General features: G+C 38.0%; 2 protein-coding genes, 2 long non-coding RNA genes, 1 other non-coding gene and 2 pseudogenes across 6 annotated transcripts in view; 3 read left to right on the plus strand and 4 right to left on the minus strand.

Moving 5' to 3' along the window:
• LOC115421684 (CCR4-NOT transcription complex subunit 1-like) overlaps positions 1-7,314 on the minus strand; it is a 969,367-nt pseudogene extending 962,053 nt beyond the window's left edge.
• Positions 7,315-7,610: 296 nt separating this feature from the next.
• Positions 7,611-7,807, minus strand: LOC115421708 (U2 spliceosomal RNA). Its single transcript, XR_003935725.1, has one exon. It is a non-coding gene; the product is annotated as a U2 spliceosomal RNA (small nuclear RNA).
• A 1,079-nt stretch (positions 7,808-8,886) lies between these two features.
• On the plus strand, positions 8,887-27,471 carry LOC115421490 (nuclear receptor coactivator 5). Of its 2 annotated transcripts, none has more exons than XM_030137395.1 (9): positions 8,887-9,100; positions 9,324-9,410; positions 12,176-12,249; positions 13,448-13,586; positions 14,159-14,196; positions 24,030-24,308; positions 25,675-25,842; positions 26,890-27,105; positions 27,269-27,471. In XM_030137395.1, exons 1-9 carry the CDS (start codon positions 9,039-9,041, stop codon positions 27,304-27,306), a joined length of 1,101 nt encoding a protein of 366 aa, XP_029993255.1. In that variant the 5' UTR covers positions 8,887-9,038; the 3' UTR covers positions 27,307-27,471. The 2 variants fall into 2 exon arrangements, with proteins under 2 accessions (XP_029993255.1, XP_029993254.1); XM_030137394.1 differs by lacking the exon at positions 14,159-14,196 and adding an exon at positions 20,846-21,045 and having other exon boundaries at positions 8,888-9,100.
• Positions 27,472-38,733: 11,262 nt separating this feature from the next.
• On the minus strand, positions 38,734-51,314 carry LOC115421221 (G/T mismatch-specific thymine DNA glycosylase-like; annotated as a pseudogene).
• LOC115421225 (uncharacterized) lies at positions 44,203-45,693 on the minus strand. The gene is made up of 2 exons (XR_003935649.1): positions 45,278-45,693; positions 44,203-44,993 (listed from the first exon to the last, which is right to left on the minus strand). It is a non-coding gene; the product is annotated as an uncharacterized LOC115421225 (long non-coding RNA).
• Positions 51,315-52,834: 1,520 nt separating the features above from the next.
• LOC115421219 (pleckstrin homology domain-containing family A member 7-like) overlaps positions 52,835-72,089 on the plus strand; it is a 154,296-nt gene continuing 135,041 nt past the window's right edge. Inside the window, 3 exon segments of the mRNA XM_030137002.1 lie at positions 52,835-53,143; positions 53,248-53,325; positions 53,506-53,563. Of these exon segments, the coding sequence (XP_029992862.1) occupies positions 53,518-53,563 (46 nt within the window). The 5' untranslated portion in view covers positions 52,835-53,143; positions 53,248-53,325; positions 53,506-53,517.
• On the plus strand, positions 61,925-62,744 carry LOC115421224 (uncharacterized). The gene is made up of 2 exons (XR_003935648.1): positions 61,925-61,994; positions 62,578-62,744. It is a non-coding gene; the product is annotated as an uncharacterized LOC115421224 (long non-coding RNA).

Here is a 72,089-nt window from a genome sequence, read left to right on the forward strand (position 1 = left end):
ATTAGGGAGTGTTGAATGAATGACAACTGAAAAAATACAACAGAATTTTAGATGCAACAAAAAGAAAGCATATAAGACACAAATTCAACTAAACACACTGCTGATTGCTACTTAGAATTTATTTCTAATCCTGCTATTTACTGCAGAAAATAAGCTATTGAAGCTAAAACCAAATTTGTGAAATCATACTGGTGATGATGCAAGTCCATTACCTGTCCCTCAGCATGTTTCCATGGCCGATAGATGAGATCGACAGGGAAGACCTCCAGGCCCAAACCCCTCTGAATGCCATAGACTACTATATGGAGGCCTTTACTGTCCCGGATTATAAAGCCTGGGTGGTCTAGTTCATAAGTCACCTCTTTGAAGTTTAGGTTGGGATTCTTAAGGAAAGGGGAAGAAAAAACAGAGAGGGAATCTCAGTAGCTTATTTTTCAGATGATGATGGTACACAGAAAACTGTACAAAACTGGAACCATGAAGTGCTACTACGTTGCCTTTTACCATGTTCACAATAAGATTCAGTGACATCTTTAATTTTTATGGATTTATGCAACATTTTCACATTGATCAGACTTGTGACAGTTGAATGATTATTTATAAATATTAAGCCATATTTGTTGGCTCAGATTTTACATGAACTATTTAAATGCTGTGGCATTTGAACAAATAAATCTGCTGCATTTTCTTTAAATCCGCTCAAAACATGTAATTTCTCTCTATATACACCACCACAGGACTGCACCTCAGAAAATCAAACATTCAGAATTACTTACCACTTCTTTGACAACGTCAATGAGAACCTCAACATTCCACGTGTGTGCCTGAGAACCATCGTTTTTATCTTTACCATCACTCCAGATACCGCTTCCTGGAGCAGAGATTGACTGCAAAAGAAAACAAAAAGAAAAAAATTACACTGTACTTATATGGAACTCAATATCTTTTGATACAAAAACACTTATATAACTTCAAGCATGAACACAGTCCAGCGTGTCAATTCAACAGCTAACTTTGTGAAAAGTCATTTCAATAAAGTTTTTTTTAACATTTTTCAACAGAAATAGGAGTTCTGATCTTTTCTGGTCATCTGCATTTATCACCAATTTGCAGAAAAATTTTATTTAAACAAAACGTTTATGTACAAAAGCTTTGTCCCACACCTTTTAACTTTACAAGTAACCTGCATGTACCATGACAAAGTTGCTTCTAGATCAAGTAAATCAAGCTACATGTATTAGCTGGCCTCAAACTTCACACAGCCCATCGCATAAAAATCAGCCACTAACCTGTAATGGGATTCCATCTGTCAAGCCAGAATGTGTACGAGCCATCATGCCCAGGACCCTGGCCACCTGGCTGGCTGTCACTTCTCTTACCCCATACTGGAGGATTATGTTTCTGCACTCATCCAGACTGAAAAGAATAAAGACAAAGACAAAACAGGAAGGGTTGACTATGATTAACCTCATGACTCCAATATTCACGTATTTAAAAATCATCCATAAATTCTATCAACAAAAGGTCAGATTTTCTACATCTATTGCAAAACAATCTGCAAAAAAAAGGACAAAAATTGACACACCATGTCAGTAAATCAGTTAACCATTTACCTGGCACAGAAGCCATAGCCAACTTCTTGCATGAATTCTGCAAGAGAACTTTCCATCATGGTCTTAGCTAACTCCCCCGAGTCTGGCAAGATCCTGTCCATGAGAATGTCCCGTTTTTCAGGGTATAGCAGTGGTGCGAGCACCACAGGGCAGCGCTCCTGGGGGAAATCTGAAATAAATACCACAAATAAACAACTATTCACAACACTGACTATTTAACAAAAGAGAAGACAATTTCAAGTTTGATAGCAAAAATGCATGTTCTATAAAAACACTATGCTTCTACATTTGCACAGACCAACTGAAATAATCCCACTCTTGATCCCCCATACCTCGGCAAAGTGTCTTGAGGAAGGCGTCAATCTGCTCTTGCCCTACGCCACTAGCTCCCTTCTGGCCAAACAGTAGATGGGAGAGCAGTAGGTGCAAGACCTCTATAGCAATGTCTTGGAAGCCACCTTCCTGGTTTCCTCCTAGGTCTGCGTCAACGTATGACCGCAGAAGATCTGGAAGTTTCTGCTTGATGAATTGTGCAGCTGACAAACAGTTTAAAGAAATAATGCTTAGAATGACTTTTTTATTGCTTCATAAAAACATTGGTTTACATTGTTTGCCATATTTACATGTATCAAGTTCAAATCACTTACCAAAACCCCGAAGATCTGCGTTGCTAGAGTTGAGCAAAGCGAGTCCAAATATCACCTGTAAAAATGAATTGACAATTGTATAAATTTCTAATATGTTGACTACATGTTGTGGATATTCATACATTTTGTCATCAATTATTCTTACCTCTTGGACTTTGCTGAGCTTAAGAACTTTACTCAGTTGAGTGAATAAATGGGCCGATGGCTTCAAACTCTGAAACACAATTTAATCAAACATCTTGATGAATAATAATTTTTTTAATTTCAAAGTCTTGAAATACATTTGTACACATGTAGGTGTTTGAGTATGTGTGTAAGGGAGTTACTACCCACTGTTTTTGAGAGAATAATAACAGGTGCGATCCTGGAACTATAGAGAGCTTTAATAAATCTGTCTCCAGTAAGAGTTTATCCACAAATAAATGCACTTTGTTAACTAAGAAAAAAATACATGTATATAACATTCATTTCTACAGACAAACCTTCAAACAGATGCATTTTCTTCTCTCTTAAATGTCAATATGTTCAGTACTGGCATTCATGTCACCAGTGAGGATTCCATACAAGATGCACAGAGAAACTTTTTTTCCCCTCCACCAACAAACTGCCAAATGGTTGTCATATTCTTGGACTACCACAAAATTGCTACTGAAATTCAAGTAATTGTTCCTTACCTTCTGGTAGTGCAGAGGATTGTCAATGGCGTAGCAAAGAGTAGAGATAAAGTTTGGCTTTGATATCAGCGACACACACTCCTGGATCAGAAACTGTGTCTTGGGCAAGTTGAAAAGCAAAGTGTACCGAGGAACAGAGAGTAAAGAGAAAAGAGGCAGGTGAAGAACAAGATAAAGCAGTAAGTCTCACAAGAACCTCAGTGTAAATAGCACCTCACAGATTGCAAACACCGCTTGAGCTAAATAATATATACCGTCTCCTCTTTTTCTGTGAGATAAAAAGGAGGAAACTGGAGCAGCGCCTGCAGGACAATGACGTCTGAGATGTGTGGAGAGGCCTGAAACACATATCAGGCCACGGGAAAAAAGGGGATGGACATTGTGGGGATAGAGATCAGAACTTGGCAAACAAACTGAGTTTGCATGTCAATAGGTTTGACTCTGTCCTCTCTCAAACCCCCAACCATCCAGGCCCCTCTCCACACCTCTCCAGTGTTGGGACCTACCCCCTACTGTCACCATCGACACCTCAGCTCCACTCACCACCTCTCTGTCCCGGCTCCAGACCCACCCTTTCATGTCCCTCCTTTCACCTCTCCAGAACACCCCCACCCCCATCAATATGGACCAGGTGAGGTGGGAGCCCAAGAAGACAAAGGCAAAGACGCCACAGATGGCATCAGCTCCAGACTGCTCAGGGAATGTGTGGACCAGCTCAGTGGGGTGGTTCTGTACCCGTTCAACCTAAGGCTCAGTCTGGAGATCTTCATGAGATCATGAAGAAGATCGTCCTCCGCCACCTCCATTCCCAGGTGAGCTCTGCGCTGGACCCTCTGCTGTTTGCCTACCATCCAGGCACTGGGCCCTTTCTCACCTGGAGTCCCCCAGGAGCACTGTGAGAGTCATGTTGTTTGACTTCTCCAGTGCTTTCAACACCATCCAGCCATCACTGCTACGGGGGAAGATGGAGGAGGCAGGTGTGGACCAACATCTGGCTGCGTGGACCACCGACCACAGTATGTGAGACTACACAACTGTGTTAGATGTGGTAGTCTGCAGCACAAGAGCCCCCCAGGGGATAGTGCTCTCACTGTTCCTGTTCACACTTTACACATCTTACTTTACATATAACACCACACACTATCATCTGCTGAGTTCTCTGACAATACTGCCATTATTGGCTGTGTGTCTGAAGGGAACAAACAGAAATATAGGGGGGTCATCATACACTTCGTGGACTGGTGTGAGCAGAACCACTTGCTCCTGAACACTGGGGAAACGAAGGAGATTGTGACTGACTTCCGCAGGTCACCCTCACGACACATACACACAGGTGAAGATCCGGGGTGTGGACATGAGATAGTGGACTCTATCAAGTACCTGGGTGTTCACCTCAATAACAAACTGGACTGGACAAACAACACTGGCCACCCTGTTCAAAAAAGGGCCAAAGTTGCCTCCACTTGCTGAGGAGACTGAGGTCCTTTGGAGTGAGCAGGGCTCTCCTCCAGACATTCTTTAACACTGTGGTGGCCTCTGCAGTCCTCTTTGCCATCGTGTGCTGGGGAGTGGGCAGTACGGAAAGAGACAGGAAGACACTAAAACTGATGAAGAGAGGTGGCTCTGTCCTAGGCTGACCGCTGGACTCCATCGAGGAGGTGGCAGACAGAAGGATATTAGCAGAGCGAACATCCATCATAGACAACCCCTCCCACCCCCTGACTCTTACATGCCTTGTGCAAGAAGGAGTGATTCTGCAGGTCATTCCTCCCCACAGTCATCAGACTATATAACAGTTCCCAGTGATGACCCTCCCCCAGATCACACCATGTACATGCAGCCATGATGGTGATGAAAATATGCAAATACTATTTCACTTTTATTTAAATTCTTTACTTGTATAAACATTTATATAAATACCAGTTTTTTTCTTTATGTTTTTCATTCTCTCTTGTGTGTTTTTTCTACCGGTCTTTCTCTCTGTGATCGTTTGCTGTATGTTGCTGCTGTTAACTATAACATTTCACCATGGTGGGATAAATAAAGTCTCATCTTAAAAAACAGCAATAATGCAAACAAAAGAAACTACATTAACTTATGTGTTCTTAATCAAAAATTACCTGGTGAAAGTCCTTGCCACTGCTTTTACCATCGCCACTGAAATCCACATGGGAGAAGAGACAGCGTAGTAGATGCCTGTCTGCCTCAGGACCGTGACGATTTACAATCTGGAAGAAAAAATGAAAAACTTCAGTACAGGTCACATTGAGAGTACATCTCACTTTACTTTTAAATGAGCAAGGTGTACTCTTTTTACCATCTTTGCTGACACATACAAAACTGCAATGGATATGTTCATTACAACTTACATGCTGTATTTCCTGCTGGCTGGCTCTATAGTTTTTCTTCGTTAAATTGTCCACCAGATAGCTGATTTGAGACAAAGCCAGCGAGAGCGAGTCAAGATTCATTGCTGGTTGGGGCGGAAGCAGGCGGCCGAGCACGGCGCAAAATCACCATTATTCCCCTTTAGTCACTTCAGTGATAGGTTACTTCTGCTCCCCCCCCCCAAAAGGTGTGAAAAATATCGGCTTCCAAATGCGCTTTTTGATCAGTGGGTCCCGGTGCCAATTAGAGCCCTTCAGTGCAAAACCAAGTTCAGCATCTGTAATGACAGGACACATTACAATGATTATTAGCATATATCTGGTATATGAGAGAATTTCAAGATAGACAGTAATCCTGTATATGAATATGCCAAACTTTTACATGCTTAAACTCTTGCTATTCTGAATAATATTCATTACCATTAGAAAAGACCAAACACACTGTGATAAGCTCTGAGGCCTACTCCCAAGCACCATCCAGAGCTGCAAACATATTTTTCTGCCCCTTGTAAACCCCGGTGTTTGTAAACTGCAGTCTGCACGATGTATTTGTCACTACAACCTCTTCACCAAGAAATCGTAGGCTTACACAAACTTATTGTACCAGGAAGCTTATATTAGGCCTCAACGGTAGCCTGATATATGGTACACAGCTTCACAGCTAGTGAAGCTAGCTAGTGAGCTAACTCCTCCGTGGACCTTAGCACTCTGACTTTAATATAAGATTTACAAACTTAAATAAGAGTACGTGTTATTGAGTTTTTCCATATGAGAGTTGGAGCATTTTTCCACAACTCCTAGATGTGTAACGAACAGTTCAATTTACTACCAACTCAAACAAAGAGAACGCCAAAGTAGCTCATGTGAACACTCAGTGGATTTATTCCTGAGCTTTCAGCCGGGGATTTTTGGGCATTAATTAGCCAAATGTTTATCACAGAAACTGAGTTCATAGATTTCCAAGTGGCGTCTACTTTTGGGACAGAATATAGCTGGATGGGTAGTATAACGATGATGATCACCAAAGCTAACAGCGAATGAACACTTGCCAATGATAAGTTACCATTAACCAGCATGTTTACCTGGTATTTTCTACTCACCGTTAACTCCTCAACACTATATCGAGAACCGAGTTTTACTTCCACATTCTGTTCTTAATTATTCTCTGCTCAATTTCCAGTCATTATTCCAGATAACATAACCGCGGTAAACATGAAGCTCACTCTAACAGGGCTGCGAGCTAACGCTATTTTTGTAGCATTTACGTAAAGCTAACATTAACCTAGCAACATGAGCCAGCTTCCAAGTGGTATGTATGGGTCGGCAAAGACCATGAACATTGCGTCTCTCGGATATTTTTGGCTGGTAAACATAAAATTGAGGTTTTGGACGGTGACACATGCATTACTCGTGCAAAAGCCGCCATGAATGAGAAGGCCGCAACTACTGCGGATGTGTTTTGCGCGACTGCGCTGGATAACGTTAGCATTAACCTTGTTAGCGTTAGCTCATTTCGAGTAACTCCGACTAGTCTATGGGACCGCTTACATGACTGTAGAAACGTTAATAGCTACCATTCCGTAATGCGTGAATGTTCTATCCACAGTCAATATCGTATCCAGAGACAGTTCAGCTAATATTGTAATCAATAATTTAATAATTTACAAGAGAAATTAAGCTAAGTTAATCATTTGTTACTTTCCTGGTGGGACCGAAATGACAGATGCTTTCCAGCAATTAGACCGAACCCGCTCCGGTGGCTAAAGGCCATTCCCCGTATTAATATCGCAACTTATGTGACCCTGTTTGGTACAAACATGTGATCTATTCTTCCCCTAATATATCACAAACCTCACCGTGCTTCCAATGAAGTAATTCAGATGTTCATCTCTTCCTATTTCTCGCAACAAACTTGACGAAATGGAAGGGTCGCTGTGCCTCCAGCTCAGTTTGATTTTCAAAATAAAATGGCGACTGTAACCGCCGCGGCGCGCTCACGGCTCCAAACGAGTGCGTGAGCTTATCCGCGTGACACATGGGCAAGGTGCTCATCACAGACACCTGGCCCATGCGCAGTGTGTCCACGACTTCCACACATCAGCCCAGTTTGGACACAAAACACACACAAAACACACAGCGTGAAGATTTAGACTGACGTGGAGCGGCTCCTTTTTGTTCTCACACTGAAATAACCCGGATTAACAAAGAAATAACAGCACAGTAATAGTCATGCCAGGGCTGTTAGGCTAAATATAATGTAATATTCACATTATAGCTGCATACATGAATAGAAAAACATGTTACATTTATATAAGGGATTTAACAAAACACAACACCCCATGAGTAACCATAGCTTGAGACTACAAACTGAACTATGATATGCCTTTATTTGTCCCACAAGGGGAAAGTCCAGGGGGGCATATCAAATATTCAACTGATAAGAACAGATACTACACTTGACTTTAGCCAAAAGGCCAAGAAGTGATAAACTACAAGACCCCACAGTCATTTTTCTAAATAAATTGGGACAGTAGTGATGAATTTAACATGGTGAAATTACTGTTGGCTTCATACAACAGTCTGAACGGCATTATTATTATTATTATTATTATTATTATTATTATTATTATTATTATTAATAATAATCATAATAGTAATAATAATGATAAACCATTAACACATTGAGGCCAAAAATTGGCACATTTTTTTTTACTATATTTTTTATGTTAAAAGACATCTACCACCAGAAATAAATATATTAATGTAACAATGCTTATATGTGTTGTCCCTGTCAAATAACATTTTTTGAAATTAAAAATTTAATTGAAAAATTTAATATTCAATTTAGATGTAGAAAAACACCTTATGCCATACCACTGGGAAGACAAAGATTGTTCCCCAAAATGTATTTAAGCACTACAAAAGGTTGCTGTATTATAAATAAATGTGCATACTGTGAGTTTTCCTGTTTGGGTGAATAACACCATCATTTCACCATTATGCCACCACCATTACAGTCACATGTTTACATCCTCCACCGAAAGTTATATGTATTTATTAATATTTTTTATTTTATTTTATTTTATTTTATTTTTTGCCAATTTAGTTATTTGTTCTACATAGTTTTTTGTATTGTATATTATTTTTGATATTATTTTTAATTATTTTCCTTTTACTCTATTTTCTGGGATTGCTTTGGTTGTGTCAAAGTGTCGTGTAATCATGCTGCTCATATTTGCTTGGGGTCAAGTAAAGTTTTTGGAATTGAACTGAATCAGAGAATAAGCAGAGAACAAGAAATCATGGGTTCACCCAAACTATAAATATACAAAAATAGGGAAAACCAATTTCACACGTGTGTCCATACTCTAACTAACCACAATTATCCTAACATACTCTATCTGAATATTTAGAACTATAAAACATTTTTCTTTAAAGTTATGCATAGCTCTTGCTCATTTTACCGCCCATCCAGTCGATGTCGCTAGTGCATACGTGCCCCTCAAATATATAGTAGAAGAAGAAGAAACAGCGGAAGACGGAGGAGAAGAAGAAGAAGAAAAGCCCGCCCTCCGCCTCTTCTTCTTCACTTCGTCCTCACAGGTTGCTGAGAGTTAGATGGTGTAAGACATTAGCTGGAAACCAGCAGGATTTTTGGTTTCTTTCACCGTTTGAGCGAACGTATATTTATTCCGGTGACTCTGCAGCGCAGATAAAATGTCGTCGTGGACGAAGTCGTCCTCAGGAGGCCGGCGCTCAAACTCGAACCCAAATGGAAGGTACGTGTTTGGTTTCGCCTCGGTTTTGTTGTAGCAGGTTTAGCAGGCGTAGCTAACATGGTACTAGTAGCTAACATGATACCAGTAGCTAACATGGTACCAGTAGCTAACAGGGCAATCATAAAATAAATCACCGGGCAACTCACGAGGCGTTAACCCACCCACAGTTGTCCATTATATATGAGCTGTGCCTCATGAAGTGCGTTAAACCCGTTTTTCGCAGTTCTAAACAACGGCGTGCCTTTCGGAGATCAGCACCGTATTCATCCAGAGAGGAGAGGACCGACGACCACAAGGATGCACTGGACAGGTAGGCAGCCCTCCAATACACACCTCAGTCCACTACAGCATATTATTTATGTGCAGTGTTTCTGTAGTAGTGGCAGAGTACAGTCCAGTAGTTATTGGACAGTTTTATGTTTTCACAGATTTCCTTTTCTTATTTGTCAGATAGATGGAAAAAGAGTTAATTCTTTTGCCTTACCTTAGTGTTTTTCAACCTTGGGGTCGGGACCCCACGTGGGGTCACCTGAAACTCAAATGGGGTCGCCTGAAATTTCTAGTAACTGATAAAAATTAAAACTTACTAATAAAAAATATATGGTGAGTACATAAAAGACATGACAAACTGTGAAGCTGAAACTGCAGCACAGTGGTACTGTTTATCTGTCAAATGTTCATTGTGGTTGGTTTCAGACGTTGCAGCTCTTTCATAATTCATAGTTTGAGTTATTATTTGTTCGGTATTAATTGTCAGTCTTGTAAATCAAAGCTGGACTGACTGTACATATCCTGACCAAGGAAAATAAAATTCTCATTATGTGCAGTAATCTACACCTGGCGTTACTGCCTCCATCCATAATAATATACATTATATAGACTAAATGTTGTCTAAAATTATAACATACTCTAGCAAGCTAGTACATGATCAAAAACATTAATTTTAGCACAAAAAAAAAAAAGTCTCAGTTTTGAATGTCTGGAGTCGCCATAAATTTGTGAAGTTAAAATGGGGTCATGAGCCAAAAAAGGTTGGGAACCACTGCCTTACCTTTAAGGTAAAAGAATTAACTCTTTTTCCTACTGTGACAAATAAGAAAAGGATATCTGTATAAGTTCTAGTACACAGTATGAACCTAATTGGAACCTAATTTTATGTTTAATCACCCCTACACATTTGATTTGATGGCTTTGCTTTTGAGAGGCCTTTTCCCCTTTAATTATTTTTTTTTAAAGAAAAAAATGAATAAAGGTTACATGTAAGGTACATCAAACAACTTTGCCCTGGACTGTAAAGTACAAAGCCACAGCATAGTGTGCCCTCCAAAGCTTTTCAAAATGGCCAAAAGTTCTGTGATAATACATTTGAGTGTCTCTTTAAGTATCCATAAACGTCTGAAACAAAATTAACATTCAGAGCTGTTACGGAATCTAGTCCAAAAATGGCTTATTCTGTGGTTGACTCCATTTCTAATATGTGGGCTTGCAGATCTGGTTTTGACTGACATCGTTGTAACTAGTAACATTAGCTACACCATCACTGAGATTAAATGTGTAACCTAGTGAGGCAACCTTAAATATAATAGTGAAACACTAATAAGTCACTCGTATATGATGTATATCTAGCATTATTTTTAATTAGAGGACAGCTATTGGAAAAGCTGTTGTGTGCATTGATTAACATTATCACCAGTGACAGGTGAGGTGGTAGTTTTGTTGGTTATTTCATGACAATGGTATCTCTGAGTGGGTGGGACATTTTTGGCAGCAATTGAATATTTGATCTTATGTGATGGAAGCAGCAAAATGTGCAACATTAGTTCCTGAGTGATTTTGACAAGGGCCATATTATAAGGATTAAAAGACTGCATCAGAGCATCTCCACAACTGCAGGTCTTGTCAGACATTCCCATTCTGCAGTGGTTAGTACTGACCAAAAATGGACTAAAGGACAACTATTTCTAAATGCATCTGTGGAATCATGACATTATTACCACCAGCTCAATACTGTATCCCTCTATTTGCTGCCAAAATAGCTCTGACCCAAGGCCTGGAAGATTTCTCAGTGTATGTTGTGGTATCTGACACCAGGACAAAAGGAACAGACCCTTGCAAGTCCCACATAGATCAGGCTAATTTGTCCAACATGTCCCACAGATGCTTGACTGGATTAAAGTTTGGTTTAGTGGTTTGATTCTTGTAGAGTGACTCAATTTTACCCTCATAATTTGACCCTCGTCAAAGTTGATCACATCTTAATGATTCCCATTTTGCTGCTTCCAACACATCAATTTCAAGAAGACAAACAATTTTTTTGCTGCCTGTTGTATCCCACCTACTGAAAGATGCCATTATAGTAAAATAATCAGCATTGTCACCACTTCACCTGTCAAAGGTTAGAATATTCTTTCTCATTGGTGCATTTAAGTTTCCGGAGATTTTAATATAAACGTACTTGTTTTTATAACCTCTTGTATTTATCAAAATTATATGTTTTTCAGTTAATAATGACATGCTACAAAGTCTTCTAGCATACATTTCTTTTTTGTTAGTGAAACGTAATCTTGCGTCTACCCATTGTCCTGAATGGCAGACAGTCTACATCCCACTGTAAAACGGTGGCAAATTGCAGAGCACTGCTTGTTTATTGGAGCTGTCTTCCTGTTGCATCAGCATACTGGCTCCGTCTATGTAGTAATTGCATTTAATCAACAGTGTTTTTTTTATTATTACCGGTCTGTCAACAGCCTTTTGTAATTGATGGTAATATCTTGCTCTTCCAGTTTGGAGAGGAAGGAAGACATCTCAATTAGAATAGGAATTTGAGCGATTTACAGAACAATGATTTAGAAGAATCTGCCTACGTCATTCAGATGATATTTAATTAAAAAAACAACTGCTTTGCTGTGAGATGTAGAAGGAAGCTGTTACTTTGGTTCTACTGTTATTCATCATTTCTATCAACTTCAGTTTAACAGGTCATCATAAACTATGATCTCATGAACAATATGCGTCCTTAAATACAATGTCCCATAAAATGATGGTATGTGTCTCTGTTTTTTTGTTGTTGTTCAGTTATGAAGAACTAGAGCAAATGCAAAACTACAGTGGAGGTGTGACCTTCGAGGGTTACACGCATCAGCCAAATGGTAAGTTTTGTGCTCGTCAAAACCAATTTAACGTTAGAATCTTGATTTAACCACTGAACTATCCTCCAACCTAGCTGATCCTAAGCAGCCACTGATATACACAGGCAACTAGGAAAGCACTCGATAAATTGTCTTAATTCTTTCAAAAGTCGCAGACAAAATGTACAAGCTGAATAAATTCAGCCCAATAAATGAATGTATTCTTTATTTAACTCCATGACCTGTGAAATCATATTTTCCAGGAACTGAACATGTCATGAAATTAAATAAAACCATTTACACTTGAAAGAACATGATTTAACTTCTGCCCTGTCCACGCCAACACAAAGACATGTGCACAGATGTCAGTGCTAGACTATGGTAGAGGGATTCTGCCGTTCCATAAAAACTATCAAGTCTGATCACACTGTAACAAATCTGCAAAACAAATCCTACATGTATGCAGTAAGCACTATTTGAAACTGCACAGTGAATATTAAATAGGTAATGCCAGTGACTGTTTGTCAGATATTCTTTATATTCACTTCAGATACTGCAGTTACAGAATGCAAAACCCCACTGTTTAATCATACAATACAATATTACAGTAATCGCTGACCCCTAACCCTTAGGGGCCTGAGCCTATTTTGGCTGTTTTTCAGTACTTTTGATTTTGCCCTTATATACTATATAAACAATTGTGTACTATACCTGTGTTTTTGTTTTTGTTTTTTTTCCCAGGACAACTTCATCTATATCGCCTGCCTATTATTTTTGCACTTTAACCTACTATATCAAAACAAAATGCCAAAAAACACACAAAAAATATAAAATCCAATTTGAAAAATGTATATAATTTATTGCATAAATAACACAAAGATGCTTATCAACCCTTTTCAACGACTTTAAAAGTGAATATTGGTCCCAAATATTAGGTATTTAAAATTAAAATTGGAATAAATTAAAACTACACTCAAATATTTGACATAAAAGCATATCTTTACATAGGCGTTTTCTCACTCCCCCTGTCCTCCTTATATTTAGCAATTTTACCTCAATCAATATCCTCTTCTTCTAAAATGCAGATGTTTTAATGCCATTTCTTTTGAACATAGTGGTCTAGCTCTCATAAATGCAGTTTTTAATTCAACCAAACTACCTCCTTTCTCCTTTTCTTCTCTTTTGTCATCCTCCTTCCATTTCTGTCTTCACTCTGTAGCTGTGGTTAAACCTCCAACCAAATCAGAGGGCACTCCAGCAGACAGACGCAAAACCCTGTATCAGAAGTTCTACAAACAGGTGCAGGAGGAGAGGAAGCCGGCAGATTGTGTGGTCCTGTCTGTCACCAACAAAATCCTGTGAGTATTACAAGAGAAGCGGGAGATGGATGAGGATACAGATTCTGGGAGTGACTGAGTGCTTCTGTTTAGCTTCAGGACACTGAGGGTGGACATACGGAATAAACAGTTCAAGCCTGTTCATGGAGCATTTGGTCCTCGTGTTTATGGCCAAGACTTGAGACTGCAAGTGCTTCTAAGTCCCAGATACTGTGGTCTTTTTTTAAATTATTGTTTAATTTTTGTTTTACCAGATTGGTCCCATTGAGATAAGGGATCTCTTTTTCAAGGGAGAGCTGGTCAAGACGGCAGCAGCAGTCGCATAATTCCAGTTTTCCAATAAGAAGAGCATTTGCAAACAGAAAAAGCATATACAATAAGTCAAAACGATTCTAAATCAACAGCCTTAAATCCAGAATTTTAATGCTCTCTTTAAAATCAGTCATAAGTGGGGTTAGGTCATTGCATTATTAATTTTGCATGCGTTTATCCATAAAAAGGCAAGACTTGGACGTACTTAATGAGAGTCACAGATGGATATAAATGAACCGTCAAGTCCATTGTTTTATTTGACGTAAACTCTCTGATTGTAGTGCTGCTGGGACTAGGGCTGGGCGATATGGCCAAAAATGTGAGTACAATAAAAATATTCGTATCAATCAGTATCAATAAACCATAATTATAATAAATGTCAAGTCATTATTTCTTTTCAGTTTAAAGGCTGATCAGGGTGAAGAAGTCAGTTTGATGGTTATTTGTAGTTTAATTGTTCATAAAATACATAACAAGGCGAAAATGGAATGACATAAAAGATCTAACAACACGTATTGAGGCAAAACCACACCTGTAATCCCTGATTTTGTAATTTAGTGCTTATTTTTAAGGTCTTAGATTAGATTATATAGGACTTTATTGATCCCTCAACAGAGAAATTGACTGGTCAAGGCAGCAACAGAATAAAGTGCAAGAAAAAATGTGCATGCATGAAGATACTGCAAAATAGTAGTAATAAAACGCTGTAGGATTTATAGATATTTACATTAGAGTAGAATTGCAATGTCAAACAATACAGTCTCTTTCAACATAATCAAAATTATGCCCTTTTACACTCATGCTTAGGGTCACAACATTTTACAAATACATTAATAGAACATTCAAAATCATTATACTGATAAAATGTTCAATATGTAAGCGTGCATGAGTAAAATTAAGTAAAACAACAAACATTTGTTAAAGCCTTAGCTGAGAATGTGAACCAAATAAACCCACAAGACTATTAATTATGGTAATCGTCATAATATAGAATTATATTGTGGATATGAAAATTTCATATCACTGTTATCATTATCGTGGTATTGTTGAAATGTGCTCAAAATGTTCAAAAAGTACTTTTATACACTGAAATAATTTAACCAAGTTTTATTTTGAAAGAATAAGATAAACTAATATGCACAATGTACTTTCTGTTGGCAGAAGCATTAAAACATTAACATGTAAACATCAAACATACAAATACACTCGCTGTATAGTTGTGGGTGGTGGTCACAGAGGTGACTCATCAAATTTGAAGTGTTGCCCCCCCCCCCCCCTTCCCAGAGACTTTTTTTCCTGCATTTTGTGCAGAAAGGTTGACCATCTTCAATTAGTGTCCCCTCAGCATCCTTTTAAAAATCCAAAATACGTCCAGACTTCCGAGTTTGTCCTTTTTGTGTGTGTGTGTGTGTGTGTGTGTGAAGGGGGGGGTGTCTCCGGAGCACTGTCCATGCGGGTGTCTTCCACCATATTTTCACAGGCCAAACATTGTAAACTGTCCATGTATGCCTGTAGTGCTGCTGCTTCTCCAGGAAATGAGCAGTATCACCGTGAGTTTTTCAAAGTGCTCTGATTAAACACGGTTTTAATGATAATTACAATTTGAAATGGTCGTACTACTCGTTGGGAATTTGACCGCCGTATATCATTGTATCGACAATTGTTACATCCCTAATTACACTAACAATAAGGTTTGTTTTATGTCCCAGACTAAGGTGGGACTGAGTTGATTTATTTCTCTTTGATTCATTTTCATGTCACAACCAAAGATGTGGGTGTCCAACAGCTGCACCGTCCACTTTAGCAGGGCTGAACAAGCTCACGTACCTCTGTGAGAGGTCACTGAGATAATTGATCATTGAGAAAGTTTGTCTAAATCCATCTACAGTTGGTCTTTGGCATGTGTCAGTGTTTTGCTGCTGTTGTAGAAATAATTACTGTCATAACGACGACTTCGGACAGTGAATTACAGTGATTCTGAGCTGCCGGTTTGGCTCCTGTTCATGTAGTAAGTCTGGTTTTCACAGATGAGGTAATAAAGCAAGGTGGAAAACAATTCCAGTGCAGGGTTCTCACTAGGGTTTTTTCACAGCGTAGGGACACCATGTACGCAGCGCGCACCACGCACATGGCACGAGTTTTGTAGGGGGTTCCAGGGGCATCCTCCCCTGGAAAATTAGGGATAATCAGAGCGGCACTCACACTACACGCACGCACAGGCTAAATTTAGATATAATTTTCCACGGGTGATCGGTCCGTTTAAATAAGATAAATTAATTGAAGTCTCATTGTCAGCCAGTGAGCGTAAGGCAAGTGATTTTGCTGGGCGGGCGTCAGACAATACCAAGGCACACAAAAGGGTGTTGATTATATTGTTCTCATTTCCTGTCTGCAGCACTTTGCGCCAAGGCAAAGGAATATATTTTTTCAAATTCAGATCTCGTTATCATTACGCTGGACGATCTCTCACACACACACACAAAAGCACCACTACACTGGTTGAAAGACAGCGTCGCGGGTCAAATCTCAGCGTCGGGGGCCCTGATGTTCAATGATGCTAGCAAGAACCTTGCTAGTGTGTTTTTTAGGGAGTATTTCAAGTAAAAAAAACTGTCACACTCAGCCCACATTTCCCAAAGTACTTACTTCATCAATGAAAGGATTTGTTTCAGGTTTGTACTGGATGTTAAAAGATTACAGATCTATAATAGTGCCAAAATAGTCCATAATAGTGCTATGTTTCAGTAATATCAGCAAAGAGCCATCACACACAGCCTAACCTTCGATTTTCACTGGCAGCAACTGTTGTATCATGTCATGACTCCATCATGGTTTTGCTCCGACCACAGATTTGGTCATTCTTGTTTGTTTTTTTTTTTGGTTTGTTTTTGTTTTTTTTCAGTACTTCATCTGTAGATAAAATGGACCACATAGCTTAATCATTTCTTTTTGTTTGTAAAAGACAGCAGGACAGTAAAAAAAAAAATCAAAACAAAGTCCATAGACTTATGTGTGACTGCATTTTAGTTGTAAAACCACTGTATATTCATCCTCTTATTCTTTAATATGAATATTTTGATGATGTTTGTTAATCACATTGATGATGTATGATTTTATGCAATCAGGAGTCGATAGGGGGTGTTTGAAGATTGAAAACTTTTACAGACACAATTATGCAAATCACTGTTTGATAACCAATTAGCCCTCTAATAACACAGAAATGAAGTCAGTGGTGTGTAGTGAACTGAACAGAGGCGCAACAGATTCAAACACTGGACAGTTCAACAAGACTAAACTTTGTTACCCTTGACTTTCACTGCTTCACATCAACTCTGGCCTTGAACATGTCATTAAAGTGTACCTGTACTGGTCATGCTTATGATGTTAATTGTGCTTTGTGTATTACTTAAAAGCAAGAGAGGTGCAAATTCAGTAAAAAATCACCATAAATGCTCCACACTGGACCTTTTTGTTAAGTGAATTACAGGCGTAGGCAGAACCTATGGGCCCGGAAGTGACATACTCGCATTTATTCTGGGTGATTGAGTGCGAGTAAACAAGCTGCAGTCAGTAAGCAAGATTGAGTGGAAAGCACGTGTTTGAGCTTGTTGTTTGTGCAGCCGTAAGCTTTGAACTCCGCCATTGTCCTAGAAATGCGACGCAGCACTGGCCGATTATGTGTCATCTTAGGCTACATTCAGACTGCAAGCAGATGTGGCCCAAATCAGATTTTTTTGCCCATTTGTGACCTGTATCTGATCTGTTAAAGATAGTTTGAAGAGCACTAATCCGATCCAGACCACTTTCATATGTGGTCCTAAATCTGATTCGTATCTGATATTTTGCAGTGCGACTTCAGTCTGAACGGCCAGGTCGCATTTATCCGACCTTTACGGCATTGAAATGCAACAAATGTCACAGGAGTGTTACTTCCATAAACAAGTAACAGTGTGTGTCTGCGTGGTCACGTATTCCGTCAGGTCCTCTTTTGTGCATGTGGGTCACTTCAGGGTCGCATTCAGTTCACATTCAAAACTGATAGAAGTCACATTTAATGTGTAATAGGAACAAGCATACAAAAAAGTCGGATTTCACCAAAAAATCCAAATTGTGCATTAAGACCTGCTGTGTGAACGTAGCCTTTGACTGGTATCTGCTGCAGGGTCAGTGACCAGTCCATCACAGCCCAGGTAACTGGACAAAATGAGTCTGTGTCAGCACTGGTGCTGGAACAGCTGTGAAGGAGGCAACGTGTCTCTGACCATGACTGACTGTCGGAGCAGAGACGTAGCACTCATAAAGATTTCCTTTTCTTTTTTGTCAGACAGGTGGAAAAAAGTGGACTTGCTTTCATTCAGGTTTAGTCTAATCTTTGGTCACATATACATGTTCTTGTTTAATGACAAATACAAATAGTCACCGCAGCTGTCCCCATTATGCCTGATGTACCTAAGACCAGTAATGAGTCACAAACCAATCTTTTTTTGTTTTTTATATATATATATATATATATATCACACACACACACAAAATAATATGACAATGCTGCCAGATCTGGGGGAAATTACTGGTAAAACCTCCAGAAACCAGAGAAAACTTGTATGTTTGCATTTTGCTGACACTGAACAACATGAGAAAAAAAATTGTGATTCCGATCATGGATCATGATTTTACTTTAAAAGATCATCATATCTTTTGGCCAAATCACCCAGTCCTGTTCTGTAGTCCTTAAAGCTTTGTCCATCATGAAGACAAACTAACAGCAGCAAGGCTTGGGTTAACTTTAGATGAATAGATTGTATTGAGTTGAATGTGTGTGTCTGTCATATTGTGATGGATTTGTGGTCACTAATGGATCTTGGTAGCGTTCCCTGACTTGTTGATATGTTTTCACATTTACTTCTTCTCTTCTGTCAGCTTGTCTTTGCAGTGTCTTCTATAAATTAAAATAGACCAACAGCAATCACACATTGAGCCAAACTACTAAATAAATGCACTTTATTAGCATGTATATTTCTGCATAAGGGCAATGAACTCATTTAATGCTTTTTTTTGTCACTAATGACATCAAACACACACACACACCTTTTGACAAACTTTTTTTTATTGGTCCCTGGTCAATAAATACACTTTTATTTTCATTTCTATTCTACATCACTCATTCTCACTGATATGGACAATGCACTATATTAAATTGGCTGCTATTGTTAGTGATATGTTAAACACATTTAGACATTTCTACTTCATTTAAAACAAAAATGTGGACTCTTGCCAGTTTTCCACCTTGTGCATTAAAACTGGGCAGTGAACGCTGCTCTGAGCTTGTAAATGAGACACCGGTAAAATGACCAGAACAGACTACAATACTGATACATATGACACCCTACCTGTTCTTTAACAGTGGAAAAACATTTCCACTCACTATATGATGCAACATCAAAAACGAGTTAGTGTCACTCTTACAAAAGCAGACACTGCAATTTGCGTGCCTTTACATTAAGTAACATAATTTACAGTAAAAAAAACACATGAAATTTTTCATTTTTATTGCAAAGCATGACAGTTTTTGCGTCAAATTCACCAACTGCCTTTTAATGAACTTTTACATCATATTTCCATTCTTTACACCTGTAAACGTAACATTGACTGTTTTCATGCACATTACGACTATTCTGAAACTGATACATTTCCAAATGAGTTGATCACATGATTAATGAAAATAAGTATTCCACTTACATCATTCTTGTCCATACCCCAGTCAAAAGTCAAACTACTGGTAACAGATGTTGTGCTTTTTGTACTTCACCATCCTCTTTTATCCCTTCAGACACACTCTGAGAAAGGTTAACTTAACACCTCCTCAGATCCTAAAACCTGTTGGGTTTTTTTGTCATAATGTTTAACAGTAGGTGTGTTTCTCCTTCTACCACAGAGGATCTTTTGCTCTACTCCCACTGACTGGAAACAGGGTTCATGGGTTACAACTTCCTGTTGTAAAACCCACAAATGACACATATTCTGAAGTATCCTCATAAATCCCCAATATCAGCATTTTCTTTGTCTTACCTGGACAATACTCTTTTTGGGGAAAAGGCCAAATTCAGAATATTCAAATGGAATATGCTGCCATATTCCAGATAATCGTAGAATATCAGCGTGTATATGAACGTACTAATCATGTAGGGACTCATCTTATACCTTACTTTTTTTTTTTTGTCTTGCCTGTTAATTGAAATTGCAACAATTAAAGCCAACATTCACACTATCTGTGTATTGCATTATCACATAAATAGGACTCATTCTTGCAGCTAGCCTCACTCTGGTTTCAGAAACACAACTGTATGTAAGTTTGGATGTAATTTTTTTTTTTTTATGGTCAGTCTGTTTCACTGTGGACATAAAGTCACATCACACTGTCTTAAACACACCTCAGATCACTCTATTAGATCCTACCCTTAACTACACTTCTATTATCATTTGACTTCCATTCAAACCAGGCAGAGATGGCTGAAAATATGCCATTGACTGCAAGATTTTTAAAGTGTGAAACCCAAACACTATTTTATAACTGACTTGTGACTTTACAGTGCATCATCATTTCAAGAACTGATGTTGCAGTAGCTCTACATAATCTTTTTTGGTGGTTTTGGTTTTATCTTGGACTAAAATGTCCTTACATATTCCAAATAACCCTAAATATGAAACGCACCTAAATATTAACACATCATTGCACATTATAAACACCTTGGAGATCAAAAACTGTTCCACCCAAAGCATGATATAATTCAATACTTGGTCCTGTCTTTAAGGACTGCACATACAGCATCCACCACACAAACGAAAAGTTGTGTTTTTGTTGGTAAAGCACACCATATAAATCCAGAAATCTCCCTCTGTTCTTCTCAGAGATGTTGGGTCGCTTAATATAGGAATGTCAAGTTAACAAAGTGTTTCTCTTCCTCTCAAAGGGATTACCCCAAATCGCTAGGCCAGTGCTTGCAGGAGCGTGGCCTGTCAGTGGAAATGCTCTACCTTCAGGCGGAGTCGGGCCTGACCCGTGCCCTACAGGATGTCCGATCCGACGGCTCCCCCTTATGTATTCTGGTGGAGCAGACAAACATAGCTCTGTCCTCCTGCACTGTTATCATATTCTCAGAATCCCTCAAAAGTAAGTCCCCTCATTCTTTCAAAGCAGCCACACCACCTCAGTTAAAATGCCACCCCTCCCTTTAAAGTCCAAAGGAGTGTATGTTTTACGCAGACAATTTTAACCCCAAAATATGAAGCAGATCCTGTGGAAAAACCTCATAAAAACAACAAATAGACCTCTTAAACCACTCACATGTAAAACTGTAATCCAACGCTCAACATTAATATGGTCTTCACGACAAAAACTATCAAACATTCCTTCAACTTTTAACCAAATCTTGGTAGATCTTCCACTGGTGTCGTCCTACTTTACATAAAACTGCATGTATACATGTTTCCTCAACAAAATGAAATCAATTAAACCTACATAACATCAATTTACTGTTTACATCGATTATGCTCTCATGGCAAACTTGCTAACAGCAAATTTGCTCAAAACAATAAACTGTCATTTTCCTCTCGAATTGCTTTGTGGCAGTTCCTCGGGCAATTCCCAAAATGTTAATCTGTTCATATAAGTCAACAAGTGACGTGTGCAGTTCACACCAGACATAATATCTGCACTTCAGATCAACATAAAACCCACTTAAAAACAAATAACACATGGAGCCGTTTCCTCATGATATGAACAACAATAATTTAACCCTGGACAAATGTGTATGACTGATGTACAAGTGGATTTTAAAGGTAGAGTAAGCCATTCTTGAAAGACTCCCCTGTATTTGAGTGTCTTCAGTAGCGTTATATAAAGGTTAACTTACTTTTTTATTCCCGTAGGGAAATTCAGTCTCTGCATTTGACCCATCCTTATTCATACACAGTGCCTAGCATTAGCCATTAGCATTAGTACCTAGCACACATTAGGAGCAGTGAGCTGCCATTGAAGGAGTTCAGGGACCAACTCTAAACTCTGTATCAACACTGTGGTCAGGGTCACTGACAGGAGAATTAACCCTTACATTCCTGAGTTTAATGACTGGGGAACTGGAGCCAAGGTTCTAATAGTTCTGGATTTTTCGTTATAGTTTAGTTTTATTTAGTTTTGACCTTTTTTTCTGTAATTCAGTTAGTTTTAATTAGTTTTTAGAGCAGGTTTGCTAGTTTTTATTAGTTTTCATTATTTTCTAAATGCTTAGTTTTAGTTTAGTTTTAGTTTCTTTATATCTTCTCTCTTCTCCTCTGTGGTCGTATTCAAATAAATCCCAGACAGGACTCTGCTGCTTTCTCCCAACTTTAGTCTCCATGTTTCCAGGTAGAGTGGGGACCAGAAGACGACTGGAAACTACAAATGAACACAAATGACAGACCGTTAAATATCATATGGTGCCAGCAGCTAAAATTGCTTGAGGGAAATAAATTGATTTTATATCAATCCGACATTGACAAAGACGAAAACGTAGGGAATTTTGTCCATAATTTTTATACGTTTTAGTTAGTTTTGTAAACACACAATACAGTTTCAGTTAGTTGCTGTTTTTTTTCTTTTAATTATAGTTTTTATTATTTCAGTTAACAAAAATGTTTTTACAATTCTAGTTTTCGTCACTTCGTTAGTTTTCATTAACAATAATAACCTTGACTTGGAGTCTCCAGAGAGTTAGGAGTTGAACCCAGAACCTTCTTGCTGTGAAGTGGAAGTGCTAACCACTATACTACCACACTTCCCAATATATTGATTATATGGATTAGTCGAAGTCAGTTACTATACTATAAAGAGATATTGGCTAAATTTGGCAGAAAAGTGTATCTGATTAGATATGAAATGTGAAGATGGATGACAAAAGTATTTTGTGGTTTCAGAAAATGGCAGATTGCATTAGTGGTTCAGTTTGAAGCCACAATCTGATTCAGGTCCTCCAATGTGTTAGATAAATTATTTCAATCAAAGTCTACTTGAAAGGGTCTGATTTGGATGTCAAGGTAAGTGTGACCTGTACTACAGTCAACCAATGGGGGGAGATTGAGATGTTTTGGCACCAAAACATCTTTATATACAGGGTTATTCAAAAAGAATGAACCAATTTCATTACGCGATATTTTAGAAAGGAAAAGCAATAGACAACTCCAGCCAAGTCACAAGTATTCTACTCACAATCAACTTTTATTTCCTGTCTTACAAGTGTTCAGTGGGTTTACCACCTGCAGCACAGGCAACATCAGTGTGATAAGAGAATTCCTCCCAGACCTTTATCAGCATATCACCATCCACTGAGTTGATCGCTGTTGTTATTCGATGTTTAAGGTCATCGAGGCAGCCATTCAAAACTTAGAAAACTCCTCTTTCAAATGGTCACTGACTCATCAAAATTGGTTCATTCTTTTTGAATAACCCTGTACATCCAGTGAGTTAGAATTGCTTACTCCACCTTTAAAAACCTCCATTTAAAACTGATTTAATACAACAGTAGATGGTTTTGCGACGTTTATTCAATACATACACCATCATATGTATCATTTAAAATCAGATCTGTGTAACAAAATATACCATCCGTGCATAATATTACACTGTGGAAACAACTGACGCCATAAACCAACTGCCCTGTTTGGTCCAAAATGTGACCTCATATAAAAATTATGCGATGCATGTGGTAAAGGTAAGCAAAATATCATTTCTGCCTGCACAAAAAAGGTTAATAATCACATAATCCAATACAAATGTTGCTAAAGCACAAATGCACATTCAGTAAATCAAATATATACTAAAATTCTCCATTTTTGTCCAGGATCATAATGCAGCTAAATTTTAAAGTTGCATAAAAACGTGCATATCTTCACAAATAACTTACCCCACACTACCTACCACTAAAAAACAAAACTTTCATCTGAACGTCCATCGATATTACTTGGGCTTAATTTGCTGAACCCAATTTTAAATTTATATATAAAAATATGTTATTGACTTGTATCAACCAAAACTTTCTGAAGGTTATTTCACTCTTGTTTTTTTTTTTTGTTGTTGTCGGCCCCCTGACTCCCACTATTAACCCTCTCATTTCCCTTCAGTCCATCGTAACATGCCCAAAGACCAGGCCATGGACTTGGTCGTAGCAGAATACAATCGTGGTTTTGTCAATGAGCGGCAGCCCAGGGACCCTGCAGACATCGCAGCACAAGCGTCGCAGCTCCTGGATGACTTTCTGGACCGAGAAAAGGTCGGACGCCACGCTGTTCCGTCTGACACCCGTCACCTCCTCATGCTGTTGGCCGAGGGGGTGCACCTCTACCCCGAGGAGCTGGAGACCATCACAGACTACGTTCGTTCCAGGCAGGATTACATAAGAGGTGAGAGTCTGATTTATGAGGAGGACAGTGTCTGCATCAAACACCTACCTGCCAAAGCCCAGTCCAAAAAATAAGACCAGTGTCCCTGTATCTCACTGGTATGTTCTACCAGGAATCAATTACGACTTGAATTTGCAAGATTGTCAGGTTCTGCCGCTATTGCCATGTTTCCACTGCGTCGACTCGGCTCAACCTTTTTGCATTTCCATTACGAAAAAGGACCTGGAGTCTGGTACCCGGTACTAGTTTTTTGGTATCACCTCCACCGAGGTTCCAAGCGATACTAAACCGTGATGTATAACACTGCAGACCGCTGATTGGTCAGACAGTTTTCTCTCTGACCCGCCGTTTTACAAAAAACAGATGCAGAAGTTGACAGTAAATATAGCGCTACATTAATCCACATGATAACAGCCCAAAACTACACCATGGTCGGTCCAGGAGAATCAGTCTTTGGGGGCCGACATAAAAATTCAGACGAGACAACACGCAACGAGTGAGTTTATCAGCAACTCTCTGAACAGACGACATGGAAATAACACGCCGCATTGCTATGACGTCCAGGTACGTCGTCGACGTCCAGTCAGTAGTATCCTGTAATGGAAACGGTCAGCAGGAATACCGAGTCGAGTGGAGTCGGTTCGACGTAGTGGAAACGCGGCATATGTCAGAGTCCTGTGGTCTGGATGCAGATCAATCTCCCAATAGAAGTGGGTGGTACTTTCACTGGAGGAGAACTCAACTAATTCATTCAAAGTCCACATATGACTTCTATCAGTGATCAGTAGGAACTATATTGATATCTGTAACCATTTCATAAGCCATCAAAATGTGGACCATTATAAATTGTCCCAGGAAGCTACATATAACATACAATTTCCTGAGGGCACTGCCCAAGGACTCAACAAAGTTCTATCTAATCTAATCTAATAAATTCTATCTATAAAATTTGAAATGAATCTGACCAGTTTTGTCAGAGAAGATGTTTGAAGAAATTGCTAACGAAGACAAAAACAAGGCATTCTCAATAGCTCACGTCCTATCAGCCACTGAGCTAAAAAAAAAAAGGACTATTTATTGGGTCAAAACACGGTATTCAAAATCTCTGACAGGACATTTTGGAAACAATTTGACAGATTAGCGTTGCTAAATGACCCACATTTTTACTTTTAAATTAATTTTTGCTTTAGTTGGACCATAAGGGATTACCCAATACAAGGAGCTACTTTATATACTGAAATAAATGTTGGAATGACAGTCAATTAAAGTTCGCTCCCTGACAGGACGTTACTGTGTTTTGACCCTATTCCAAATTCTAATCTTAATCTGTCCTTTCTTTTCTTCTCGTGTGTTTCGTCCTCTTCAGCCTCCAACACTGAAGGCGACAGGGGGAATATGTTACCCCCTGGACTGGGGAAACCACCTCCTTTGCTTCCTACTCCACCCGGGCCACCTCAGCTCCAGGCTTTATCTGGACCAGGAGGATCCATGGGAGACCTCTCACCACCTCCACCTCCTTTTCTGTCCTTACCAGGTGAGTTTGCAAACTTGACTTCTGAGCAACTCTTTAAAGCAGCGTTTTTCAACCTTGGGGTCGGGACCCCACATGGAGTCGCCTGGAATTCAAATGGGGTCACCTGAAATTTCCAGTAATTGATAAAGATAAAATAAAAAAACTTCCTTCGAAAAAATATATGGTGAGTTGACAGAGCCAATCCCAATCCATAGCAGACAAACTGTGAGTCTGAAACTGAAGCACTGTGGTTCTGTTTATGTGTCAAATGTTCATTGTGGTCAGTTTCAGATGCTGCAGCTCTTTCATAATTCATAGTTTCAGTTCTTGTTTGTTCAGTATTAATTGTCCTCCTTGTAAATTACAGCTGGACTGACTGGACAGATCCTGACCAAGGAAAATCCAATTCTCCCTTTGTGCAGTAATCTACATCTGGATTTACTGCCTCTGTCCACAATGATATACATTATATAGACTGAATGTCATCTAAAATTAAAGTTTATTTGAAATGGAGGATAGAAAACTATTACAGGACCAAAAACAAATTAATTTTAGCAAAAAAGTCTCCGTTTTGAATGTCTGGGGTCCCCAGAAATTTGTGAAGTTAAAATGGGGTCAGGAGACAAAAAAGGTTGTAAACCACTGAGTTAAAGGTTCTGTTTGTTTTCTGTCAACCTCAATGATACAAGTCAAAAACTCTAAAGCTCTTCTGTACAATACCTGAACACAACTGTATGTTTTTTGGCCAGGCAGTGTATGTTCTGTGTTACTTCATGACTGGATGTGAAAATAAAGAAAACAGTAAAGGAGAGATCCACTCCCACGGACGGCCAGGTTGTAGATGAAACCAGGACTGAAGTAAAATCCTACATTGGGATTTTTCTGTGTCCTGTCTGTAAATCCACATTTGAACAAAAACTGTTCTTCATCTGAGACTGTGACCTCAGACCTCTGTTATCATCGCTGAATTTTACCTGTCATAAAACTCACCGTGTTCTAGACCTGTAGAAACTCTTAATACAACGCTTTATTCGGATGTTTTCAGTAGGTTTTTTTTTTTTTTTTTAGGCTCTCATCTGAAAACCAAACCCCCTCCACTGCTGTCCATGCATCACCCTCCCAGTCCGTCTCTCCTCTCTCCCATTCTCCGGGGCTCATCTTCTTCTCGTGTGCCCTTACTCCACCCTCCTCCATTCCATCCGGGCTCTAGGGCCTCACACGGACCAAGAGGAACCACTCCTCCCTCACTGAAAAGCCTGCGACCTCCACTTTTATCTCTCCCAGGTAGGCGTCTGAGGACTTCTATCACCTTAGAGGGATTATGTCTTAAATTTGTTGGTTTTTTTTTTTTTTTTGACACTGCACTTTAACATAATGGTGTGTAAACATGTACAGACCTTTTGTCACATGGTGTTGTTTCTGTCTCCACTCCTTTTCTTCTGCTCAGGCGGCCCACTACCACGACTGAGCGGCTCTCGACACTAAGAAATGACCGATGATCCACACACATGCTGTAAAACAGACAGGCAGACGAGGCCCGAGGCGTTTTGAACATTTCAATCCATTCTAGAGCAAAACACACCGGCCTCTCTACGATACTGTATTAATATTCCAGCAACTTTGCCTTTTTAAATAAAAGTAGGGAGCCAGTTTCTTTGTTTTTCTCAATATGACCGCTATGGTAGTTATTTTATAGGGTTTATTATTATAAAAGCAACAACGGAAATAAAATGTTGCTGTGACCATTCTTTTTTTTTAATCCGATTCCTTTGCTGGATATCTAACCTTTTAAACCCAGAACAATGACGGGCAGCTGGTTTACATTTAAGGCAACAAAACAGGTGACAGGAAATCAGTGGTCATATTATGGTCAGTGGTCTTCATGTATAAACAAGAACAGGGGTTCCCGTCATAAGGAGCCTTTCTGCTGCACAGTATTGAACGTGGTGCTTTAAAGGAGTGATATTTTCCTTTTTTTCAATGGAATTCTTCCTTTTCCCTCATTTCCCTGTGGTCTCCATAAACTGTAAATGCTCTGCTTGGCTCTGAATTCTTCATTCATTCAACTCCACAGGTCCATCTTCAAATCTTCAACCCTATTTCTGACTAATGACACCAGAAAGGTGGTTTGGAGCGCTGGCCCTTTAAACCGGCCCACCAAAGGGTCCAATCCAGGCTATGGGATGAATTTGTGAAATACTAATATTACACTGAAGATATTAACAATCAATAGTGTTAAAATTATTTTTAGTTCAGGGGCCACATACAGACCAGCAAAATACTATCATAATAACACATAAATAATGAGAACTCCACATTTTTCTCTTTTAGTGCAAAAAAAAAGTAAAATTACATGAAAATGTTCACATTTACAAACTATCCTTTCATTAAAAATGTGAATAACCTGAACAAATATAGGGGAAATAGGTGCAATTTTAACAATATTCTACCTGTTATTAAATGTTTTGTGTATTTGTAGATCCACTGTGATCTGTTAGTTGTAATGTAAATGTATAAACTGATAAACTTGAGGCAGAATATTGTTAAAATTCCACTTATTTTTCTCAGTAAATTTAAGTTTTTTTCATGTTTGTTCATGTTCACATTTTTTAAAGGACAAATATTTTCCTTTTTACCTAATGGAAAAACGACAATTTTGCCAAAAGTCTAATTTTTTGATTAAAAGTTTTTGCGCTGGCAAGAGGTGGTTTTTCAGGCGTAGCACAAATGGTATATCACGCAAAACTGCAATGGAAAGACCTTTTTCCGCAACTAGAGTCAGGTGAATTAAAAAAAAACAGATGTTGATGGACGTTATAACAAGAGAAGAAGAAATGTGTGGGTATGTGTGGTCACACCTGGAAACCCCATCATTTTTTAATTTGGTAGGAGATAGAGGGGTAATATAGAATAATAATGAATATATCTGTAAATCAACACCATATTTACATTCATGTTTATGGAATGACTTCTAGTGTCATCGTGATCACAAATAAATAAATCATTGTATTTGTGATTTAATGGAAAAAAACGACATTACGTATTTCTGTTTTTTCGACATTTAGTAAATATGGGTAAAGTTTTTTGCAGATGTCCGATGGAAAAGCCTCTAGTGTCCCTGATTGGCTCTAGTGCCCAGGTGTCAAACATGGGGCCAAAAGTTCCAGTCTGGCCCTCAGGATGACTTTGCAAAGTGCAGAAGATGTTAACAGTCAAGGGCGTCAAACTCCAAAATAACAGCATCATAACCTGGAAATAATGACCCCAAATTTTCTTCTTGGTTTAATGTGAAAATAATGACGTGATGTCCATAAATAATGGCAACACCATTTTTTCTCTTTGATTTACTGCAAAGAACAATAAATTCTGATATCCTTTAATCATAAAACATCAATAACCTGAACACGTGACCAACCTGAAATGCCTAAAGAAAAATAAGTGCAGTTTAACAATATTCTGCCTGTTTTGTGCCTTGGTAGATTTGATCTGTAATCCACATGTAGAAATCATAAGTTGAGGCATAATATTGATCACATTTTTTTTAGGGACCGAGCCGAAAGGTAAGGCCCTCTCACACAGTGAGAGGCCTTGCCTGCAAGCAAGGCCCTATTGTTTTTCGTTCGTTTTTTTTTTTTTTTTTTCCGACTTCACTTTGAACTGGATTTTGACCCCCTAAACATGCTCAAAAACTCACAAAATTTGGCACACATATCAGGCCTGGTGAAAAAATTTATTAAATGAAAAAATTAACCCCATAGGTGCCAAAATGGCCTCTCTAGCACCACCTATGTGAAAAAAACAGTAACTGCCCTAGTGGCCAGTAGGAATGTCGCACAGACATGAAACCACTGCCAAAATTTTTGTTGGATCATGCTCTACAAATCATCCACTGACACTCATGACCTATCTCATAAAGGAAGTTCGCAATATGCCTTTCAAAATAAAATTTTCAAAACTAACTCCGATGACACCGTTTGTCGTATTGACTTCTAAATGGTGCCAAAAGATACAGTGAAACGTCCTTAAAACAATTTCACACCTTTTCCATAACTGTCTTAGTTTTTTTTTTTACAAGCCCGCAAAGTTGCGATGTTTGGAACTAATTTTTCACTTTGGAGTTTTTCCCCACATGTGACATATCTACGCGTTCACGGGACTCAGCACAACTCTCACATCCAAAAATTTTTGAGATAGGATGTACGGTTATTGATTTATAACAATTTGTTTATTTTCATACTTTTTCCACTTTAGACTGCCATTTGACCCCCTTCACATGCTCCAAAACTCACCAAATTTGCCATGTATGTCATGGCTGGTGAACACTTTCATACAATATCAAAATTAACCCCTTGCGTGCCAAAATGGACTCTGTAGCGCCACCTATGTACTAAAAAACACACAAAATCTGCCCTAGCAGCCAGTAGGAATGTCACAGAAACATGAAACAAATGCCAAAATGTTGGTCTGATTGAGCCGACAAATCATACACTGACACTCATGAGCTAACTCCAACAGGAAGTTGGCAATCTGCCTTTGAAAGTTACTCTACGTTTCTGCAATTACTGCTTAGTCATTTCAGACTTTTGAATAAAAAGTTATACCTCATGAAATTCCCACAAGTCTGCAGAATCCAAAAGTGAAAGAATTTTTCAGATACGACCTACGGTTATGGAATAATGGCGATTTTTTTTTTTTTTTTTTTTTTGGAAGACTATGTTTACTTTCACTTTCCACAATGACAAAGTCCCTATAAAACTCTTCCTAGTGCACATTAGTAAATGTCTGTAGTGCAGTGGGTCATGTAGCTGCCTATGGAACAAGAGGACCTGGGTTCAAGTCCCAGACAATCCAAATTTTTTTTTTTTTCTTTTCTTTCTCCATTTTAAAACAGGTTTTACTGCATTGTATTGTGGATATTGGAAATTTTGCACACATTCAAAAGTACACTGAGTACATTTTTTCTAAATAAAACCCTAATTACCAATAATACTAAATTTCTATTACATAACTTCTTTTCATTTTTATGACCAAACACTCAACTGTTTGTACAATGTTTCTTCATTCAGAAGAACTCTTTCTCACAGACACACATCCTCACACAATAGGGTTTTTCCAAAATAAAAGCCTTAAATGTGGTAAATCATCACTTTTATACTCACTTATTCATACAATTTCAATTCATTTTTCAAACTGATTCTTTCTCTCACATACAAAACAAATGCACATACACACAGTAGGGTTTCCAAAATAAAAGTCTCATTTTAAAGGTGATGGTGGTTTCAGCAGAGGGTCACTGGTGTTCTGTACAGATGTAAGGAGGACAGACACTAAAGGATGGGAACTGGTATGGGGACGGAGAGGTGTGAGTGGAGCTGAGGTGTGGACGTTCCCGGGACGCGGATCGCGGGGGAAGCGGAATGCCCGGTGCGAGGTCCCGCCCAATGCTGCTTGCAGCTTTAATTTATTATTATTTCTTATTATTTTTCTTCAGAAACTTCAGTTTTTTCAGGTTATTCGCATCTTTTTTGTTTGGATAGTGTAAATTGGCTAAAATTTACTCAGGGGGTCAAATGAGTGGCCATTTTTGTCAAAAAAAAGTTGTAAGAAAGTCATAGAAGTGTGTGTAAATAATGCTAATCCATTTGTGCACAGACTACTGATATTCTCTGACAGTGGAAGCTCTATTTTCAGAAATATTGGATTTGGAATAGCACGTGGATGTGAAAACTTTTGCTGGTGGACGGACGTGACATTACCCATGATGCTCTGGTCAGTCCCAGTACTTTATTAGGAATAAACTTATAGACTTCCTATTGCTAATTGTGCTCTTCTTCATAAATGTTGGTATTGTGGATCTAAAACAATCCCAGCTGACACAAAAACACTAAATGTGTCAGTGGACGGATGTGACATGGTTGTTGTGGATCCCATCATACTGATGCTCTGCAGCCATGTCAGCGTTTACACTAATGATCCCTGTGCAAAAACTAGGAGCACTATTATTTATTGGATAGTTTAGCATCAGACTAAAGAGGAAAGAACAATCTAGAATTGTTCTTTCTGTCTAAAAATGCTTCTTATTGTAAAAGTGTTGATGTAAACAGTGCTGTGTGCCATTCTTCATGTATGTGTTGGTGGAACAGAAGCAGGATGGATCAGCACCATACTCCAGACTGAACCTGTACAAATAAAACATGTGATATGGAGGAGAGAGTCTGGGAAGAAAAACTGGGGAATCTAAAAGAATAGAAGATTTGTTTTTCAGCTCAATTCAGTTCAAATAGAACTTGGCCATTTGTGACATGAAAATATAGCATTAATTGTGCGGAAATGGTTCATTTTTGAGCTGAAAACATAGTTCATATGAGCATCAACATGTTGAACAGAACTGAAATCCTGTCCATTTGAACAACTGTCATTTACCAACACAAAGTTCCTTTGGATTCACTGAGACTGATTTACTATGCACAAAGACACAAATAAGACCTCTAAGCACATTTTAGCCAAAATGTTTTCATAATGTTATTTTTTTGCATATAAAACATTTGCAGTTGTCATTTATTATTTATAGGTTATTCTGTTATTATTTGACTGGTTCGGCCCACTGCAGATCAAATTGGGCTGAATGTGGAACCTGAAGGAAAATGAGTTTGACACCCCTGCTCTAGTGCAAAATGCTAAAATTTGATTGGTCTGTGGAAATAGACAAACTGATATTTTGTGCTACAGTACTGTGGCAGTAGACGTTGCCTTTAAATAATCAGACCTGTTTGGACTCTGATAACAAGGATGAGAGTAGTAGTCGTGGTCGAGCGAGCATAAGACTGAATAAAGAAAGTGAGCAATAGTGACAAAAACCTGATTAATGGAATAATAAAATGTTATTTCTGGGTTGTTTTTTTTAAATTTTGGTTATGTTTTAAAACGAGCACCACCACCACAAAACCATGGCATAACTGGGAATGTTGTAGTTCAGGGCTGTCAAACTCATGTTCAGCCCAGTTTGATCTGCAGCGGACCACACCAGTAAAATAATGACTTAACCTATAAATAATGACAAATCCAAGTGTTTCCTTTGTTTTAGTACAAAAAACTACCAATTACATTATGAAAATGTTTACATTTTACAAAAAAGATGTGTATAACCTGAAAAAACAGAAATATAATTTGAAAAATTAGTGCAATTGTAATAAAATTTGAACAATTTCTACAATATTCCATCTGTTATTATGAACACAACTGCAGATCACAGTGGATCCATAAATGCACCAAACATTTAGGAACACAGAGAATATTGTTACAGTTGCACATTTCAGGTTGTTCATCTTTGTTTTTATTGATGTATTTATTTGCATTTTATTGTGAAAGAATAGTTTTTTAAATGTAAACATTTTCACAGTGTAATGTGATTTTATTTTATTTTTTCCACTTCCATATAATTTTTCACAAAGAAAATGTGTGGTTGTCATTATTTCTGGGTTATTGTGTTGTTCTTTTACTGTAGATCACACTGGTCTGTATGTGGAACCTGAACCAAAAGGATTTGTTCCACCTGGACTGTTCAGGTTCAGTTTTGCACTTTCATCCTGCAGGACCGGAATGGAACCTTTAGTGCAGGGCTGACAAACTCATTTTCTTTCAGGTTCCACATTCAGCCCAATTTGATCTCCAGTGGGCCGGACCAGTCAAATAATAACAGAATAACCTATAAATAATGGCAACTCCAATTTTTTGTCTTTGTTCTAGTGCAAAAAAAAAAAAAAAAATTATGAAAATACTTACTTTTAAAAACTATTAAAAAAATCCCTGAAAAAACTGAAATTTAAATTAAAAAAACTCAAGAAAATTTAGTGCAATTTTAACAATATTCTGCCTCAACTGATCATTAGTCCATGTGCATTTTGGATCAGATCTACAAAGACACTAAACACTGAGGAACAGGAAGAAAATTGTTAAAATTTTGCTTAATTTCCTTTAGACATTTCAGGTTGTTCATATTTGTTCAGGTTATTCACATTTTATTGTTACAGGATCGTTTGTAAATGGAAATATTTCCATAATTTACTGGGTTTTTTTGCACTAAAACATAGGAAAAAAGTGTGAAGTTTGTATTATTTATAATAATAATAATAGCTTTATTTATATAGCACCTTTTAAAACAAAGTTTACAAAGTGCTTTTGACAGACAAGTAAAGGGCACAACAGCAGGATACAAGATGGAAGTAAAAACACTAAAACAGAAGCAACACAACAGGACAGATGTGAACAGCCATGCAGAAACATGACACTTCCAATAAATTAAATGAACTGGAATAAAGAGGGCAGGGCTAACGTAACATGATGCTGTCAAATCAATGCAAAAATAAAGGAGTGAGATAAAACAACATCATGTATGAGAATATAAACCAACAATCAAACAGGATAAGATTCAAATTTTTAAAAAAAAATTAAAAGGGACAAACATCACATAAAAGCAAGTCTATAAAAGTGTGTTTTAAGAAGTGATTTAAAAGGTGCCACTGATTCCACAAGCCTTTTCTCATTATAGGCATAATGTAATATTATTTTTCTCACGTCAAAGCAAGAAGAAAATAAGGAGTCATTATTTTTTGTAGGTTATTCTGTTATTATTTTACTGTAGATCATATTAGTCTGAATGTGGAACCTGAACTAAAAGGATTGTTAATATCTTAGTGTAATTGTTGCACTTCACACATTCATCCTGCAGGGCCGGAATGGAACCTTTAGTGGGGGGGCCAGATTTGGCCCCCGGGCCGCATGTTTGACACCTGTGTTGTAGAAGAAATACAAGTGAAGCCACGAATGTAGAGTTTTGGGTCTGAGACAGAACTGAACCACGACAGGAGCAGAAAGAACTGGACTTCAGTGTTGGCTCTGTTCATGTGCATTGTGTGAGGGCGGAGCTACAAACAAACCAGCAGAGGTCAGCACTGGGAAACACTCCAAACACGGCAACACCAGAGGAAAATGGACAAACCCAGGCTGAGGGCGGGGCCTCGGCAGGTAAATCCACCATCACACACTGACGTGATGAGGATGGAGAAGAAAGAACCATCACATCAGTGTAGTTGTGGAAGGAAAATGTTGCATTTGTGTGACGCAGTTACTCCTGTAGCATCATGAGTTTCTAATCTGACCAACAAGAGTTTTATTTTTGGTATTTGTACTATTACAGATCAAGTAATTTTTTCTTTGAAAGGTCAATATAACAAAAGTATCTGACAGGAAAAAGCCAAAAAACTGTCCTGGGAACCCCCCCCCCCCTTTTCCTTTTCGAATGTGATTTTGGAATTGAGTAGAAACTAAGATAAGTGTTAATGGACTTCAACTCCAATAATTAATCTGGATCCAAACCTTAAACTGTCACTGACTTAAAGTGTCAAACATCTTGTTGATTCCAGTTGTGATTAAATTTTTTCACAGATTTCCCAGAAAACCCAGTGTTTCCAGTTTCAGAACCTGATATTTCCCATCAGCCACTATTTTATCTGACTTCTGCTGATCCTGTGTTTTTGTAGAAGTCCTTTTTAGTTTCTTTTTAAAAAAAAAAAAATTATTATTATTTTTATTTATTCATTTTTTATTTCTTTTTTTTAAATTTCTATTTTATTTCCTTTTTAGTTTCTATTACTCCGATACAACAGTGAGGTGAAGAATACTTTGTGTATGATTTGTAAATCCTTTGTCCTGTGTGTGCGTGTGTTGAACTGGTCTGCAGGATGTTTTTTACTGTTTTTATTTTCTGTTACACAAAGCTGATATTCTGTGCCATTAAAACTACATGTTTAAAGGTGCAGGTGTGGGAAGAACCATGAATAAAGTAAAATAAAAATGTTTCAATATTTTGTTTTTTGATATTAATGTCAGTGAGGCTTTTTTTTTTTTTTTGAAAGAGAATTTACCATAAGAAATTAACAAAAAATAGAAAAACTGAAATCAACTGAAGTGTCTTTGTTGGTATAATTTCATTCATGGATCCAACTCCATGGGTTTTACTGGTGAATCAATGCTGTAGAAGATGACAGTGTTTCCATGGTAACTACGGAGCCTCTGAATGTCCAAATATAATCATATCTGATGACCATGAAAAGATGAAGAACTGTATTTGACACCAGTTATTTCAACATATTTCTTCAATTTTGTTCAGTTTGTGGCTTATTTTGTTCTTGTTGCTGATTATTTTTTCTTTCTTTTTTTATTCTTTTTGTTCATTTTATTGACTATTTTGGCTGTTGTGGTTCATTTTGTTGGCTAATTAATTTTCCTTCATTGTTAAATTTTTTGATTATTTAATTTATTGTTCAACACTTTCTTGCCTATTTCATTATATTTTCTTCCATTTTTTTCAGTTTGTGGCTTATTTTGTTGATTTATTGTTCATTTTTATTCCTTTTATTCATTACTTTGGCTGTTTTTGTTCATTTTGTTGCTTATGTTATTATTTCTATTTTTATTTATTTTATTTTTTCAGCAAGGGTCAGACATTTTCCCATTTTCATATGTTCATGTTTACATGTCATTTTCAGTATTTTTCTTTATTGTTGTAACTTTTCCTCTGTTGTGCACATTCATTCGTTAACTTTCCATCTCTTTCAGCCTTTACAGGTGTCACACTGTGGGTTATGTGAGGTTTTAAGACTCCTGCACCAGTTTCACCTTCCTGAAAACCAAACGGAGTCTGAATGGGACTTTGCAGTGAAGAGTTCTACCCACAGTGGCCACACGGTGGTGCTGTTTTTCAGAGTACAGTGGGATGACCATTGGGAGCCTGTGTCACCACATCTGATGTCCTTGTATGATGCACTGTCCAGTGTCATTCTGACAGTGGGTTAGTCAGTCCAGATGTTGACGCTGTTCCTGATGTGGTTTTGTAAATTTAGTCCCACAAATAGTAGTAATAATAGTTCTTAAACCTACATCTTTGAGTTATGTTACGTAGAAACTCTAGACCTGTCAACTGATCCTTTTAAAAGTTGAACACATTTCAGTTAATCTTTAAAGTAAAACTGATCTTCCTCTCTCTGTAATAGACAAGTTAAGCTTTTGCAAAGTCTAATCCCTGTCACATTCAAGGAATTAATATCATTATCATATTAACTTTTTTTTTTTTTTACTTTTCATTCACTTTTCTTTTATTACTTACCACCACAGATACACAAAAAACAAAATATTCACACCCTAAAGAACCAATAATAAATGAAAAACCTAGGTGAAATATTTAATCCATACATAAAATAATTTCAGAAGGGTTAAGGTTAGGAATGTTATCCTTTTATCTATCTAACTCATGCACAAATGGACAAAAGTATGTGGACACGTTGAATTCAGGTGTTTCTTTTCTAACAGGGATCTGGGATACAAAACAATAATGACTAATGTCAGAATATAGTTTTAAATTGGGATAAATATCATATTGACTATCAGTATTGATGTTTCTATGTCCAGTCCTCATGAACAGGACATCTTACAACTGTAGATATGTGTCCCAATATTTATGTCCATATAGTTTATAAACATCAATATTTCCTTAAAGTTTAGTGGTAGATTTTTCTTCCTCAGTCAGATGTGAAGAAAGTAGATGGTTAGATGTGGTAGAAAATTATTATTTACAGTCAGAGCAGGAAAAATATGTTAGAAAATTTAGAGGCAGAACATTTAAAATCACAGTCATGGATAAAAAAAAAATCAATGTTTAGAGAAATCAAGTCAAAACCATCTCTGAGGCATTTTAGAAACAATGATAACAGTTTAAATTAGGGGTGTCAAATATGCGGCCTGGGGGCCAAATGCGGCCTGCCAAAGGTTCCAGTCCGGCCCCTGGGATGTTTTTGCAAAGTCAAAAATTCCACAGTCTTCAACTGAATCAAGAAAAAAAAAAAAAATTTTTAACTTGAATTAAGGAAAAAATCTTGAATTAAGCCAAAAATAAAATAATAAAAAAAAAATCTTCAATTAAGTAAAAAAAAAAAATCTCAAATTTAGCAAAAAATCTTGAATCAAGCAAAAAAAAAAAAAGATCTTCAATTAAGTAAAAGAAAATTTTGAATTATGCAAAAAAAATCTAGAACTTAAATTTTTTTTCTTTGTTTTAGTGCAAAAAAATAACATTAAATTATGAAAATATTTGCATTTACAAACTATCCTGTAACAGTAAAATGTGAATAACCTGAACAAATATGAGGAACCTGTAACGTCTAAAGAAAATTCAGCACAATTTTAGCAGTTTTTCTGCCTGTTCCTCAGTGTTTAGTGTCTTTGTAGATCTGATCCAGAATGCACATGGACTAATGAGAAGTTGAAGCATAATATTAAAATTGCACTAAATTTTCTTACATTTTTTTAATTTAAATTTCAGTTCTTCAGGGTTTTTTTTTTTGGGGGGGGGGTAGTTTATAAAAGTAAGTATTTTCATAATTTAATGGGGGTTTTTTGGCACTAAAAGAAAGACAAAAATTTGCAGTTGTCATTATTATAGGTTATTCTGTTATTATTTTACTGGTCCGACCCACTAGAGATCAAATTGGGCTGAATGTGGAACCTGAAAGAATATGAGTTGGAGAGCTCTGGTTTAAACCAAACTAACCAATGTGAGGATATTTATCCCATAATATAAAACTATATTCTGACATTAGTCATCATTGTTTTGTATTCCAGACCCGTTAGAAAAGAAACACCTGAATTCAATGTGTCCACATACTTTTGTCCATATAGTGGATGACTTGGGTACGATACAGATGCAGAATTTTTTTTTTCAATATCGACATTAAACTAAATGATGACGTAAAGGTCATATTTGTTTTGTTGATAAAGAGAACATGGGGGGGGGGGGGGGGGGGGGGGGACTGAGGCGGTCTACATGCAGGACCCAGGACTGACCCAAACCTCCTCCAGAAACAGAACCACTGATCTCAGAACAAGTTTAATGAACCGTTGATAAACCAGGAAAGAACATTCCAACAATACAAAAATAAGTTACTGGACCAAATACATTAAAAACACATTAAATAATCCAAACAATGTAAACATGCACAGTGTGGTTCAGAGGGCTCCTCCTGTGGACGCAGCAGGTCGTCTTCTTCTTCTGTGGTGGTTCTGGTGTGTTCAGACCTTCAGTCATGGGTGAATCCTCCGCTCAGACCCACACCAGTGGTGTGTTTGAGGAACGCTGCCCCCTGTTGGTCACACAGACATCAGTCAGAGCTGACCCAGGCGGTTCTGAAGGCGTTTCCTCACCCGGACGCCGTACCTGTATCTGTGGGTGGGTCATGTGACCTGACCCCCTCCCCCCCGGCGTCTTTCAGCCGGTCCAGGCCCCGTCGGGTCTCGGGTCTCGGGGTAGTCCACTACAGCCCTCGTACTCCGGATCCACCCGCTCCTCTTTGATGGCCATCCTCTTGGCGTCTTCTGTGGAAAAAAAGGTCACGAGTTAGTTCGACTTTATTTCCATCCACTGACCAGGTTCAGGTGGAACTGTGGGACGGTTTTTTAATAGGGAGCTTTTTCTAAAGGGTTTTTTGTGATTTGGTGATTTATTCTGAACGTGCAATGAAAAGTAACATATATGCACTAGCAAAACATACTTAAAGCTCTACCGTATGATGTGGCATTTTTACACTTTTCTTTTGTCATCTTCAAATGCTCCTAATAAGTGTGTGTCAAACTAAAATGTAAAAGAAATCCACCAGGTACTGAAACTCAAAAATGTTTAATTCTCATATATTTCTGATAAAAGTCTGACCAATCATTTTAGTCGGTCCGAATAAAATAATTGGCCGAACCTGACTGAGCCTCCTGTCAATCATCCATCACGGCCGTCCAGCATCCGATCCATTATCACTGTCTCACATCCGATATGTGTCCCTCTGAATCTGACGCTTCACTGGTGCTGCTTCTCCTGTCACTGACCACAGTCTACTGACCACTGACCACAGTCTACTGACCACTGACCACAGTCTACTGACCACTGACCATAGTCTACTGTCTAGGATGTGTTTGGATAGAACTGACATGCACATGTGGAAGGGAATAAACGGATTTATGAACAGAAACAACATCTGAGGGGCACAAACGGGAGTCTGATGAATGAAGGATGGAGATAAAAGTCTGGAAGTCAGCTGTACTGGACTGAACAGGTCTGCATGAAGCTCAGCTTTTCTGACGGTGGGACTCATACAGGTACATGTACATGGTGTCACACATGTACGATGATGTAGGATGACAATTGTATGGACTATGAAACCTCAAATGTCCACGGAAAATTCGCGGAGGCCGCGCGTTCACAGTGCGCGCGCCCATCCCCTGGGACTGCAGTGAAGACACTGACCCAGTACTGCACAGACCAGGTCTACTGATGGAACAGGTCTACTGATGGAACAGGAGCCGTGGGCCCGCGGCAGGTGGATGATGCATCTGATTACTGAGGGAGGGGTCTGCGGACACGCCTAAACGGACCGGACGTCCACCTCTGCTTCCTCCTCTGTCTCCATCGCACATCAGGAGAGGAGGAGAGAGGAGGAGGAGCCTCAGAGCCCAGGCAGAGGGAAGGGGGCGGGGCTTTGGAGGGAGGCGGGTTGTTCATGTTCAAACTTCTACTTAGTGCTGTGAGAAATGCCACATCGGTAGGTAGAGCTTTAATAATACAAATATCAAGAATCATAACAATCTTAGAAGAATCGCACAATAGTTCCATTTACATGCCCGAAAAGGGGCGGGAACAAGTGCAACTGATTTAATCCCACCCCCTCTCCCTACAGTATTACTAATAATATACGTCCCTCTTCCTTTTACATTACTCCACTATATTTATATTTCCATTCACACACACACACACACACACACACACACACTCATTCATCCATATACACATATATACGTTTATACATATACACAACATACAAATACACATATAATCTTTTACCAATGCCTTTCTTAGTTGTGCTGGCAAATAAACAAATACTAACTAACTCAAGGAAGGAAATATCTACATAAACAACAGTGAACATATGGTGACAGTTAATAACCCTCACCCTTTATCTTGTGAAAAACCTGTTCTAAGTGTTTTTGAATTGTCTTCTGTTTGAACATTCCTGGTGCTCCTCCTTCAGTCTATTCCAGACTTTAACACCACACACACACATATGCTCAAACTTTTCCTAATAGTGCACACCCTCTGAATTTTTAAATTAAATCTACCCCTTAAATTAGAACTCCCCTCCCTTTCAGTGAATCATTTCTCTGTTTCTGTATGTTTTTTCTGCTAAAATGAATGAAAATCTCCTTTAAACCGACTCCACTTTGAGCTTCATCTTCTACATACGTTTAGTTGAAAACTTCATTAAATTAAACAGAAAAATTTTCAGCCAATACACTGTGGTTCAGCTTTTGAATATCTTATACAGTTTTTAAAATATCTAACACGTTTTTTTGCTCTTTTTGGTATTTTCTGGAAGCCTGTCTCTATGGGACAATATTTCTACTTTACACCATTTCAGCTCCATCGTCAGCTTTATTTTTTTTATTTTTTATGTTTAGTTGAGTTTTTTTTCTACTTTACACTTTTCAGCTTCTTTAGTTTTAATTTGTCACAGATCCATTACTTTCTTACTTAAGAAAATTCAGTTAAATTCACCAAAGTTTCTGTTAAATTCAGCTGTTTTAACAAAAGTACAGCTACATTCCAGCTATCAGCAGTCACACAGTTTCTGCAGAGATTCCAATTCATCGAGTTTATTTCATATTATATTTATTCCATTTCATCCTTTTACTGTTTTTTGCTCTTATTTTCTTTTCCTTTACGTTTATTATTTTGATTTTTTTTTCTTTATTTCCTGTATTTGTTTTTTCATGAACTAAAAGTTACAGGTCAAAAATTAATTGGTTTATTATCCCTGTAGGGAAATTCAGTCTCTGCATTTTACCCACAATACACGCAGTACCTAGCATTAGCATTAGCATTAGTAATTAGTATTTTGCATATTAGTACTAGTGAGCTGCCATTGAAGACCTCATCGACCAACGCCAGATCTTCATCAGTATCCAAAGAGAACACGTAAACTCAACACAGAAAGACTCCAGTCCATAACCTTTGACCTTTGACCCTAAATCTTTAGTTTCTTATGGTTCCTTGACTGTTCCATGACCTTCTGACCGGATGGTTGTTGTTACAGACGCTCATAAATAAAGTTTTCAGTGTGTGTAATGACGATCCAACAGGTGTGCGGTTGGTGGTCATGTGACCCGTACCTTTGGCGAGCTGCAGGTCGAAGCTGTACTGCGTCTCCACCACGTCGGCGCTCTGGACCTGGTCTTTCATCTGGTCTCGGAGTTCCTTCAGTTTGATGTAGAAGTGAACTTTGTCCTGAGCTCGAGGAAACTGCGCACACCGCGGACTGGACGACGGCATCAGGTAACAAACCTGGAAACAGACACAGAGATTTAAAGACACGACCCACGGGTTAGGACGGAGAGGTCACAGGGTCACAGTCAGACTGATGTTCCCTGGTACCAGTGGGGAACACTGGTACCAGGGAACACAGGCACCGGGGAACATACGTACTAGGGAACATAGGTAGGTACTGGGGAACATAAGTACAGGGGAACAAAAGTACCAGAAAACACAGATATGTTCTCAGTGTCACGTACCGTTTCAGTCTGGGGGATTTTATACGGCTGCAAACCAAACTCCAGGTTCTTCGCCTTAATGCCGAACGTCTCTTTGCAGAAGATTTCATAAATACCTGACGAGAGAAAACACAGAACAAAAAATGAGGCTCAGTTTGGACCAAAACAACGACTGAACACGAGTCTGTTCAATCTGACGTGTCATAACTGTTTTTGAAATTCTGACCCATCCACTAAAATCATCCCATTATAAACAGTGTTAAATTCCTACACTAACACCTTTCTACCAAGTGAGTACAAAATGCACACTGACACATTTAACATTTGACCTAGAACAAAAAATAACATGTACTGTATATTCACCAATGTTGGTGTTACTCATTGATATATGACAGGATGAAAAAACTAATAAAATAAATGACATTTAATGTTGAATATTGGGGAGAAAAAGGTTTTGTTTGTTTTTTTCATCATAAATATGGTTTCTTTATGTAATATATTGAAAAGAAATTATATATTGTCTTTTTGCAACAAAAAAATGAAGTGATGTCACGATAAAAAATTTAAATTTAAAGGGTTAAAAAATGTCAAATGAAGGAGTATTTATTATTTATGATTATAGCTGACCTAGATTTATATAAATGAAATTAAATTAAGGTAGAAAAATAAACCAATGTATAATATTTAATAGCTTAATTTATAGGTGTGTATTTTATGCCAGTGATAGGTGCTTGTATTTTAGAATATTTGACCTAACAAAAAATAATAATGTACATTAACTAATGTTGGTGTTAATCACTGACATGCCAGGACAAAAAAACACAAACAAATAAACAAACAAAAAACATGAATCCAATTTTTTACATCGGCTAAAATTTGCTTAGAGGTCTTATTTCTGTCTTTGTGCATAAGAAATCAATCTAAGTGAATCCCCAAAGGAACTTTGTGTCGTCATATATCATGATATATCGTATCGTGATCCTAGTATTGTGATTTGTATCGTATCATCAGATTCTTGCCGATACACAGTTCTAGTTAACGCTCCTCCGTTAATGTTCCTGACAGCGGAGGTTCAGGTTCACAGATGTTCCTCTGATCGTTACCTTTCCCGTTGAAGGCGGCGATCCGAGGCTGGTACCTCTGCAGTTTGTCCAGCAGCTGCTTCCCTCCTTCTCGGATCTCTTTACTGCAGAAACAGACACATGGACAAAATGTTGAGTCTTAAATCGTCTACATGCAGCTGCGGTGACGGCGGCGGGGGGAGGGGCTGTACTTGGAGAGGTCTTTGCTGCCCGGCGTCGTCCTTTCCACCATGTTGGTGAAGCCGATGCCGTATTTCTGAGGCAGATCCTGGTCGTGGGTGTAGTTCAGCTGCTGATCGGTGAGACCCGAAAGAAACAAGCATTTCCCTGAAACGACATGGAAACAATGTGGCTTCACAGCGTTACCGGAACATTAGAACACGTATTCAACAGAAAAACACCCACAAAGCTCAGATAACGCCTGTTTGTATCATTATTATTATTATTTCTTTTTTATTTTATTATTTTTTAAACCAATATTACTGATCAGCCTGCATTTGTGTATTCACTGTTTATTATTAAAATACAATTAAATACATGTTTAATTGTTTTTTTTTAAATTTATTTAGAACTGAACAGTGGTTTCTATTTCTCTTTCATATATTCATTATTACAGTATTTTTCACAGCTGATTCGCTGTAATCTTTGACGTTTTCTCACATTCATCTGCTCTTTTATGCTATTGTTAATTAGGCTGTAAACACTTTAACTTACTTGGCTAAAATAACTATTGTTCCCATTAAATTTACCCTAACACAACTACAATACACGACCTCTTAGCATAAACTTGTAATAGGAGAAAAATATTAGCAATTAGCACACTATAATTCTAAAAATAAATGTTCTGTTCATGTTTTCCACATCCTAACGTGAAATAATAATAATATAATAACACACCTTGTAGTTAAAGATGAGAAAATCTCTAATATATGATGCAATTTAAGTTAATGAGCAGTTTGATGATGCTGCTGTAGCATTTATATGTGTCAGCTGATATTTACTAATAAATTACTAATATTTAAACATCATTATTATATCTCATATATTTACAAAATTACATTTATACATGACAGTTTCATTAGAGCTAAATGTGACATCAAAACAGTAAAGTATGACAAAAATATTAGCTATTAGCATGCTGGCAGTTAGCGCACTAGCTAAAAAGATGGCTTTTTATTCATGTGTAGCTGCTAAACAGCATAACAGGTTGTAACGGGATGACAAATTCATCTTATATTTAGAGCTAAGAGAGTGTTTTATATCATATGCGCTGTATTTCATTTTTAAGTTACATAAGCATTTTGTTAACAGTGTCATATGCTGCTAACTAAAGCTAGCAGTGCTATTAGCTCGAAGCTAAACACAGATTTCTACTCGTGTGTAAAAAAAATAACAGCAGTGTCTGTGAAAACAGTATCACAGTAATAAATCATGGGTTTTTGTCTAGAGCTGCAACTGATTAATCGACTCAAAGTGATCCAAAAAAAATCATTCAACCACAGTTCTCCTGAATCAAAGCTTGTTTCCTTCATTTCTCTGCTGTTAAACATTGGTTCCACTGTTATGTTTCACACGGACGCTTATTGTGACGCACAAAGAAGCTTCAATTCAGGAAAACTGCAACAGAATATTTCCCTTCAATCAATTTGAGTCGATGAATCAAATTGGGACTTTTTGCACTGACTTCAAACACCTAGTCAATTAACCAGTTGCAGCTCGATGTTTGTCTTTACAATAAGGCTCCTTTTGTCTTTTATAAACACTAGTAGCTGGTTACTAAAGCATTAGCATGCTAACTGATGGAGTAAGCTATGCATTAACAGCATCAACCTGCTGAGCCTGATTACATGAACACTGGGATGACATTATTATGTTAATTAAAGACTTAATAACTTCATTATAAATATTTATAAATTAAAACCACCAGTTAAAAACTAATGAACATTTCACATTAGATTATTATCATAGTTGTTTGTTACCGCTTGACTTTTTAAAAATAATTTCATTCATTGACATGTAATTTTTAGTTGAAAAGGCTGAAGCGTTCTGAATGCGTTAAGTACATCCCATAATATGCGATTAACCCATAAAGACCCAGTACTACTTTGGTGGTATTTCACAAATGAATTCTTCCTCTATATTTAACTTTTCTTAAGTGTTTTATCACCATTTATTATAATATTATCCTCTGTATTTTGCATCTCAGTGTAAATCCTGTGTTTTCCTACATTTAATTCACTGATCATGTACATGTTCATTAAAGCTCTGATTACAGTTGAGGATTGTTATATCAGAAACAGAAAACTGATGAAAAAGTGACTTTTTCAGTCAAATGTATCATTAACTGAACATAAAAACAAACATTTTCTACATTTTGCTGCCTCTTTCATTATTTTTTCTTCAATTTTGCTCAGTTTGTGGCTTATTTTTTTCATGTTACTTATTTTGTTGATGTATTATTCATTTTTGTTTATTTTACTGATCACTTATTTCATCTTTATTAATTTTATTTATTATTAATCATAAATCCAGTGTTTCCATCCACTGTCACTGATCCAACTACATGGGTTTTACTGGTGAATCAATGTTGTAGAAAATGATGGTGTTCCATGGTAACTACGGAGCCTCTGAACATCCAAATGGGTCATATCTGATGACCATGAAAAGATGACAAACTGTATTTTACACCAATTATTGACACTTATTGATAGGATTAATGGATCAACAGGTATTAAACATCTTATATCAGTAGATGGTTTTGGTTGAAGGTTGATGTTTGGGTCTTTAAGACTTTAAAACTAGTCTTTGTCAGGTCATATAAAGTATTTACTGTTGTGTTCAGTCCTGATCTGTGTCTGATCTGCTGTGAACGCTTTAACAGCTTCAGTAACTTCATTTCTTACCTCTACGTCCAGATGAACCATAACTATATTTTATGTGCGTTATCGTCTGTATCTTAGAGTTTAATCTTTAATTCTAGGATAATATGCAAACCCAAGACACCATTTTTATTGGGTGTAAACATGTTTGATCTGTGTTTGTTTCTGCGACGGCGTCTTTCGAGGCTGTTTTATTAAACCTCTGCTGAACATCAGTGACGGAGGTGGAACCTACAGAAATGGTTTCCTGGGTTTGGGTAATGGTGTCCTTTGTAGGCTGACAATAGTCCTGGGTTAATTCCAATCTGAGGAGAAACATGAAGGTGTTTGAGTCGTTGTGGATCACACATCAGTGCCAATCATCGTACTCGTTCAACTCACGATTAAAATGTCCAGGTTGTGTCCGATGACGTCTGGCAGCGTTCGACTCATCACCTCCTCCACCGTCATCCCGTTGAAGCGGTTCAGGGCTCGCCTCGCCTTCTTGGCGGCCTCGGCCTCGGCGTCCTCTGGCCCCTCCCCCTCCTCTGGGACCTGCTGTTTGGGAGGACGGCCCCTTTTCTTCTTCACTGGTGTCGTGGCTGCAAACACAGACATGTGATCAACGGTTTCAATGAACCCATTTACATCCACACTAATGCTCTGATCAGTATCTGATCAATGGAGTTTTCAGATGATTATTGATCATAAATCGGCAAAAATTTACTTAGGGGGACAAATGAGTGGCCATTTTTGTCAAAAAAAAAAAAAAGGCCACTCATGGGGCAAATTTGCAAAGTGCAACAATTCCACAGCCAAGGCTGTAGAACTTCCTTTAGTTCAGGTTCCACATTCAGACCAACATGATCTACAGTCAAATAATAACAGCAGAAGAACCGACAAAAACTAATGACTTCATATTTTCCTCTTGGTTTGATGTGGAAAAAAATAATATTACATTATGCCTATAAATAATGACAACTTCAAATTTTTGTCTTTGCTTTACTGCAAAAAAATAACATTAAATTATGAAAATATTTACATTTACAAACTATCCTGTAACAATAAAATGTGACTAACCTGAACAAATATGACCAACCTGAAATGTCTGTATTAAATTCAGTCCAGTTTGAACTCTTTTCTTCCTGTTCCTCAGTGTTTAGTGTCTTTGGAGATCTGATCCAGAATGCACATGGACTAATGAGAAGTGGAGGAAGAAGAGTGGTAAAATTGCACTGATTTATCTTAAGAAATTTCCATTTTTTTTCAGGTTATTTTCCACTCTTTTTGTTTGGATAGTTTATAAAAGTAAGTATTTTCATAATTTAATGGGGCGGTTTGCACTAAAACACAGACAAAAATTTGGAGTTGTCATTATTATCGGTATTTTGTTCTTATTTGACTGGTTCGGTCCACTGCAGATCAAATCAGGCTGAATGTGGAACCTGAAAGAACAGGAGTTTGAGAGCCCTGCTCTATGTGACGTCTGTGTGATCGTCTCGAACTCCATGAGTCGCCTGTTTCTCTTCAGACTCTTCTTTACCCTTCAGGAGCATTAGGCTGAGGTTGTTGTTGTTGTTGTTGTTGTTTGTGTGTATCGTGTGTTGATGCTGAGGGAAACTGATGAAGTTGCTGCTGCTGGTACGTCTGCTGGTAGGTCCTGCTCGTAGATCTGGTGGTTCTGGTTCTGGTTCTGATAAGGAGGGGGTTCTCTGTGGACCGACAGTTCGGCCATAACGGACCCATCAGCAAACTGACCCAGACCGTGGTTCTGGGTCACATGGTGGACCTCAGGGAACTGCTGACTGGACTGATACCTGCAGAGGACGACCAAGCACCACAGAAGAAGAACAACAGGAGGTCAGAACCAAGACAAAGACGAGCACGGCAGGAAATGGGACCAGCGGTGAGTTTGATGACGATGTTATGAAGTGGGGACATGTTTGGACAGACATGCACTTCCTGTTACATGGACAACATGTGTCTCAGCATCGTTCAGGGATTTTCATCAGTACTTTAGTAGAGATTTATATGACTGTTTTCACATATGTGATGAACCTTAGATTAGATTAGATCATTAAAGGTCCAGTACCAGAACAACCATACATGTAGAACAGAATTAGCACACAAGTTTAAGAGGAAATAATAGAAAAAAAGAAATGAGAACATAGTAATAATGATAATTATAACTACACAAACAGTAGGAAAAAAACAATTACACATTAGAAATACTAGTAATAAAAAATTATAATAGTAATAAATAATCATAGAATATAATAATTAAGTAATAATCAAAATAAGTCATAACAATGATATCAATAGTACCAATAATTACAGTAACAGTAATAATGATAAAAAAAGCAAGTAAATAATAGCCTAATAATAATAATAGTGATGAACAATACAAACTCTAGGACCTAGAACAAACACAGACGGTGTTTCCTCATCTTTTCCATTTGTTTTAAGGTTTTATTTTCGATGATCATTAAAATGAGTTAAACCTGAACACTTTGACTGGACTCATGGTCAGTGGTTCTGAAGGAACCATGAGGATGCAGATGTTCTGGTTTGGTTCGGTCCAATGTATGTCGGCTAAAATTTCCTTAGGGGGTCAATGAGTGGCCATTTTGTTAAAAAAAAAAAAAAAAAAAACAGTTGTCATAAAGTCATAGAACTGTGTGTACATAATGCTAATCCATTTGTGCACAGACGACTGATATTCTCTGACAGTGGAAGCTCTATTTTCATAAATACTGGATTTGGAATAGCACGTGTATGTGGACGGACGTGACAGTGGATGGACGTGACATTACCCATGATGCTCTGGTCAGTTCCCAGTACTTTATTAGGAATAAACTTACAGACTTCCTATTGCTAATTGTGCTCTTCTTGATAAATGTTGGTATTGTGGATCTAAAACAATCCCAGCTGACACAAAAACACTAAATGTGTCAGTGGCCGGATGTGACATGGTTGTTGTGGATCCCATCATACTGATGCTCTGCAGCCATGTCAGCGTTTACACTAATGATCCATGTGCAAAAACTAGGAGCACTATTATTTATTGGATAGTTTAGCATCAGACTAAAGAGGAAAGAACAATATAGAATTATTATTTCTTTATAAAAATGCTTCTTATTACAAAAATGTTGATTTAAACAGTGCTGTGTGCCATTCTTCATGTATGTATTCTTGTACCTAGGGATGTAACGATTTGAAAATTTCATATCACAGTTGTCATTATTATTGCGGTATTGTTGAAATTGTGCTCAAAATGTTCAAAAAGTACTGATACACACACTGAAAGAATTTACCAAGTTGTATTTTGAAAAAAAAAAAAGAAACAAAATACTACGTACAATTGTACCATTCTGAGCCTATTTTGTCTGTTTTCAGTCCTTTTGATTTTGCCTTTATATACTATATAAACAAATGTTTACTATAGCCATGTTTGGAATCTGTTTTCAGCACAACTTCATTTATATCAAACTGTCTATTATTTTTCCACTTTAACCTACGATATCAACACAAAAGGACAAAAAACATACAAAAAAATAAATCCAATTTGAAAAATGTATATAATTTATTGCATAAATAACACAAAGAACCTTTTCAAAGACTTTTAAAAGTGAATATTGGTTCCAAATATTAGGTATAGAAATTAAATTGTATAAATGAAAAATTATATTCAAATATTTGACATGAAAGCAGATCTTTACATCGGCGTTTTCTCTGGAAAAGTGCGGTAATCAAACACAGTTATCATGAGAATAGAATTTAAACGGTAATACTAACTGTCTGCAATTTTACCGCGGTTTATCGTATACCGGTAATCATTACATCCCTACTCATAACAGAAGCAGGATGGATCAGCACCATACTCCAGATTGAACCTGTACAAATAAAACATGTGATATGGAGGAGAGAATCTGGGAAGAAAAACTGGGGAATCTAAAGAAGAGAAGATTTGTTTTTCAGCTCAATTCAGTTGAAATAGAACTTGGCCATTTGTGACATGAGAATATAGCATAATTGTGCTGAAATGGTTCATTTTTGAGCTGAAAACATAGTTCATATGAGCATCAACATGTTGAACAGAACTGAAATTCTGTCCATTTGAACAATTGTCATTTACCAACACAAAGTTCCTTTGGATTCACTGAGACGATTTAATATGAACACAGACACAAAGAAGAGCTGTGAGCACATTTTAGCCGATTTAATGTGTTTATTTATGAGACTGTTGATGCTGGTTTTGTTCTGGATTCCCATTGGACCAGATCCTGAACCTCAGTGAGTCCTTTCATGGGTAATAAACAGTAAAATAAACAGTAAATAAACAGTAAATAAATGGTCAACAATACTTCAAACACAGACTGGAGGTTCCTTCTCTCCATGAACAGGTGAAGTTAAACATGAAGCTGTGGATGAGTCATGGGTTCATTCATGAACACACAATCACATGGTCACGGCTCCGGACCAGGACCAGATCCGGACCGGACCCGGACCAGGACCAGATCCGGACCGGACCCGGACCAGGACCAGATCCGGACCCGGACGGACTCACCACTGCTGAAAATACTCGGACGGGACCGTGAGGGAGGTGAACTGGTCCTCCTCCATGTCAGCAGATCAGAACATACATGTTCAATCTGACACTGAACTACAGCGGACGCACAAAGAGCAGCGAAGAAGAAGAAGAAGAAGAAAGAGGAGGAGGAGAAGAAGAAGACATTAAACCGGAGCGGCTCAGAACCGGGACCAGAACCCACAGAAAAGCGGGACAAACACGTACCTGTCAAACATCCTGGTCTAGTTTAAAGAAACCAGAAGAAAGAATCTAGATCCGGATCCGGGGGAAGGGAACCATCACAACAAAGGCTTTAAATCACACACACTTCCGGTTTCTACCTTCAGTGTCATTAGTGTTCATTATTCTTATTATTATTATTATCTCCACCTGTGTGGTGTGGAGGGGAACTACAGGAAAGCGTCAACATTTGATTAGTGTTCTTTTCTTTTCAGTTCTTTTCAGTTCTTTTTTCTTTTCCTTTTCTTCTCCTTTTTCTTCTTTTCTTTTCAGTATTTTCTTCTTTTCAGTTCTTTTTTTCTTTCTTTTCAGCTCTCTTTTGTTTCTTTATCATTATTTTCTTATTTTCTTTTCAGTATTTTTTCCTTTTCATCTATTTTCTTCTTTTTCTGTTACCTTGTTCTTTTAGTTATTTTCTTCTTTTCAGTTCTTTTTTTCTTTTCTTTTTCTTTCTCAGACCCTCTGTGAACCCTCTGACTGTAATGTTACAAACTCTGCCCACAGTTTAACACTAATGTTTGACAATAACTTCATTTGAGAAACACGAGATGAACTCAAGGGATGGAATAATAACATCAGGTCTTAATTTTACTACCCCCCCCCCCCCCACACACACACACACACACACACACACACACTTTTTTTCTTTTTCCCCCCCGTAAATTCCTCTCCTTTTCCACCTTAAATTGGCTGAAAATGACCCAGTTTGAACATGAGCTGCTGGGACGCTCCTGCCCTCTAGTGGTCACACTGAAAACTACGAGATCGAACTAAAAAATGAACGAAAATGAAGAAATAAAGTGAAAGTATCTGTGAATAAATGGAGGAAACAGGAAATATCACAAACTTAATAAACAGGGTTATAGTGAATCAATAAATAAACTAAAACTAAAAGAAAACTGAACAAAAACTAGTCAGTAATAAAAAGTAATCCAAAAATTGAAGTAAAACTGCTAAAAAATAAACCAAAACCAGAATAAACCTAGAGTCGAAGTCATGAAATTCCTCCAAATAAATGTTTAATAAACTACATCGTCTCAGATCGTCCTTTCTGTCACATGATTAAATCATCTGGAATATTTCAGATAAATCCACTGTTGTGTCAAACCTTATTTTCACTAAATAAAGTTGAACAGTGAATAAATGAAGCCCTGGTCTGTGTCTAAAGCACCATTCACACATGGGTCTGGCCAGGAGAGGACTGGGGTCTTCCATGGGTGGTCTGATCCGGATCATGGTGGTCGGGGTTAAAACCTGATGTTTTCAACATGTTTCATCCTTTATTCATGATCCAGATGAAGGCGGTGGTGACATCATTTACCTGAGAACACTGAAACTTTTACTTCCTGTCTGTTTTCACACCTTCTCCATATATATATATATATATATATATATATATATATATATATATATATATATATATATATATAATATATATATATATATACATATATATATGCTATGGATATTGTTATATTTTCCATATTCTACCTTATTTTCTATATAGTCAGGTGTCTTGCTGTGTTCACAGGTGCGTGTGTGTGTTTCCTGAACTCTGTCCTTTGTGTGTTTCTTCTTCTTCTTCTTCTTCTTCTTCTTCTTCTTCTTCATCCTTCCTCTTCCTCCTCTGACATAAACCCGTGTTCCGTGCTTCTGGACCCCGGTAACCCTCCGGTAACCCTCCGGTAAGCCCCGGTGGACCACCTGGGACCACCTGCGGACCACGTCAGTCCGGGTTTTCCTTTCGTCCGATCCTGATCCTGATCCGGGTCCTGAGGCGGCGCCGGTCTCCGCTGATCCCGGATCCCGGGAGTCTCCGCGGACATGCAGCGGCTGTGATGGCGGACATGGCGGCTCCTCTGGACCGGGACTCGCTCCCGGACGCTCTGGTCCTACGGCGTGTGCGCGGACGGACGGGTCTTCTTCTCCCAGTGAGTCCTCCGTACCGGGCCCGGCCGCCGGTGCCGGTCCTCCGGGCTCCGCTCCGGTCCTCCGGTGCTTCCGTCGGGTAACAGGTGTCTGTTTGTGTCCGCAGCGACGGAACCCGGACACCACCTGGATCCACCCCCCGCTCCGGAGAACCCGTCAACTCCGGACCACATGATCCGCTCAGGTCAGAACCGGGCCCGGTTCCGAGCCGGTTCGGGCCGTTCCGCCGCCGTGTGTACTTCACCGACCTCCCGTTTGTTTCCGATGCAGAGTAAACTTGGTGTGTGTGTGGTGTGTGTGTGTGTGTGTGTGTGGTGTGTGTGTGTGTGTGTGTGTGTGTGTGTGTGTGTGTGTGTGTGTGCAGATCTGCCCAGGGATGGGAGGAAGGATTCACGGGACGAAGGAGCCACTTACTTCATCAAGTGAGTGACGCGTTCACGGCCTCTTAATGTCTGGAAAATACACGGACCGTTCACGGCCCTAAATGTAACGTTCGGGTCTCTCTAAACTAAATGTAACGTTCATGGTCTCGTAATGTCCAGCAAATACATGGAGCGTTCATGGACTTTAAATGTAACGTTCAGGGTCTCTCTATGTAACGTTTATGGTATCTTAAAACTATATGTAACGTTCAGGGCCTCTTAATGCAGCGTTCACGGTCTCGTAATGTCTGGGAAATGCATGGAACGTTCGTGGTCTTTAAATGTAACGTTCACGGCCTCTCAATGTAACGTTCGGGTCTCTCTAAACTAAATGTAACGTTCACGGTCTGTTTATGTTCGTAAATTAAGTGTTGCGTTCAGGGTCCACCTGTGTGGATTAACTCGGTGGATTTAGGACCGTGACCAGCTGACCCTCTAATGACCCCACTGTGAACGCGTCTGAATGATGCTGCGTTCAGGTTCTCATCTCTGAGATCTTTCTGTACTTTCCTGTTTCTTCACGTTGTGGTGATGCTCTACAGATGTATGTTACCATGGTTACCATGGTTACAGGTAAACCTGACCCTCACATCCAGGTGTGTTGAAATAATCCTGCTTGTAGGTGCAGTGTGATGCGTTTACTGACCGTCCTGTAGAAATCCTCACCTGTCAAACAGTTTTATAAATAATCAATAATATTGATCTTGAACGAACACTTGGATCTTTGTGATTATTTGAATGAATGCATCAGTTCTTTTATTAACTGAGGTTTTGACGGAGAGGAGTAATTCTGTTTATTGTCAAAAATAACATGTTTTGTTGGTGGTTCTGAAACTCTGGGTCCAGTCTGAACCTCAGTACTTCTACTACAGTCCTGCAGTACTGGTCCACATTTGCAGTACTTGTACTTGGGTATCTGCAGTACTGGTCCACATTTACAGTACTTGTACTTGAGTATCTGTAGTTCTGGTCCACATTTGCAGTATTGTACTTGAGTATCTGTAGTTCTGGTCCACATTTGCAGTACTTGTACTTGGGTATCTGCAGTACTGGTCCACATTTACAGTACTTGTACTTGAGTATCTGTAGTTCTGGTCCACATTTGCAGTACTTGTACTTGAGTATCTGTAGTTCTGGTCCACATTTACAGTACTGGTACTTGGGTATCTGCAGTACTGGTCCACATTTACAGTACTTGTACTTGAGTATCTGTAGTTGGTCCACATTTGCAGTACTTGTACTTGAGTATCTGTAGTTCTGGTCCACATTTGCAGTACTTGTACTTGGTATCTGCAGTACTGGTCCACATTTACAGTACTGGTACTTGGGTATCTGCAGTACTGGTCCACATTTGCAGTACTTGTACTTGTGATCTGCAGTACTGGTCCACATTTGCAGTACTTGTACTTGTGTATCTGCAGTACTCTCTGGTCCTGCAGTACTTGTGTTTGTGCAGTTTTTCCGTCGGTGTCTGAGTGGGTTTGGTTTCCTTTCGTCTGCTGGTCTTTCTGGAGCTGTTTTCTGTGAATGATGCTGTTGTGTTTAATTAAACTGAATCGGTCGGTGAAAACCACTCAGACCATTACTGCGGACTTCAGCTTTTAGCCAAACCGATCATTTCACTTTTCTCTCGGTTTAATTCATCCATCAGGCAACGTCACACAAAATGTGTTTGGGAGAAAAACTGTCAAACGTCAAAAACAACTGGACTCATGTTCAGTGGGTTCTTTTCTAAATATTAGACTCCTTTATTTGTTATAAACACACACACACGAACCTTCTGCCTTTAACCCATCACTAGAACATGCACACACCACATGAGCAGTGGGGTTGACATGTCAAGTGTCTGGGGAGCTAAATGCCTTGCTGAAGGGCACATCAGCCAACAACTTTTTTTCTGCCTGTCCAGGGAATTGAACCGGCGACCCTTGGTCACAAACTGACACTCCGGCCTTCTAGGCATCGGCTGTGTAAACATCTGTCTGGTCTCTGCTCGTACGGGTCCTCATCATCTACAGCAGGCCTGTCAGACTCATGTTGGTTCAGTTCCACATTCAGCCCAGTTTGATCTGCAGTGGACCAGAACCAGTAAAATAATGACTGAAGAACCTATAAATGGTGACAACTCCAAGGTTTTCTTTTTGTTTTAGTACAAAAAAACCCAATTAAATGATGAAAATATTTACATTTTATATAAAAAAAGATGTGAATAACCTGAAAAAACTGAAATTTCATTTGAAAAAGTAGTGCAATTTTAACAATATTCTGCCTGGACTTATTATTTCTACATGTACATTTACACAGTGTTCCATAAACATTTGGTAACAGGTATAATATTATTAAAATTTTGGAGTTTGGAACTAAAATTTGAACAATTTCTCCAATATTCCATCTGTTATGAACACAACTCCAGATCCCAGTGGACCCAGAAATGCACCAAATATTTAATAACAGACAGAATACTGTTAAAAGTACACATTTCAGGTTGTTCATCTGTGTTTTTATTTATGTATTTATTTGCATTTTGTTGTGAAAGGATAGTTTGTAAATGTAAATACTTTCACAATGTAATGTTATTTTTGTCACTTCAATGTTTTCCACATAATTTTTCACAAAGAAAATTTGTAGTTGTCATTATTTCTGGGTTATTGTGTTGTTCTTTTGACTGGAGATCACATTGGTCTGTATGTGGAACCTGAACCAAAAGGATTTGTTCAACCTGGACTGTTCTGGGTCAGTTTTGCACCCTCGTCCTGCAGGGCTGGAATGGAACCTTTGTCGGGCCAGATTTGGCCCCCGGGCCGCATGTTTAACACCTGTGATCTAAAGCACAAAGTATGCACAGAGGGTACTGACGTCAGAAGGTTTTTCATACAATTTTTAACTTTTTTTTTGCATTTCATCAGCTTGAACCGTAAATAAAATCCAAATACTCAATAACTGTTATATTTTAACCCTTAAATGCCATGTTTGTAATGTAAACATATTTTGATGCAAAAAAAACACAAACTTTTTTTTTCTCAACACTAGATATAAATTATATTAGTTGGTGTTTGTTTTCATCCTGTCATATGTCAATGATTAACACCAACACTGGTTACTATACATTATTATTTTAGGTCAAATGTGCATCCGTGTGCATTTTGTACTCACTTAGTTCTAATAATGCATTAGATTTCTATAGCACTTTCCATTATTTGTTCACACTCTGGTGGTCATAAACTATGTTTGTCTCCACAGCTGCCCTGGGGCAGACTGACAGAGGTGTGGCTACCAAACAGCCTCATGACTAGGACAGAGCAGGATTTGAACCACCAACCCTTTGGTCACTGGACGACCCACTCTACCTCCTGAGCCATGGCTGGTAGGAGGGTGTTAGTGTAGGAATTTCACCGTGTTTACAATCTGCTGATTTTAGTGGATGGACAAAACAGTGTGACAATAATATGACCTTTAATTAAATAAAGTACAAAGTGTGCATAATATACTCACCTGGGTACCTGTAGGATAGTAAAACAGATAAACGTCTTCAGATCTTAAACCTAAACATGTTAAAACTGGATAATCGTTGCGTTTAAGAACTTGGTGTTTGGTTTTAATGTGACTGATCAGTTTGTTAAACCTTCAGTTCGTCCTGGTTGGACTTTGCCTTCACAGAACCTGCTTTTATTGGTGTCATGAACGTCTGCTTATCAGTTTGACGCCTCAGTCAGTGTCATGAAGAGTTATGAGGAGAATGGGATCATTCAAAACCTGGTCAGTGCACTGATGGTCCATGAAACAGCCCAGTTCTGCAGTTATTGTTTAGTTTTAAATGGACTGGACTCAGTCTGAGGAACAGTTCATGTTCGGGGGGGGGGGGGGGGGTCGGACTCATTGGTTCTGATGAATCTGAGCGTAAATCAGGTGGTTTGTCTAAAGCAGGGCTTTCAAACATATGGCCCGGGGGCCTAAACTGGACCGCCACAGGGTCCAATCTGGCCCCAGGGATGAATGTGTCAAACGCAAAGATTACACTGAAGATTTTAACTACAAAGGACGTCAGAGTTCCACATCCAGACCAATCTGATCTAAAGTAAAATAACAACACAATCAACCATAAACTAGAAAAGCACTCGGAGAGCGCAGACCTCCACCAAGACAGATCTGCCCCCCTGATCACCACCAAAATTGAATCATTTCTTCCTTGTGCCAGTATCAACATTTCCAGAAAATTTCCTGAAAATCCATCCGTAATGTTTTGAGTTATCTTACTAACAAATAAACAAACAAACAAACAGACAAAACACACGCTAACACACAAAGCAAAGCCATCACAATACCTCCTGGCAAAGGTAATAATGACGACTCCAAACTTTTCTCTATGTTTCAGAGTGAAAATAAAGTAAAATTACATAATGAAAGTATTTACATCTACAAATTAGCCATTAGAAATATGAATAATATGAACAAACTCAAATGTTTTAATAAAAATAAGTATAATTTTATCAATATTTTACCTCAGTTTATCATTTCCACATGTACATTATAACTTACAGATCACAGTGGATCTATAAATACACACAACATTTAATAACAGGCAGAATATTGGTCCAATTACACTGATTTATATGAAGACATTTCAGGTTGTTTGTATTATTCCTTTTTTTTACTTTTTAAATGTAAACTTTTTCAAATTATTTTACTTTTTTAAACTAAAACAATGAGAAAAATTTGGAGCTGTCATTATTTATTATATTATTTTTTTATTTAGTTATTGTTTTACCAGTTCTGATCCACTTTAGATCATATTGGTCTGAATGTGGAACCTGAACTAAAATGATTCAAACATCGTTGCTTGTTAATATCTTCAGTATAATTTTTTCATGTCATAGACTCGTCCCGTGGGAGGGATCAGACTCTTTGGCGGTGGGTTTATTTGACACCCCTGCTCTAAAGGCTCAGACTTTTCTTAAAACAGTGAAGACTCTGTTATGGCTGGTGAATCAGATAAACCCGGGGTGGGGGGGTTGGGGTGGGAGTGGGGGGGAAAGACTGGTTGTTTCTGCCCCTTGTAAACCCTCCAGGAATTAGACAGAGCCCAGTTGTTCTTTTAGTCGGAAATAAAACATGTCAAACATTTTTTGGACACGTGAGCCTCGGGTTCAGGTTCTGTTACATAAACCGACCCCCACCCCCCACCCCCACCTACCCCCCACCCTCCATGTGAAGAGGATATTAAATATCACAGCTGTTATTACTGGTCTTTGTTGTTTCTTCGGGATGAGAAATTCCAGCAGGACTGGGCTCAGAGTTTCCACATGAGGACAAGTCGCACCTGAAGCTGTTTGGATAAAAGTCATGTGACCCCGAGGACCAAGTTCATTGGTCCATTTAAGGGACTATGACGTTCTTTTTCCCTCCAGTTTCAGCCTCTTCTGTTGGTTTTAGATTCCGTTCTGTCTTCGTCTCAGTATCTTTCATCATTCCAGACGTTGAATAAACCTTTAACTTGGGTTGGATGATGAAAAATGTCCAAGTCCAGATTCTTCCTCTGGAAACTTTTCAAATTCCAAATGCACCTGTTTCATACTTTTAATATATTAATACAATATATAGTTTTATAGTGTTTCTCTTCAGTTCATGGAACCAGAAAACAAACCATTAAAACTGTAAATCTGCCTTAATATTGAAAAAAAAACATTTGATATTTATATTTTTTTTTAATCACTTGAAGGTTTTTGATCCATCTCCATTATGTTTAGAATTAACTGACTGATTTTGTAATTGATAGTTTCCTGTCTGTAAAATAATCCACGACAGAGTTTTTATGACACGACAGTTTTAGAACACTTTAACCCATAAAGACTCAGTGCTACTTTTGCATCAGTTCCCAAATACATTTTTCTCTCTATTTAACCTTTCTTAAGTAATTTATCACCATTTGTTAAAATATTTTCATCTGTATTTGGCCTTTTTTTCAGTGTAACTCATGAATTTTCCTAAATTTAACTCACTAATTATGTAGATGTTCATAAAAGTTCAGATTAAAGTTGAAGGTTATTATATCAGAAACAGAAAACTGAAGAATAAGTGACTTTTTCAACATAAACCCAGTGTGTCCATCCACTGTCACTGATCCAACTCCATGGGTTTTACTGGTGAATCAATGTTGTAGAAGATGACGGTGTTTCCACGGTAACTACGGAGCCTCTGAACGTCCAAATGGGTCATATCTGATGACCATGAAAAGATGAAAAACTGTATTTTACACCAATTATTGACATGATTTAATAGGATTAGTGGATCAACGGGTATTAAACATTATAGATGAGTAGATACTTTGGTTTGGGTCTGTATGGGTGGACCTAGTCACTAAAAATGTTCCAAGTTTTTTTAATTTATTTATTTATTTTTTACCCTTCATTTAACCTGGTGAGTCATTAAAATTATATTGACGATATTGGCCAAAGTTAGGATTTGGGCAGTTCTGGTATGAGGCTAACGACATGTCGCAGTATTAGTCAGATCAATGACGATGGAAGCGCAGTGCTGTTTACGATCTAAGGCCAGTGTGACGTCATCAAGTACTTTAAGTGTAGCAGCGACACAACCAGATCAGATCCAGACTGAACATCAGATGTGGATTTGTTAACATGCAGATGGTTTTAGGCTGATGAAGCAGTTTTTCAGATGCAGGACAGTGGATTCAATCTGTTCTGGAGAGTCAGCATTACCTCCACCAGGAGGTGTTGTGATCACTTTGCTTTGTGTTTGTTTGTTTGTTTTTTAGCAACTTTAGTGTAAAACTCTTCCACCCCTTTCCCAAATCTTCCTCACAGATAGGCCTAGGCCCTGGGACCAACCCATTCCATTTTGGTCCCAGTAGGACAAAGTTCAACGTCACAACATCTACAGTTTTCCATCTGTCATCATTGAGACATTTTCCAAAATTCATCAAAAATTCAAAATGACTCCGATTCTCCTCCAGTTGGATCCACCTGTAGCTTAGAACAATCTCTTGTATCTGGAACTAAATTGTCCACATCCACTGTGGAATGTGGACTCTGTGGACATTTACACTGAACATTGAAAATCCCATTTCCCACACATTTAAAACTAGAACTCAACTAATATTGATGTGAATTGACTCTAATTGGACAGACACATGACTGGGACCAGATTCAACTGTTTCTGCTGTATGGAACAACCTGGAAACTGTTGGATTTCCACAGAAATAGTCGATCCACACATGCACACTGTTCAGGGTGTTTGGTGGAGGTTTGTGTTCTCTGAACACTAGTTATTTATGTATATGGAGAAATCTATGGGGCCTAGAATAGAACCCTGGGGTACACCTTTAGTAATAACATTTTCAGATCAGTTATCGATGATCGATCAGTACAGGCAGCACTAGGTGTTGTTACCAGATGTGAAATAATGCAGATCACTGATTGGTCGGTCCAGAATCGTAACTGCATCAGTGCGTTTGTTCGTCGTTACATTGCGACATTGGACATTATTAATGTCGTGGCCGAAATCTGTGAAAATGTGGGAGCGGATGTTGAGGTCGGTTCCATTGTCGTATCAACTCTAACGTTACCTGAAAAACTTCAACTTTCATCTGGTTCTGGACTCAGGTGCAGCTGCAGTAACACTGAACATGTCACATGTTTACAGTGCGTCACTATGACAACCAGGTGGACTACTGTCGGACTGGTCTGTAGGCCGGATTTATCTGGACTGTTCCGTGTCACAGTGGGCGGTCATTGGACCATGAGGCGTTTACGGACCATCAGAGAACAGACCACCCGTTACATCCTTCATATTTGACTCATGGTGCGTTTGAGAACATTTGGTGACAGACGGCGTCCACACCTTGTTGACATCCGGCTGTTTTCATGCCTCTGGCTGTTTGCTGTGGTCGGGGTCTCTGTCTGGACTCGCTCCTCACGTCCCCGTGGACGAGTGTCAGGGTCTAAGTATGTGTTTGAGGACACGCCCACCTCCGGGACACGCCCACCTCACATACCTGTGCTGTGAAGTGAAGCTGTCAGACTAACGCTGTGATCAGTGGATGCTGTCATTAACCCTCTGGTATTCACCCAGAGCTCCTTTAAACACCAAAAGCACATGATATGCACAGTGTCGGACTAGTGTCAGAATGTTCACAGTTTGTTTGGAACTTTTTAACTTTTTTTTTTTTTTTTAATATTTCATCAACTTGGGCCATAAACAAAAATACCACATACTCAATAACTGTCATGTTTGTAACCCTTTAAATGCCATGTTTGTAATGGAAATCATATTTTTGATACAAAAAACGCGAAAAAAATTTTTTCTCCAATATCTACATAAAATTGTATTAGTTATTTTTTTATTTTTTCATCCTGTCATATGTCAATGATTAACTCCAACATTGGTTAATATACATTATTATTTTTTGTTCTAGGTCAAATGAAATGTTAAAATGTGTTAGTGTGTATTTTGTACTCACTTGGTAGAAGGGTGTTAGTGGAGGAATTTAACAGTGTTTATAATGTGAGGATTTTAGTGAATGGGACAGAATTTAAAAAGTCACACGAAACTTTTGAATTCTGACCTAAAACAAACTGTTATAATTGTTGTAACAAATTTCGTTTCTATTTACTTCAAACTTGTCACATATACAGAGGCAGTCGATATGTTGACATCAGCACATGCACAGACATGATGACATCAGCTGGATCGATGCCAAAATAAACTACAATATGTGCGAGGGGCGGGGTTTGTTGTGCCTGGAACCATTGTTTAACATTTTATTTGTATTTCATCAACTTGAACCATAACTAAAATACCAAATACTCAATAACTGTCATATTTTTACCCCCTTAAATGCCATGTTTGTAATGGAAACAAACCCTATTTTTGATGCAAAAACACACAAATTGTTTTTTTCAATATTCTACATAAACACATGAGTTTTTCTGTTTTTTCTTCGTCAAATGCCAATGATTAACTCCAATATTGGTTAATATACTTTTTTTTTTTTCTAGGTCAAATGTTTAATGCTAAAATGTGTCAGTGTGTATTTTGTACTCACTTGGTAGAAGGTGTTAGTGGAGGAATTTAACAGTGTTTATAATGGGATGATTTTAGTGAATGGGTCAGAATAATACAAAAAAAAAAAACATGAAAAAAATGAACAACTTTTAAATTCTGACCTAAAACATATGGTGAAAAAAAAACTTTATTTGTATAGCACCTTTAAAAACTGAGTTTACAAAGTGCTTTGACAGACAAAGCAAAAGTGCATAACAGCAGAATAAAAACATAGTAAACACACAACACAATAAAAGAGAAGAACACAGCAAACATGAAAACATGACTAACTGGGAATGTATCACAGTGGAGAGGGCAGAAATAACAGAACATGATGGTGTCAAATAGGAAATGAAGGAGTGAAATAAAACTGCATCACGTATGTCAACATAAATGAGTAAACAAAACAGGGTGAAGTTAAATATTCAACCTTAAAAACATTCAAATCTGACCTTTAATAACATGAATGTACAGTGTGCCTAATCTGCTCACCTGGACACTGGAGGGTTAAAGCACCGCTCTCTCTGGTCCTATGTTGGTCTCATATGTGGGTCTGGGGGTCCAGATGGTCTCAGGGGCTCTCAGTTGGGGGCTCCTGGTCTGGACCAGAGGGGGTGGACCTCCTGTGGTCCAGGACCAGACCGGCTCAAATACATGAAGCTTTTACTGATTAATGAAGATTTTAGAGACTTTTTCACTTTTCGGATCTTTTAACTCCTTTAATATGTCAACAGTAAATCAGAAGGATCCAAAAATGGCATTACAGCTTTAAAAATGTGCAGATGTGTTCTGGAGGACCGGGTTTACGGTCAGAGGGGTGGATCTGAGAGACAGGTCTGGGACATGTGTTAAAAACAGGTAATAATATGTTTTTTATATCCATCACATCATGACTCACCAGTAAAATGGCTGCAAATTACAGATTTGACACATTGTCGCTGTGGAGTGGAAACCTCTTGTGTCCAAAAGGGTTATTTTTCAGGAAATTGGAAAAACTATGTATGTTCTAAATTAATGAATGGAGTTAAGAGATGTAATCGCAAGCCATTTTCAACACTTTCTATTTGTTAAATATTTCTAAAACTGTCAGACCAATGTGAAGACCGACCAATGGAATCGTTTTATGACAAAAAAAAAAAAAAGGACTTGTGTAGATTTTCTTTCTGGAATGAATGGTTTCTTGTCTGAAAAGTAAAACAGGTAAAAGTCCTCAGAGTTGTTTTTTTTTTTTTTTTTTTTTAACCCATAAAATCCAAACAGCCACCGCTGCCGTCGACCAAAACTGTCTTCTGATGTAAATGTCTAATTCCTGTTGATCCACTGAGCCTATCAATCCATGTAAATAACTGGTGTAAGATACAGCTATTCATCTTTTCATGGTCATCAGATATGACCCATTTGGACGTTCAGAGGCTCCGTAGTTACCATGGAAACGCTGTAATTTTCTACAACATTGACTCACCAGTAAAACCCATGGAGTTGGATCAATGACAGTGGATGGACACAGTGGGTTTATGTTCAGTTAATGACAGATTTTACCTCTCAAAGACACTGTTAATTCAATTTTCTCTGTTTTTGATAGAATAACCCTCAACTTTAATTTGAGCTTTAATGAACATGTACATGATCAGTGAATTAACGCTGGGTTCCAGGCAACCCGTAACTCGTATTTTTCCCAACCTTCTACTGGTGAAAATGCACTGGAATGGAACTCAAACCTGTGACTTCCCACACATGAACTTGTACTAGAGCAGGCCTGTCAAACTCATGTTGGCTCAGTTCCATATTCCGCCCAGTTTGATCTGCAGCGGGCCACACCAGTAAAAGAATGACTTCTAACCTATAAATAATGACAAATCCAGGTTTTTTATTTGTTTAAGTATGAAAAAACCCAATTAAATTATGAAAGTATTTACATTTTACAAAAAAGATGTGAATAACTTGAAAAAAAACAGAAATTTCATTTGAAAAATTAGTGCAATTTAACAGTATTCTGCCTGGACTTATTATTTCTACATGTACATTTACACAGTGTTCCATAAACATGTGGGAACAGGCAGAATATTATTAAAATTTAGGAGTTTGGAACTAAAATTCGAACAATTTCTCCAATATTCCATGTTATTATGAACACAACTCCAGATCCCAGTGGATCCATAAATGCACCAAACGTTTAGAAACAGGCAGAATATTGTTCAAATTACACATTTCGAGTTGTTCATCTGTGTTTTATTCATGTATTTATTTGCATTTTATTGTGAAAGAATAGTTTTGTAAATGTAAATATTTTCACAGTGTAAATGTTATTTTTTTTCACTTAAATTCTTTCCACATAATTTTTCACAAAGAAAATTTATCGTCATTATTTCTGGGTTATTGTGTTGTTATTTTGATTTTTTTGGGCGACACGGTGGTGCAGTGGTTAGCACTGGTGCCTGACAGACAGAAGGTCCTGGGTTCGATTGGGGGTGGGGGGTGGGACCCTTCTGTGTGCAGTTTGCATGTTCTCCTGTGTCTGCGTGGGTTCTGGGTACTCTGGCTCCTCCCACCATCCAAACACATGCACTAGGTTAGGATAGGTTAATGGGTTCATCTAAATTGCCCATAGGTGTGAATGTGAGAGTGATCGTTTGTCTCTATATGTTCAGCCCTGAGATGAACTGGTGAAATGTCCAGGGTGAACCCCGCCTTCGCCCCTATGTAGCTGGGATAGGCTCCAAGAGACCCCCGTGACCCTAGTGAGGATAAGGAGGTTCAGAAAATGAATGAATGAATAAGAATTTTTTTCTTTTTTAATACAGTTAAAATAATACAGTTAAAAATACAGTTAAAATACATTTGCAATGTATCATAATTTCACAAATATTTCTTCACTATTTATGAGATTAAACTGTCAATTTAAAGTTTATACTGTAAAAAAATAATAATAAAATGAGATAAAATTACTGAAAACCGTAACAGAAGTATTAGTTCTGTCAGTTGAACCAGACTTGTTTGTTAATTGACAAATATCTTGTGTAATTACAGGAGGTTTCACAACAAAATGTTGAATAAATGTATTTTTGTGAATGTAAAAATGTATAAGCACTGATAAACTGTCCAAATACAGTTTTTATCACTGGATTGGACAACTGAGTCTCACTGAAAATTATATATATATATATATATATATATATATAGATATAATATTATATATATGTATATAAGATATATATATATATATATTATATAATATATATATAATTATATATATATATATATATATATATCTATATATATGTATGTATGTATGTATGTATGTATATGTTGTATGTATGTATAGGGAATTGATTGTTTAATACATGTAATATTCTTCATTAAACATTAAAAAGTCATAAAATATGCAAATCTCATGTAAAGTTAGGGCAAAAAACTGTATTTTAATTATGGAAAATTACCGTATTTTTATGAGATGGTTATTTTCCATTATTTAACAGTATTTTTTGGCACCCCAGCTGCCGGAATATTACTGTTTTTTTATGTTTTGTTTTGTTTTTTTTTACAGTGTACAGTTTCCTGAAAAATAATAGTAATATAATAGTAATAATATAATATAATAATAATAGTTTTGGACATAAGAGCCTCAATATGACACAGTTTCATATCAAATATAACCATAAATCAGTGTCAATATGTGTCAAATCCATATTTCTTTGTAGTTGAAACCTTTTATGACAGTTGTGTCTCCGGTGACACGTTTACAGTTTTATGGAATTCAATGACTGTAACTCCTGAACCGTTGTCGTTATTGAACGTCTTCTCAAAGCTTAGATTGGGTTCTTTCTATTGGTCTAGAAGACATCAGGGTAGAGGTCTGCATTGGCTGACATTAAACATTAAAATGTAAAAAAAAAAAAAAAAAAATATATATATATAGATATGTATATATATGCAAAATCTCATGTAAAGTTAGGGCAAAAAACGGTATTTTAATTATGGAAAATTACCGTATTTTTATGAGATGTTATTTCCCATTATTTTACAGTATTTTTTGGCACCCCTGCTGCTGGAATAATACAGTTTTTTTTTACTGTTTTTTTTTTTTTTTTTTTACAGTGTATAGTGTTTTTTCAGTTATATGAGCATGTTTTACCCTAATAAATCTACTTAATTTGTAAAAAATAAAAAACCTTTGGAATACTTGTCCAAAGGGTAAATGGAGTGGATGAAGTCCGTCCCTGCTGCTGAACTAACCTCCATCACATCAGCGTGTCTGGTGCGTGGCTTGGACGCTGACGCTCATATCTGTGATGTGGAAACAGATGGAGGATCAGCGGCTTCAGGACGCCGCCGTCCGTCTAATGATCGCAGACGTTAAACTGCCGTGGAATCCGTCCACTGGACTCCGTCGGCGCTTCCTGTCGGTGGGTTCAGTGGACGCTGCGGTGCATGATGGGCAACGTAAGCACAATGATACTATCACCAAGCCGTGACAAAGAGGCTTATGGGAAATCAGCTTAAGTGCAGTCTGCAGGAGTCGGACCGAGGCCTGTTCCAGTCGTCTGAGGCTTTACCATCAGGACCTTCACCTGATTTTAACCCTTTCATGCAATTGAGAACCTTAAGCAAGATTTTTTTCCCTGAGTGGTTTATTCCTCTTTAGGCATGAGAAAAACAATGCGATTGAATTTTTAATTTTTTTTATGAACGTGTATTTCTTGGACTTGTAAAATGTACACAAAGCTGGACACCATAACACGACACCACCAAGGAGAGTGGCAACAGAGCACGAGCAAAAAAATAATAATAATGTGGCCGTAACTTGATGAAGTAAGTTCAAGCAGCGTCTTTTTTAGTTTTGGTTTACTTTTTTTATTAGTGATAGTTAATAGTGATGGGACTTTTGTCTCTTTGAAGGGAGCCGTTCAATCAGGAGTCGTTCACCGAAAAGAGTCGTTCAACAGATTGGCTCTTTTATGTTTTTGCATTCTTTTGAAACACCAATGTTTGAATGACTAAATAGGCTCCATGTGATGACTGACATTCCATTTTAAAGGTGTTTAATTGGCGCGGCAGTAATATTATCTTACCGTAAAAAAGAATGGTTAGTTCAAATGTGTGGGTTAAATCCATGACATGAGAGGTGACATTAGACAAATGATGGAACTGGAGCAAAACATCCCAGTACATTCTGTGGACTAGTCTGTAGAATAAAATGAAGAAGAAATAAAACATTTTCTTATGAAATAACATTTATTCTCCTCAAAACAAGAACAATAAATGTGTGGAAACATACAGAAAAAATTGCACAAAACACAACAGTGATTAATCACTGTTACTAATCAAAAAAAATTTTTTTTAAATGAACGGCTCTTTATAAAGACTCGGTTCCCATCGTTCATTTCAAAGAGCCATTCAAAAGATTCGATTTGTTCATGAACGTCACATCACTAATAGTTACAAGACAATGTGGACAGAAAAACAACAACACATAAACAAAGACAAACTCAAACAATAAACAAACAAACCAAAACAACAACGACAGAGTACTGACAAACAACGACAACGTCAGATTACAATGAAAAAGATCATAAATGTAAAGAGCAACTAAACAGTATAGCTTGGTTAGGGTGACAGGGAAAAGGGGAAGAGGGGGTGTGAAGTGAATGAAAGAGAGAAAGGAGAGGGGGGAGGGAGGGGGGAAATAAGAGTTTTTGTAATAATACAAAAATATACTAATCATACCAGTAGCTAATTTGCTAGTATTCTTGTGGCGGTGGTAGCGGCGGAGGCAGACAATACAACGAGTTCAGTAGTTTAAATTTGTAAGAATGTGTTTGTATCAGTTACTGTTTGAGTTTATATGAATCTTTTTCATTTCTCTTAAGTAATAGTTTGAAGTCCTCAGTACTTGACACAACAAGTTGAGTCAACAAATTGCACGTTGTATCAGTTCTGTGTTCCATGTTGACCCACTTGATTGACAGTTGTAAGACTTGAAAATAAATTCAACCAACATCTCTTAAAGTTTTCTCAGATAATATTTCCAAGTTCAGCTTATTTGATACAGGAAGTTGAGTCCACAGACTGCATGTTGCATCGACTTGTGTTTTAAAGTGTCATAAACTTGACACTACAAGTCAACTGAAATGAACTCAGTCCAGCAACAAGTTGACTTCACGTAGTTCAGTTCAGTCAACTTATCTTTTTTTTTTTTTTTTACAGTGCATGCGTTTAATTTTTGAAGCAAAGAAACATGTATTTACTGATATACTGTATAAAAAACTATGAAATACCAACATTTTAATGCTGTGAATCTGATGTTTTCTCACATTTGAACATACTCTAATACTAGTTATTACTCACTTCATGGAGGAAATATGCAAAAAAAAAACCAACTTTCTGTTGTTAATTAGTCTATAACAGTAACAAGCAGTTGATTTACACTCAAACATGTTAGTGCAGATCAGATTTAACAGTAAAGTTACAGTAACGTCATTAATGCCAGTGTATGGGATGAAGATCCACTGTGTCGGCTGATCTGAAACTGAAACAACAAAACCCATGAATCTACAAGAGAACAGCTGGAGTCGAACTGTGCACTGGAGGGACCGCTGTGCATGAAAGGGTTAAAGTCATTATTCAGTATTCATCGACTTCTGTTAAACAGACTCAAAAACATCAGCCTTTTCTATTGACTCCATTTTCTCTTCCTGTGAAAGAATAAAACATGCAGATGATCATCCTGCACCAGAACTTTAACCAAGCATCAGCTTTCAGAATGTGATGGAGGTCGAATACTTCACAGCCTTTATTAATGAAGCCCCTGCTTTCAGACCCACAGACCACCTGTTACCACCTAAAGCACAGGTGTCAAACATGCGGTCCGGGGCCAAATCTGGGCCCCCGGACCCCCCCCTGCTAAAGGTTCCATTCCGGCCCTGCAGGATGAAAGTGCAAAACTGAACCTGAACAGTCCAGGTTGAACAAATCCTTTTGGTTCAGGTTCCACATACAGACCAGTGTGATCTACAGTAAAGAACAACACGATAACCCAGAAAGAATGACAACCACACATTTTCTGTGAAAATTATGTGGAAAAAATGTAAGTGAAAAAATAAGATTACACTGTGAAAATATTTACATTTACAAAACTATTCTTTCACAATAAAATGCAATAAATACATAAATAAAAATCGGACCAATGGCCCTGTATATCGGCCAAATTCAAAGCTTTGGGAAATGTATCCAGATCCATTTTCTCACCAGTTCTGTGTATTATTCTATTACAGAAATAGTCCGTGTTTTGGTCATATTCCAATCAGATCTGTAAAAAATTCAAATTCACACTTGATATCATTGATACTGATTTATTGGATCAGTCCACTTCCTATCTGTTATAATGGGAAAATTTTTCAAAGTCACACCAAATCCAGAATCAGATCTGGATCCAAATAATTTCAATCCCTTGTGTTGACATCATCATACAGAAGCTGTAGACCAAGTCTGAAGTCAATCACAACTGGAGTTTGGGAGAAGAGACGATTGAAATTTTTGTAACGGACGACAGACGACAGTAGCTAACAGCCTGTCGGCCGCTAAACTAAAAACACAGATGAACAACCTGAAATGTGTAATTGGAACATATTCTGCCTGTTCCCAAATGTTTATGGAACACTGTGTAAATGTACACGTAGAAATAATACGTCCAGGCAGAATATTGTTAAAATTGCACTAATTTTTCCAATGAAATGTCTGTTTTTTCAGGTTATTCACATCTTTTTTGTAAAATGTAAATATTTTCAAATTTAATTGAGGTGTTTTTGTACTAAACAAAAAGAAACACTTGGATTGTCGTTATTTGTTAGGTTCTTCAGTCATTCTTTACTGGTGTGGTCCGCTGCAGATCAAACTGGGCTGAATATGGAACTGAACCAACATGAGTCTGACAGGCCTGACCTGAAGGACAGGACATGCACAGGGCCGTAGTAAAGGACTTTATACAGTTAGTTTTTCACTTTTTTTTTTTTTTTTACATTTTATATGCATTTCATCAACTTGAGCCAAAAACAAAATACCAAATACTCAATAGCTGTCATATTTTTAACCCTTTAAATGCCATGTTTGTAATCTAAACAAATCATATTTTAAATGCAAAAAAACACAAATTACTGTTGTTTTTTTTCAATATTCCACATATAAATTGTACCAGTTATTTTTATTTTTTCATCCTGTCATATGTCAACGATGAACACCAACACTGGTTAATATACATTATGACCCCGCCCCCCAAAGAGGAGGAAAGGGTACTGTTTTTGATTTGGCTTGTTTGTTTGTTTGTTTGTTTGTTTGTTACACTTTAGCAGCAAAACAATTAGTTGAATTCAGACCAAAGTGGTTTATAGATTACCAGTGACCCAGAATAGATGTGATTATATTTTGAGAAAAGTGGGTCAAAGTTTACATTTTTTAGTTCTTTTAAAATCTTTTCTTTCTCCCATTACTTCTAAAGGGTGAATTTCACACGTCTGTAAAACATCAGTTTTGTTTCTATTTACTTCAAACTTGTCACACATATAGAGGCAGTTGATATGATGACATCAGCACATGCACAGACATGATGACATCAGCACATGCACAGACATGATGACATCTGGATCTATGACAACATAACCTACAATAGCTGCGAGGGGCGGGCTTGTTGTACTGGAACCATTTGTTTTACATTTTATTTGTATTTCATCAACTTGAACCATAAACTCAATACCAAATACTAATAACTTTCCTCCTCTTCCTCCTCCTCCTTCCTCTCCTCCTCACTTCCTCCTCTTCCTCTTCCTCCCCTCCTCCTCTTCCTCCTCCTCTTTCCTCCCTCCTCCTTCTTCCTCCTCTCCACTTCCTCTTCTTCCTCCTCTCCTCTTCTCTTCTCCTCCTCTTTCCTCTCTTCCTCTTCCGCTCTTCCTCTTCCTCCTCCTCCTCCTCTTCCTCCCCCTCCTCCTCCTCCTCTCCTCCTCTCTTCCTTTCTTCCTCCTCTCTCCTCCTCTTCCTCCTCTTCTCTCTTCCTCCTCCTCTTCCTCCTCCTCCTCTTTCCTCTTCCTCCTCCTTCTCTTCCTCCTCCTTTCTCTCATTACTCGTCTCCTGGTGCGTCTGTCAGGTCCTCACACATCTTCAGTCCTCTTCTTCAGGTGGTGGGTGTGTTTGTCAGACGTCTGAGCGTCTGCGTTTCCAACCTTGAACGCATCAGTGGGAGTTTTAGAGCCGATGAGTCACTGAAGCAGACGCTGAACTGATGAAACAGCAGCCTGATGGGAAATGAGGAAGAGGAGGACTGGAGAACACACAGAGGACTGACAGGACCCACAGGGACTACTGAACCCACCTGGACCCACCTGGACTGACGAGACCAGACAGGGACCACTGGACCCACCTGGACCCAACTGGACTCACTTGGTTGGACTGACCTGGACCCACCTGGACCTGGACTCAC

This window comes from Sphaeramia orbicularis, chromosome 6 (assembly GCF_902148855.1).
Source record: "Sphaeramia orbicularis chromosome 6, fSphaOr1.1, whole genome shotgun sequence".
Classification (NCBI taxonomy): domain Eukaryota; kingdom Metazoa; phylum Chordata; class Actinopteri; order Kurtiformes; family Apogonidae; genus Sphaeramia; species Sphaeramia orbicularis.

What these genes read in the sequence shown, in the direction of transcription:
- LOC115421490 (XM_030137394.1), top strand. Translation starts at nt 9,039, where the DNA reads ATGTCGTCGTGGACGAAGTCGTCCTCAGGAGGCCGGCGCTCAAACTCG. An exon ending in CACAAGGATGCACTGGACAG is followed by an intron (nt 9,411 to 12,175) that starts GTAGGCAGCCCT and finishes GTTGTTGTTCAG; the next exon opens with TTATGAAGAACTAGAGCAAA. An exon ending in TTACACGCATCAGCCAAATG is followed by an intron (nt 12,250 to 13,447) that starts GTAAGTTTTGTG and finishes TTCACTCTGTAG; the next exon opens with CTGTGGTTAAACCTCCAACC.